Source organism: Helianthus annuus, chromosome 1 (genome assembly GCF_002127325.2).
Source record: "Helianthus annuus cultivar XRQ/B chromosome 1, HanXRQr2.0-SUNRISE, whole genome shotgun sequence".
Lineage (NCBI taxonomy): Eukaryota > Viridiplantae > Streptophyta > Magnoliopsida > Asterales > Asteraceae > Helianthus > Helianthus annuus.
The window spans coordinates 141,637,656-141,704,402 of NC_035433.2; the positions used below are offsets into that span (position 1 = coordinate 141,637,656).

Below are 66,747 nucleotides of genomic sequence, written 5' to 3' on the forward strand. Positions count from 1 at the left end.
TAATTGCCTATCAATAAAGGGAAAAACATGAAAAAGGAATGGAGGATTCAAGTAAACAGATTAGAATCAATTGCACAGAGTTAAATCAAATGAACAGAGTAAAAATGATGTACCTGTAATATCAATATTCATAGTGGATGGATTTGGATGAAGAGAGTTTGAAGCCTGGTAAGTCTGGGCGGTTGGGATGTGATAAGCAAGGTTGGAGAACTCGCTAGTCGCTAGCGGGTCGGTGAGGTAGGGACTAGCGACTACTCGGGATTACTCGGGATTAATCGGATCGGACTTTTTATGTATAATTTTATGTTTTTATACATATATACATATATTTTTATACGTAATTTTTTTAAGTGGACAAGTTTTGACCAGAATCAGAATCTGGGAGGTTTTGGCCGGAATATGTGTTTTTTCCGATTTTTTCCGATTTTTTCTTATTTTTTCCGATTTTTTTTTTGTTTTTTCCCGATTTTTTCCGATTTTTCCCGACCGACTAGTCGCGATTAGGGCCGACTAGCGATTTTTTTACTGATTAGCTGAAAATTACTCAGTTGATGGGCGACTAGCGACTACTCAGCGATTAATCGCCGGCTAGTCGCGATTTTTGCAACCATGGTGATAAGAATAGGTTTGGAGAATAATATTATAAGGGGTTTTCACGTAACTTATTAAGTCAAAATCTTAAATGGTGTGTTTGTACAGACACGATGGTTTATAAGCCTATGGTAACCCAAGTTAGTTTTTGTAGTGTTATATAATTTGTGTACTTGTGCTTTATGAAACTTACTTTAAGATAATTTGTTTATGATTATTGATTGTCCATGTTATAACATACAATGGTCATTGGATGGACCGATGTTAAAAACTGTTAAGTTGATGTAAAAAGTCACCAAATTTCATTTTGTCATTCCAATCTAGATGTTTCATTTCCCTGTGTGGCATATCAGTTTTTCCCCGATATCTATGGACTCCGGTTTTCTCTAGAATGCACGGTGTCGTCTCAGTTTTCCTCAGAATTTCTTAAAACAAATTATTTGGCATGGGAGGGGAAGTGAAGATTTAAGTTTGAGGTCAAAGGTCTCAACTCTCAAGTTTGAATCCGATACCAACCGGGTTTTACTGTAGTGGGCCTTCGGGCGGCGGGTTTTCCCTGGAACTGGTGATGGTTGGCTTGAGCTACCCAACACTGTATGTGGTCGCGGATGCATGTGGTCGCCTTTTGTCATTGGGTTACCCCGGGTAGGCGGACTTTTATTTCGTTTACAGCCCTACTCATGGACAAAAATGGCATTTTACTCGAAATTATTAGTCCTGTTTTTTAATCACTTAATATTCTTACATAATAATTTTTCCAGCAAGATCCAGTATTGTAATGGATGAAACATTATTGGTTCCGGAAAGTCGTAGAATTTTTATTCTTGTTTCGTGGTCCGACAAAGCGATGAAACAGTATGATACTTTTTTTTTAACGGCAAATTTGGATCACTGACGGACCACTGGAGTATCATTGTGCCACCAGCAGAACCACCCGATCATATCCATCTCCACTAAACAATAATGTCTATACACCAATTCAGGAGGAAACCCAATAAATCTGGGAAAACCCCCTTTGTGGGACTCGAACCCATGACCTAATGGTCATAAGCCTTATCCCACCCCCAAGATACCACTAGGCTATAATGCCATGGTGAAACAGTATGATACTAGTATTTTAAATCGGCTACAAGAAACAAGTGTGTTTCCGGTAGTTTCAAACAAGCTGCCAGAATTGGTTTCTTTATCGAAATGCCTAGAAGCTTTCTTGAGGGAAGAACCATTGGGACCCGAAGACATGTGGTATGTTTCAATGTCATACTTTAGGTGGTAGGGGTGTGCATGGTTCGGTTCGGTTTTATGGTAAAACCAAAACCGTAACCAAAATGTTCGGTTTTCGGCTTTTGAAAACCGTCCGGTTTCGGTTTTAGCAACGGTTCGGTTCTCTTTTTCGGTTTTTTGTGCTTAGGTTAAACACTTAAACAACTTAAACTTAAACATAAAAATATATGGACTGGTCATATGCTCGTAACTTATAAGTCCGGTTCGGTTTTTTTCGGTTATTGAATATGGTTATCCTAAACTGAACCGAAATTTTGGGTTAGGACGAAGATGAGCTGGGCGAGGTCGAGTGGGAGAGTCAGGTTGGGTAGATTGGGTAGCATTAATAGGTGGATTCGGGGCTGATGTGGTCGGTTCTGCTGGACCCGGTTCAGAAGAGGAATCGAAGGGTATAGGCTGGACTAGGTCAGCTGGTTGGGGAGGCACAGATGTAGGAGCAGAAGGGGGTTGGTTAGTGTTTGGGCTAGAAACTGTGGAAGTAGGGCTGTTTTCGGAGTTGGACAGGTTGGGTGGTGGGGTCGGGAAGATGGAAGTGTAGGATGGAGGATGTGGGTCAGGTGGTGGTTGTGGTGTACGAGATGGAAGAATATCTTCATTAAAACGAACATGACGTGCGACATAGACACGTTCGGAGACCGGGTCAAAACACCGGTAACCATGATGGTCTAGGCTATAGCCAAGAAAGATGCATGGAGTGGAGCGAAAGTCAATTTTGTGACGATTGTAAGGACGAAGATATGGAAAACATTGGCAATCAAAAACCCGAAGGAAGGAGTAATGAGGTTTATGTTTGAAAACATGTTGATAGGGAGACATGTTAGAGGACACCCGAGAAGGTAGGCGGTTTATGAGATAGGTAGCAGTGTTAAAAGCAAACCGCCAAAATCGTAGTGGAAGATTGGAGTGGGCTAGCAGTGCAAGCCCAGTTTCCACAACATGACGATGGCGATGTTCACCAATTCTGTTTTGCTCGCTTGTGTGAGGGCATGAACGACGATGAATGATGCCAAGCGAGTTAAAAAATAGAGTTAGATTCCGAAATTCACCACCCCAATCAGTTTGCACACTTTTTAGTTTAGTATTAATTTGACGTTCGACCATGTGTAAAAATTGTTTAAAAGTTGTGTAAACATCAGACTTGTGTGCTAATGGATAAAACCACATATAGCGAGAGTGATGATCAACACATAAAAGGAAAAAACGATAACCATCAAGAGATAAAGTGGGTGAGGGACCCCAAACATCACAATAAACTAAATCCAAAATATTATTGCTTCGAAAAGTATAAAATTTTAAAGACAGTTTGGATGATTTTCCCAACTGACATGAAGTACATAAGCAGGATGGTAATTTGGTGGAAACAGGTAAAGAACAACTAGAAATGAGTGATTGAAAAACACGAAGATGCGGGTGTCCAAGACGATGGTGCCAAATGGTGGAGGTCTCTTTTGTTGCTGTGAATGCGACTTTAGGAAGCGACTTGAATGTAGGAAGGCGGATGGAATAAAGGCCTTGCTCACTTGGTCCCGTTAGAAGAATAGTGCGTGTAGACTCGTCCTTCACAAAAAAAAAAAAAAAAAAAAAAAAAAAAAAAAACATGAAACTCAAAGAAAACATCATTATCTGAGCAAAATTTTTGAATGGAAAGGAGATTTTGTTTTAGGGCAGGAACATAAGGAATATAAGAGATATTAAAGGTTTTGTGTAGGGTGTAAATTTTTGAAGAAGCAATATGAAAGATGGGAAGGAGTGTACCGTCGCCAACATGGAGAGAATCATTACCTTGATAAGCTTTAGAGTTGTCAAGACTTGCTAAATCCGGGGAGTCATGATCACTGGCTCCAGTGTCGGGCTTCCAGCTGGTATTCGAAAAGGCAGCAAAGTTGGCCTAAGAAGGCTGCCTAGAGGGACCAGCCTGATTGGGGCATTGAGTTGGTAAGTGACCGATCCCGCACCTGTTATAATGGCCAAAAACAAGGTTGTGTAGCAGCCCAAGAAAATTGTCTATTGTTACCAGAATTGTCACGGCCTCGATTTGAATTTGCACGTGAGTTGCCACGATAAGTACCACGACGATTGCCACGGTGGTTGTTGTAAGACCGTGGGGCAAAGTAAGCTTGGGGTTGTGGGCTGAAGGCCGGGGACGGTTGGTTGGTGTTAGGAGCAGGCTGTAGTTGATAGCCAAGTTAAGCAGCAAGCAGTTGAAGATTTTGGAGTTGAGATTGGATATTGTTAATGGTGGGAGGTTGTTTTGTGGTGTTGTTGTAAGCCTGTGGTATTAGGGAGGGTTGTGGTTCTTGGTTTTTAGTAATCATGTAATCATGGTCGGTCAATAAACCATATAATTTGTTAAACTGAACAGGTGGTGGATTACAAGCCAGCATATTACCTTTAAAGCTATTGTACTCCTCCCGAAGACCCGTAATAGTAAGCATCACCACATCTTTGTCTTTCTGGGGCTCCCCGATGTTAGCCAAGGTTGTTGCATATTCTTGAGCACGAGTTAAATAGTCAACAGCTTTCTCATCGCCTTTCATGACTATTTTCAAGAGTCGGGTCTTCAAGGTATACTCATGTGAGGTGGTTTGAAGCGCGTAGGCGCATTCCAGAGACAGCCAAACATCTCTAGAAGTAGTGCCCTGGACATGTTGGAAGGAGGCTTCAGACACGGTTGAGATGATAAGCATGCAGACATGGGCGTCATTTGCAATCCACCGGGTGTAGTTCGGGTTATCAGCAGCAGCCGCATAAGCGGAAACTTTGGGTAATGGGCAGGGTATGGAACCATCGATGTAACCAAACAGGGAATTGGAGACAAGGAATGGTTCGACCATTGCTTTCCAATAGCCATAATTTGAGAGTGAGAGGGTAAAGGCGAACTTGTGAGAGTTGTGAATGGTCTTTTCTTGGGTGGTAAAGAGGGCAAGGGTGGCCATAATGAAGACTGGAATGGGTGTCGCTGCTGTTCAAAGAGAGAGTTTATTATGTAAATGGTCGGAGATATTACTCACGGTTGTACAGCTGCTGTCCGGCGGTGGCCAGAAAGAAAAAAAAAGAGGCAGCAGCTAGGGTCAGAGACAGGCTCTTGATACCATATTAAACATAAAGATTTATGTGTTTTATTGATATGAATTAGCAGAATACATAAGGAGTATAAATAGAGAAGATTACAGGTAAATATGGAAATCTCTATTCTAAAGCTAAGCATAAATCTTGGCTAACATTATTCTAATTATCATAAGTCTCAGCTGATTGTTAGGGCTGATTATTATTCTAATAATATATAACTAAAAATTACATATAAAGATCTCAAATTCGATTAATTCCGATTAATCTCTACTAATCCCGATTAATCGCTAGTCGGTACCCCACCGCCGACTAGCGCCTAGCGATTCTTACAATACTGGTTGTAACCTAAAATAAGTCTAGAAATATTGTTTTTTATTTAAATGAAATTATTATTGTTAATTTATTATTTAAAAAAATAAAAAAAAAATCCATTACTAGTGATGGGCACCCCCACTAAGACCGTGGGGTGTGGACTTGGGTTTGGAGCGTGGGAACCAAAACAATGCCGCTTTAGCCACACCGGGCCAACTTGGGTAGCGGCGTTGCCCCTCTGGCGTGGCTATGATGCCTGGCGTGGGGCGGGTTGGGTAGATAATGTGGATGGCTGGGATTGGCTAGCAAAATATGACTGTTACCCATAGCCGTTTGGGCTAGCCGTTGGCCATGGCGGTTACCGCTATGTAAATCAAATTTTTAAAAAAATTTACTAATTTTTACCTATAAATACTCACCCCAAAATTTTTCACATCTAGTTTCATCAAACACAAATCTTCATCCAAAACCAACCCAAAAACCGAAAATAGCTAATTTGACCGAGGAGGAGGAGCTAGCGCTAGTGACGTCAATCGTTGACGCATAACGAATGCTACGTCGTGGTCAAACCACCTACTGGTACGGGGGATCCTTTTGAACAACCTGTTATAATAGGAAAGCCTTATATCTTGAAATTAATTCATCAAGTTGATCACTTGATGATAAAATCCATGGGCATTCCAGCGGGCGTTATTCACGTCTTACACAACAACCCCTTAAAGGAAGGGCCAAAAAAGGGGGGCAGCGGGTAGGAGAAATGGAGGACACAAGCGTTTCAGGAATACCAACAACATGTTGGAAACGCACGTCACAACTTGAACGTGTGTCAACATAAGTGGCGGGAGCTAAAACCGCACCTGGATCGGTTTAACGCATGTTTCGATCGTGCGTCTGCGGGCGACCTAAGCTACAACGATCGAGTGGAGATCGCCAAAATCGAGTACAGGCACGATGGGAACCCGGAATTTCGTTGGGTTCCCCATTTTAATATTTATCCTACTTTGTAATTTTTTCTTTTAGAATTTATTATGAAGTTTTTTTTATTTTATTAGGATTTATTAAGTTGTTTTTTTTTATTTTTAGGATCTATTAAGTTGTTTTTTTTAATTTATTAGGATTTTATGTAACTTTTTATTTAAATTAAATTAGTGGTGTGTTTTATTTATAAATGTCAGAATATAAAAAAAATATAGATTTTCACATGTCAACCCAAGCCCTCAACCCACGCCGCTACCACACCCCACTTTTTTTGGGTGGCCTGGTGGAGCCCATCTCCGCCACATGTTAACCCAAGCCCCCAACCGAAGCCACACACCCACCCAGGAGTCTAAAATCCATCACTAGTGATGGAATCAAGTTTGATGACGTCGTGGAACATGATTGGATGTGGTGAGTGATGAAAAGTGAAGTACCCGTACCCCTAAAGGTATAGTTTATATATATTTACATGTAAGGTCATAAGAAATGATAAGAAATGATGCCTGGTATTTAACGAAAAAAAAAAAGTTATGTATAGCAAGAACTCTAAAAATATAGAGGTCAGATTGTAATATCAGATTTCTTCAAAATAAGAGGATGTGTCGAACATAAGTGTGAGTAATCAACTATATTGTGTAGTGGATGTCCTGCACTTGTTTATTACTAGATCACTTATTGATCAATATCATATCATTTCTAACGCGAGTCATGTTGATGTTAATTGAACTTTGACTCGACATAAATAACAAGAATGTCATAAATCTTGATAGAAGTTTCTAAATGTTTTTATCGTTGCGCAAAAGCCAGTCGTTTCCATCGATGAAAGAGATATCCATGAACGGGGTAGCTTCTTCGTCGCTTAGTGTTTTCATATATGGAACCCGAAATGTGGTATTTGCTCCGACGCCTAAACACCCATATTCTCCAAAGAAAACTGTCCTGAAAAATAGTGAAACACACATGTTTATATAAGAGGCAAACAAGGGAGAATATTGAGGGGGGTGTTTGGCATTGCGTTTTAAAATTGATTATCTGATTGCGACGGATAAACTAGTTCTTGAAGATAACTAATTGAGGAGTATCTACAAGTATAACAATCCTAATTCGAGGACATTTTAAATGTAAATCCTTTTAACCGATGCATCTTTGGCCTAGCGGTCATGTGAAGGTGGTCCAACAATCAAAAGGTTGTAAGTTCAAATCACGAAAATGTGTGCTTGTCAAACACCAAAATGGATGATTGTCACAACTTCAACACACCCAACACTAGTTTTCTACTACTCATTAGCTTATTCGGGTTGTTATGGAAAAGGTAAGATCCGGAAACCCTTAACCGATTTAAGCATCCCCTATGTCTAACGAAATATTTTTCACACTATAAGGTTCCTCTTGTGACGGTCCGGCCTAGCACCTAGGATACAACCAACTAGCTTATCAAGCTCAGATAATCAAATTTAAAATGTAATGCCAAACACTACTTAAATAGACATAACTGATCTCTAGAGGGATCTCTCCAATCATTCCAACCATCAGAAGAAACAACTTCACTCATATAAGTTTTTAAGAACACCACAGTTGCATATGCACCCCAAGCCCTTCCAAGCCACACCCTACCACTTCCTCTAATAATACAATACACAAATGAAAACCCTGTTTTCTCATCCACCGAGTTCCTCCCATGCGCTGTTATCGCTCCACTAATCCCACCACCACTCGGGACATCACTAGCAACCGAGTGCAGCATACAACCCTGAAAGAAAATGGATCTAGTTAGAGACTATCGCGCTTGATCATATTTATTAGAAAACATGTTAGCACTTAGGTGCAAATTGCAAAAAACATTAAAAATAAAAAAATAGAGATCAATATGTTTTCTTGAAGAATGATTAACTACCTCATAGAGTGATCTACCATTTCCAAAAATGAAATCTATTGATCCTTCAATGAAACATTCTTTGAAATAATGTCTTCCTCGATCATCAAGAAGAGTGTCTTGAGCTCCATAAAACCCACAACCATAAAAAGCTGCTTGATCACCGGAGATTCTCAGGGCGACTGCCTGTGCTCCGACTACACCTTGGGCCGGCGAAGGAGCTGTGTTCTTCGCCATTGATCGAACAACAAACAAAGTAAAATATTAGATGATTAGCTAATATATATTAAGGGGGTGTTTGGGGTTGCGTTTTCAAAATAGATTATGCGTTTTCAAAATAGATTTTGCGTTTTAAAATAGATTTTGCGTTTTCAAAACTGCGTTTTGAAAAAGCATGTAGGTACATGCTTCTCCAAAACTGCGTTTTGGAGGTAGATAATCATTTTTTCATCCAAACACTTTTTTAGATTATTTATGTTTTACAAACGCAATAATCAAATAATCACTTCAAAACGTAATCCCAAACACCCTCCAAGTAGAATTTGCTACATATATAAGATTTATCTTAATTATCGTAATCTTAATTAGGAGGTATGATTAGATTACATTTCTTTGTAATTATCCTTGTATTCCCATAAATACTTGATCTGTAATTCAGAATAACTTACATATTCTTATAGGATTTTCATTATTTTACACAAGAATTTCAAGTTTCAAATAGAAAAAAAAAATAAAAAAAAATAAGAATGTTTTTGCGTAAAATATAATCAACTTTTGTGTAATTTCTCTCTTGGGTAACAATCCTTATGAGTTATAAAAACCTTCAAAACGAAACCTGAGATTTTTAATAAGGTTTATAAATTTTAGAGTTAATTACTGTTTTCGTCCCTGTGGTTTGTCAAAAATCACTATTTCAGTCCGTTAGTTTAAAAATTGCGATTTCAGTCCCTGTGGTTTCACTTTCGTAACTATTTCAGTCCACCTTGTAACCATTCCAGTCCCTGTACTTAACAGAATAATGGACTGAAATGGTTATAAAAGTGAAACCACAAGGACTAAAATGGTTACGAAAGTGAAACCACAGGGACTGAAATCACAATTTTTAAACTAATGGACTGAAATAGTAATTTTTGACAAACCACAGGGACGAAAACAGTAATTAAAGATTGTTACCTTGAACAGATATCAAATCAAAGTTGGTTAACTACCCTTTTATGCAATATCAAACTATTTGTAGCACTTGCAAATCTATGATTTACTTTCATGTATGCATTACCTTGAAGCTGATGTTATAAGCAATGAAGTTTTGCGCAAAAACGGAAACCGTAGCGCTGTAGATTGTGCCTCCAGTCGAATTTGCTGTGTCGTTCCATGCGATCGCAGTGTTAAGAAAACCCTGGCCTTGAATTATCAAGTTGGTCTTGGTCTGATTTACCAACACTTTCTCCCTATATCACAACAATAGAATTTTCTTGGATCTATACAATTATACATGCCTTTGCACATCAATTAGTTATGAGTTAATTACTGTTTTCGTCCCTATGGTTTGTCAAAAATCATTATTTCAGTCCATTAGTTTAAAAACTGCGATTTCAGTCCCTGTGGTTTCACTTTCGTAACCATTTCAGTCCACCTTGTAACCATTTCAGTCCCTGTACTTAACAGAATAATGGATTGAAATGGTTACCTTGTAACCATTTCAGTCCCTGTACTTAACAGAATAATGGATTGAAATGGTTACAAAAGTGAAACCACAGGGACTGAAATGGTTACGAAAGTGAAACCACGGGGACTGAAATCCAAAATTTTAAACTAATGGACTGAAATAGTGATTTTTGACAAACCACGGGACGAAAACAGTAATTAACTCGTTAGTTATTAAAGTTAATTACTGTTTTCATCCCTGTGGTTTGTCAAAAATCACTATTTCAGTCCATTAGTTTAAAAATTGCGATTTTAGTCCTTGTGGTTTCATTTTCGTAACCATTTCAGTCCCTATAGTTTCACTTTCGTAACCATTCCAATCCATTTATTCTGTTAGTACAGGGACTGAAATGGTTACGAGGTGGACTGAAATGGTTACAAAAGTGAAATCACAGGGACTGAAACCGCAAATTTTAAACTAATGACTGAAATAGTGATTTTTGACAAACCACAGGGACGAAAACAGTAATTAACTCTATTATGTAATATGTACACCTTTATTCTATAAAGCTTAGAAAATATGGCATTTTTTAGAACTTTATTCACATTTATAGAAGAGTAAAAGTATATAAAAGTTGCATGATCAGGAAGGAAGATTAAGTACCTATAAGTTCCTGAATCAAGTATGATAAGAGTTGTATTAAGGCTAGAATCAGGAACAGCATCAACCGCCTGCTGCAAAGTGGTGAAGTTCCCACAACCGTTTTGATCAACGGTCAAAACAAGCTGCACCCCGTATTCGGATATTAGCCGAGAGTTCTTCCATGTGTCAGCGTCACAACTGACCTTCCGCCGCCTATGGTGGTGGTGGTGGTGCCCATGATGACGGTGGCGGCCCGTAATTTGGCTTATGAAAGAGAACAAGTCATAAAATCCACTTTGCTCAATAACCCTTTTGACAAAAGTGACTTCAAAGGTAGGTATGGTTGAGTTTGTGGTGTAGAAAGAAAGAATGATGGAAAAAAGAGCAATGGCAATGACAGACAACCAAAACAAAATGCTTTTTTTGGTGTTCATGTTTTGGATCTAAGGATTGTGATTAAAATGGTTATGGGGTGTATTGTTATATATACATTATAATGTATGGTGGTTAATTAATGTGAACATGTATTTGCAAATACTCAAGTACTTGTGTTTCATCATGCTTCCTTTCTTTTTATGCTTCAAGGCATGTATTTTCAAATATAGTATAATTACCTCTATGGCTTTATATTTTAATCGCGACAGATCTATTATTTTTTTAAATGTTATATGGTATTCGATACTTATTTTTATCTGTTAAAATTCTTATATCCAACCGATTTTAAACATTTTACAAGTTATTCAATGAGTTTTTTTCTTGTCATTAATGGAATAATGGTTCTAGAACATAATTTGTTAAATTATGGTGGGGTTTAAAGAGTGAGGATTGGCTTTGGAGTTAAGGGAAGTGAGTGTGAAGAAAGTAAATGGCAGCAAAAAGAACTGAATTCAGGGGTGGCTATTAACAAATGGAGGAAGATTGATCTATAAGTCAAGTTTTAAAAATAAAAAGAAAAAACTAAAAAAAAAAAAAACATGATGAAAGGTGTGCGGCTGAGGGGGGTGATTAATGTGAAAATTAGTTTAAAAATTAGTGTATATAATTTTAAAAGTAAAAGACAAGATACTTATAAAATACATGTGAAATCAACGATAAATGCTGGCTTTAAACCACTTTAAAAGCCATATGTAGATTGTCTTTCTTAACATAAACGTCATGTAAATTCTTTTATTGATATAAAGCACTACCTCATCGATTACAAGCTATATGTAGATTGTCTTTCTTAACATAGACGTCATGTAAACTCTTTTATTGATATAAAGCACTGCCTCATTGATTACAAAAAACACAATATCGGCAAATTTTAGACTTGTGGAATTGTGACTTATCAAATGTTGACTCATTTAAGATTTTAAGGGGTAACTTATAACATGTATTTCAAGTAAGTTTAAAGATTTTAGTTTACCAAAATCCATAAGAAACTAGTGTAGAATTTTAAAAAATGCTAAATATTTATCATATGAACTTTAGTTAATTATTTATTAAATAAAATAAAATTTCAAAGTGGTAAAAATTAGATGATCTCTACACCGATCATTTTTATTTTATTCATCATAATCCAAAATGAAATCAAAGGTTACCGATTTTAACAAATTTAGGCATCTAAAGATCAAGTAAGCCCCAAAAGCCGCACCGCACAAAGACCAAAACTCAGAACTCAAACCCAAACGATTCAAGAGTGCTATACAGGGCCGGCCCATAAGGCTTATCAATCTAGGCTAAGGCCTAGGGCCACCAAAAACAAGGGCCTCCAATTTTATTTCCTTTCATATATTAGATTTGTTTTTGCCATTTAAACAACATTTCTAGGACCAAGATTTAGGATTTACACTAGGAGTCTGCATTATCCACGCACACAACACATTTACCCTCGTTACTTACAGCGTCTTTTGAGTAACCAATGTGAAACTAATTGCGGATTGAGCGGGCCAAGATTAGGGAAAAACATCGCTATGTTATTCAATGTCTCAAATCTCAATCTCAATTACTTTACACCAATTCAATAGGGCCCTGACTTTGTAGTTCGCTTAGGGCCTCCAAAAACGTTGGAACGGCCCTGGTGCCATAAAACCGTACTCTGGTTTAGTTTGATTTTATTTTATTTTCAGCCATGACGGACTAAACCCATCTGAGTAAAAACGCTCGTTCTTAAAAATATGAACCCAATACAAACCTGACTCAAAACTTTATTCTAGTAAGGGTAAATCATTTTTCGTCCTTTATGTTTGTATCAAATTGCAATGGATGCCCTTTAACTTCAATAGTTACAGTGACAATCATTTATTTCTAAAACTCATTACACTCTACGTCCTTTTCATTAACCCATGTCAATTTTTTCAGCTAAATTCAGTCATGTGCATTCCACATGAGGGTAAATACGTCTTTTTACTCTCTTAGGGGCTTTTTGTGTAATTAACTTTTATTCTTTTGAACCTAATTAAAATAAATGATTCACTATCTCTTCTCATCTCTCTCTCACACACAATTGTCTGAAGAAAAAAAAAAAAAAACCCACATTTTTAGAGCATTTTAAATATACAAACTTCATAAGCTCATTCAACCCAAACAGAATCAATTTCTTAACTGAATTCCAATTAATTTAAACCTATATAAACACTAATTACCAGATTTCAAAATTAAAACCAATCCTGAAATCCACTAAGCTACACAAAAATGCTATAACCATCAACGAATCAAACAAATATGATGCAGTTTCGTGTGCACTCAAATGGTTCAAGAACAATTGACTAATCAAAGACTGATAACCCGAACCAAAGTTTCCAAGAACAAAGTTCTTTTTATAAAATTCAATCAAAAACTAACTAAACAATAACCCTAGACATCTCATTTATATGATAAGAATCATAATCCAAAAGGTAACTAAACAACAAAATATTAGGAAACTAAAATTTGAAATAAATATAAAATAATATTCGTATATATCCTGCATCATACTCCCCGTCTTCGAAAAAAAACTCGTCCTCGAGTTTTGTCTTCGGATCAAAGCCACCTGGATCAAAAGGAAAATCAAACCGTATCCCATTTATTGTTAACATTATGAGCCACATATACATCCTAACTTCACGAGTCATCTGGCCTAATTCGAAACTTGTATCACCGGGATCATCATGTTTATCATCCTTCATTGGATTGGGCCCAAATCGTATACGTGGGGCTTTGCCGAAACCCGAAGTAGAGAGTCCAAGTAAAACCGAACCCTTACCCCCCATAGCTTGGTTGGGTCCCCACACTTCTATCTTTTTTTTAATATTTAAATGTGAATTTACATGCGAGCCTACATCCACCACCGCCTCACTAATATTAGTATGTAGCCCACGTGTATGCATAACATCCATGCACTCACAAAATTTGAAATATGCCACCTATTCATGTGGTAACTCAATTTTTTTATCATCTAGAACCTTTTCAATATATGAATACAAATCTTCACCAAATTGGTTACCGACAATATCTTCGGATTCGGAAAATTCAACCTCTTCTTTGGCAATCAAATTATTAACTATATTTGGAATTTTAGAAGAGATATTCAAAAGATTTGTAATATCCATCTTCTGCGGAACCACCGAACCAACTTCTTTAGCAATCAAGATGTTTGAATTACTCACCAAAGATGATGAATCTTTGGATCGGCCACCCTCTAACAAAATAGCCCGACAATTTAATCAAACGCACACTTCCTGACGAGTCCTGAGCCGGACCACAACGTGCAGCCACCCCATCACCACTGTGGATGGTTTTTTTACCCATGTTTCTTACCACACCATCACCCACATCCACTCCAGTCTTCAACCCGTCATTCCTTTCTGCCTCTCCGTCACCACTTTCGTCATCTTCTGATCCGTTCAAGGCGTTTGTGACCCATAAATAATCTTCCCGGCTCACCTCTTCGTCCTCGTAATTATCAAAACAACGAGGTGAGTGATAGATAAAGTCGCCATGGGTAGGATGCTCCTCATCCCCAGTTAACTCATCCCAGACGGGTTTTTCCGGTTCCGTTTCCTTCCACAACGATGAGTCCTCAAGATCTCGGATCCTTTGCTTGAGTTGCTGTATCTTGTGTCGTAACTCGAGGTCGCGGACTCGTTGTCGGAGTCTCTTGATCTTAAGAATATCTCCTGGATCACGGTTTCCGTTCTCGTTGCCTCGGCCGGCGGATCTACAGTCACGGTTTAATCGATCTCCACGAACACGTGAATCACCAATGTTCTTGTCGATGCATCGGTCGGCGACTCTTCAAAAAAGAAAACACTCGCCTTCACATAGAGCCATTTGAAAACCAAAGCTCTGATACCACCTAATGCAGTTTCGTGTGCAATCAAATGGCCTGAACACATAAATCGTCATCTTTTTCCCCTTTCGACTGAAATAATGACCTGAACAAATCTAGCAGCCATCGCTTATGAACAAACCTGGAATGGTTTTTGTACGACTGGCGGTTCACCACGGGTTCCTGAAACCACCCAGCAGCCATCGCTTTTAATCTGGAACAAATCCGGCAGCCATCACTTTTAATTTGGAACAAATCCGGCAGGCATCGCTTTTAATCTGGAACAAATCCAGCAGCCATCGCTTTTAATCTAGAACAAATCTCGGTGGTGACTGAGGCTTGCGCGGCGGTGGTGGATGTGTGGTGGAGGTCGAACAAAACGGAGGTGAACAAGGAGAGGAGGGATAGAGAGAGAGAGGGAGAGTGGTAGTGGGTGGTTAATGGTGACGTTGGTGGGTGTTAGAGAGAGAAAGAGGGAGGTGACCGAGAACTGAAGAGAGGGATGGGTGAAGGTCTTTCAAAATTATCCTTTTTGTTTTATTAAATTAGAATAGGAATAGACTAATATTCTCATCTACAATACACATGTCACATTTAATTTAAAATTTTAACCTGGTTAGTGTTAAAAGACCTAAGGTGTAATGAGTTTTAAAAAAAAATATGACTGTAATTACTGAAGTTAAAGAACAAAAAGTGTAATTTACCCTTCTAGTAATAGTAATTAGTGATACAAACCTGACCTGTCACTAAAACAAAGTCGTAACGAAAAGGAACACAAGAACGGAGATATAACAGGCATTTTTAACACCAACCATTTCCACTTCCATTCATCATAACCAGCCAATTTCCAAAATATGAACAGAACATAACTGAAATTTTCCAAAAGCTACTAATGTTTTATAGTCTGCCAAAATAATAATTACCAAACTGCTCGACAAAAAAACACCCGACTTCATCAGAGCCTGCTATTCCACCACCGTGCCATGATCACCTGCTGCATCTACAACATCATTTTGAGCTTGAGGAATTTCCTTTTGTAGCATTGATGTTCCTTTAAATGTCATCATAGCCGAACATGTTTGCCTCAGCTCCCTTAGCTGAAACCCAAACAAACCACATATTAGCCAGTTGAAGAAGGTTTATAAACAGAACCACAACAACTGTACTGATAACCAATCAGAAGACATTCATTGATTATTGAAAAGCTTGAAATGAGTCAAGCCTTATCGAGCCCGAGCCGAGCTTGAGCTTAAAATAAAGCTCGTTTAGTTATCAAGCCTAAGCCTCGCATGTGAAGCTCGTCAGGCACGTCGAGCCTTAGTGTAATATTAGTTTTTGTTGATATTTAATAACATCTACGCCTTAATTAAAGTTGTCTAGTAAACAAGTCGAGCCGAGCTTTTTTAAACTTGTTTACGAGCTGAGCTCAAGCCTAAGAATAAGCTTGTTTAGTAAACGAGCCGAGCCCGAGTTTCATTTACGGAGCTCGCAAACCTAAACGAGTCAACGAGCCGAGCCCGAGCTTTCATTTATCGAGCTCGCAAACCTAAACGAGTCAACGAGCCGAACCCGAGCCGAGCTTAAGCTTGAGAAACTACCAACGAGCCTAGCTCAAGCTCGAGCCTGATCGAGATCAGGCTCAGCTCGTTTGGACCCCTAGACATAATCATGATGTTTTTAAGAGTCATGTCGGAATCTTAGATTTAAAAAAAAAAAAAAACACAAATACATGAATGTTCAAGATTGATTTCCGCAGTTCAACCATTATTAATGATTGTGAGATGAACTCTTATGTGCAACAAAAGGTGAACAGGTCTGGTCAAGATGAGTTGACACACAAACACCTTTTTAAACTTTTATGAATCACAGAAGCTATGTTATTACAATAAAAATGTATTTACGTTTATTTAACTTAATACATTTTAGGCGACTTTCAGCCCATTTTCAATGTAGGTAACTTTACCCATTTAAACTGTGATATTAAGTACAGCTTTACCTGATCTGCATCTAGTGTTTCAAAACCGAACTTTTTGGTCCATATGGATTTAGCTTCCTCAGCAGCTGGAAGCACAATCTTTCTAATTCTCAACGAAGAAAGTAGTCTCTCAATGCAGGTAAACAGTAGCTGAAAGTAGCCCTGCCAATGTACAATAAATTCATAAAAAAATTACAGAAATAAAATAATAATAATAATAATGAAAACAAGAATAATAATAATAATAATAATAATAATAATAATAATAATAATAATAATAATAGGATAGTGTAAAAAGTGCTCAAAGTATGAGAAGTGTATTATAACACTATATATAATATTATATAACACCATATAAACACCGTATAACAATATGTAACACCATATAATACCATATAACACTATGTAACACTATATATCATTATATAACAAATATAACACTATACATCTATCATAGACATGCTATCAGACAACCTATAGTGTTACATAGTGTTATATACTTATATGGTATTATTATTATATGGTGTTACATATTGTTATACGGTGTTTATATGGTGTTATATAGTATTATATATAGTGTTATAATACACTTCTCACACTTTGAGCACTTTGAGCACTTTTTACAGGATCCTCTACCTAATAATAGTTATTATTATTATTCAAAAGGAACTTTTTTGTGATACGCTATGCAGTTAATGCGGTAAAAAAAACGGATATCGGTCAAGGACCAATATTTGAGATATAGGTTATCACGGTGGAATATCGGTAATTTTAATCATGCAGAATTTATATGTACCAATTTAACACTAACAAATCCTCTCCTACCATTAACAAATTAACGTTTTTGAAACTTGCAAAACACTAACAATTGTAGCAAGTAGGAACTGATTAAGACTTAAAACACTAACAAATAACAATTAAGACTTAAAACACTAATAGCAGCAATAAGAAGAAAGACAAATGGTAGAGCTAAAAGAAAGACACTGATATCGGGAAAATCGGTGATATATTGGTCAGTATTGCCGATACTATCAGTACCGATATATTACATGGGGTCCGATAACCGATATATCGGCGGATACATCACCGATATTAACTGGATAGGTGATAAGTGATAACAAGTAGTATCCTCACCTTCCCCTGGTTGCCTTTACTAGTAGCAACGATCGGGAGTTCAGCTATATCCTCTCCAAACACACGAAGAGTTCCAGCTGACACCACATTTGAGCTATACACATCACAATAACAGTCAACAATTAACAAGTGTCATTTATATATGCATAACAAAATTAAATGTATACAAAAACAAAAGGAAAATGAGTAAATGACAAGAACGTCCTTACTCTATTGTCAATATTGCAATGAGCATTCCAGCAAAGTCTTGGCTCCAAATTTTTCTTCTGTTGAAATAAAAATGTTCTGGACAATTAGAATACAAAAAAGTAAACTATTGAATATTTAATTTAATCCGTTTTTATGCTTACCCGTACACCATTGACGGAATAAAATCACGCCCAGTTGTTGCGTCAATAATAGGGTCAAAGCCTTCCTGTTATCACAAAAAGGAAATGACATAAAACGATGGTCAACCGTCAATACTTAAAAAGGTCAAATCACTCTGGAATCAAAGCAGTACTCACATGAAAAATATCGACGGTTTGTGCCAGATATTTTCTAATCTCACGAGTAGCATTTTTGCCACTGAGAACCACAAACTTCATTTCGGAACTAGAATCGGTTTCTGAGTTAGTGTTGTCATTATTCTTTTGTTTCTCCCTCAATAAAGTCAACAAGTCATCAGAAAGTGTTTCGGGTTCACGGGTTATCAAATGTTGCAATGCGGAATTAATCCTCTCGCAATCCTTGCAGCAGAACCACTTCCCTTTCGGCAATGCCTATAAGTTGTGTATGATAATATTAGTATATTACTATCAATTGAGAAAAAGAAAAGGAACATAGCATATATGTTATACGTATATGCATACCTTTAAATCAGCCATATTATGTTCTCTCAAACAGCCAATATGATATTCCTTTTCACATTGATCACAAACTATAACTGTCCGCTCATTGAAGACAGTTTTGCTAAAATCATGGCATCTGCATACATATTTACATCAAAAATTTCTGAGATATGTACATCCATCATAAATTATACATGGTAGAAATGACCATTTAATTTTTTTTAAAAAGGTTTTATCCCTAACGGAAAAATGGGTAAAATTTAAAAAAAAAAAAAAACGTAGCTTAATCATACTTACTCCTTGCTACTACAAAATATCGATAAAAACTGTCCATGAGGTCGATCCAACCCACCTTGCTCGAATGTATATCGACCCAGGTTAACCCATTTCAACCATAACATGTTTTGACCCGTTAGATCATTCACATTGGACCTCTATTTTAATACATTCTTTAAAATTTAGAGGAAGAAATTGAGGAACAAAAAAAACACCACTACATTGGAATCTTGATAATAGAGAAAATTTTATAGATACTACACCTCTATATTTAAAGGCTTCTATCCAACCCTCTATATTTTTATTGCGAGTGTGTAGGAAAGAGAAAAAAAAGTGTTTGTGAGTAAAATAGAGATATAGATACAGAGTTGGATGTGGGAGGTTTTTAAAAACAAACATAACTTAGAGAAAAAATGTGTTTTGTATTTAAATTATATAAAAATGGAGAAGGCGGCTCCAATGTGAATAGGGGTCTTCTTCTGGTTTTTCTTTCGGATTGCGGGTTTTTCGGGGTCGGCTTGTTCGGGTATTTGGCTGGTTGGATGGGTTTGGTTTAGTTCGGGTCGGTCGATTTTCGGGTTTAGATGTAAAATGAAAATAAATGTTTTTTTTCTACAAAATACTATCAAAATTCAGATTCCTACTAATAAAATTCATCAAAATTCAAACGTCATTTGATAATATGATATTATAATGTTCAAAAGTCTCAAAACTTAATGTTCCAAATACTACAGACTTCAAAGTTCAAACCAAAACATATTTATAAAAAAGGACAATAAATGTCAGGGTTTTTTCGGGTTTCGTGTTTTGGCTAATTCGGGTTCGGGTGGCTTTGAATTCGGGTCGGGTTTCGAGGTTTCAGATAAAAATGAACAGCCCTAAATGTGAATGCTCTTACATAACCTGCCCAATTTCATAATGTAAAGAGAGTTACCTGCATAAAACACATGCAACAAGATCACTGTTTTCCGGGTGTTTCACTATACGAATACAACGGGTCATAATCTGCTCAATAGGATCAATCCCCATCACCCTTCCAGCTACCAAAGCGTTTTGATTTTCTCCATCAACTTTCATTGAATTCTGACAATATCTGCAGTACCATTTGCCATGCGGGATGCTCGATTCACCTGCACATTCTGTGTAAACCAACAGAAATTCATGTTAGACCACAGTTGTTAAATGTTAAGTCCACCAACATTTATGAAAACACTCAGGTTTACAAGATTTTAAATATTAGTTTTTTTACCCGTCGCGCGTCGCGGCAGCGTAAATCATTACAGATCTACAATCAACCCGACTCGTTTCCGAACTAAATTTATGTTGAAACGTAGAGTAATCCGAATTCATAACGTTGAATGAAAATGCATTATATTTGACCCGACTTGTTTCCAAACAAAACATACATTGAAGCGTAGACAAACTCAAAACGTACATAAAATAAACACGTGCATTGGCGTCGTACGCGACATGATAAAAGTATAGACTACAATCAACCCAACTCGTTTCCGAACTAAGATTACGTCGAAACGTCTAGTAACTCAAATTTATACTGTCGGATGAAAACGCGTTATATTCATCCGATTTGTTTCCAAACAAAATTTACGTCAAAACGTAGTCCAACTCAACGTACATAAAAATAAACATTATATAATTTACCCGACTTGTTTCCAAACAAAAATTATGTTAAAGCGTAGATGAACTCGTATTTATACCGACACGTACAAAAAAATATAACGTAAGAAATTAGTTTTAGCATAAACTCGAAATTTTAGAAACTTGAAGGGGTCAAAGTGACATTTACAAAATTAAAGGGGTTAACTTCGACATTGTCACAATGTTCAAGGGTGAAAATTGACCTTGATGGAAGGACCTAGGGCACCCATCACAAAGCAAGAGATCTCCACCGTCCCAACAAACTCTACACAAATCATCATTGTATTTTACGGAGCATCTTCCTTTTTCGTTCATCTTCATAGAAACTGCGTATTCATGGAGTGACACTCCGTTTGAGATGTAAATGTTTTCATATCTGTCATGATTTCGAAATTTAAAAAGAATACATCAAAATAAAACAATTGCAAATAAAGAAACGAAAACCATGAACTGATAAACTCACGGTTTCTTGTGAGAAGCCCGACCCGCATGAGCTTCAAACAGTGAGGCACTGATCTCGGTTTTGCAGCAGGAACAGAATATTCCTTTGTTCCACTTATAACCATCCAGAAGTTTCTGTTGATAAAAGAAGTTCAAGATTTTTAAGAGAGTTAGACCATAGTCACCTAAGTATCGGTTCGCTCCGGTTCGGGTTCGCGATTCGCTAGAGGGAACGAATTCGGTACGGAGGGGGGTAGGTTCATTTTGGTACGATCCGGTACAGTGTACCATTATGTCCGGTTCGGTATACACAAATTAATACAGATATTACTAAGTTCATAAATCCAATTCCAAATAACCAAAATCCAATATTCATATTACCAAATAGAAAACATAAACATATTATGTATATACATATTCATAATACCAAATATAAACATAAACATTGCTGTGTGAATTGTTTTTAAAAACTGGAAGCATTATGGAAACGAATCGATGCTGGTTTCCTGATTAAACGCATTCTGTGTTTTCCCGCTTGACATATTTCCACCAAAAACAAACCCTAAGTTCATGAACCCTTATACGTATTCCACAATCAAAGTACATATTAAAAACGAACCCTCAATCGAACCCCAAAACGATTTGAACAAACGAATTGCTTGATCAGATCGCCGATTTAAAATCCTGAATTCGTGAACTGGAAACGAATTGGTACGTATACGTATTCCGTATAGTACAAGACGTACCAATTCGAAAAAACGCAAGATTCCCAGCGAATTTAGTAACCTATTAATTAGACTTATTAACATAAAAATAGTAAAGTATTTCACCTTTCCTTGAGCAACGTATGTTAGTTCGGTTCCATCTGGCAATCCACCTTTCTGAAAAACCGACCAATGCAACTGCTGATTCCTGGGAAAACCACCATATGCCCCGGTAAAAGTTAGTTTCCTGCATACTTAAGGGACAACTTTATTATACATTTATACTAAGATACCAACTTTATTGTTAGCTTTGTTCGACTGCTTTGTTGTGGTGATGCACATTTAATGGCACTCTTGATGGGTCTTGGTACAGAAGCTGACCTCGTTGACCTGAACCGTCAAAAAGTTATAGTATTTCTAGAGAAAGTTGCAACATTTATGATCTTTTTGTGCTCTACCTTTCATGTTTCTTTGATTTTGTTTTATTTTGTGACAATATAGAATTTCCAGCACTTTTGTTGGACTTCATGGCCGATTTTGATGACCTGCAAGGCGTCATGGCCGACTTTGATGACCTACAAAATCACATAATGAATCTCTAAATAAACGAATGGACAATAAATGTCATCTATAACAAAAAATGAAAGAAAACAGAAAACTAGCTGAATGTAAAAATATATATGTACACACACACATACTTACTTTCTTTTTCTCCCTCGCTTAGTCTTTCTATCTGGAGATATTAACAAACTGTTACTTTCAGAGGCCTTTGGCTCTGGACTTGATGTCCTAAGAATATAAAGAATTAATCAATAAAGGGTAAAAATAGACAATTATATTTTAATACACTTTAAAAAGAAAATAAAACTGTGCCCATATCCATTAATATTGTGTTACCGTCTTGGTTTTAAACTGTGCACATTATGCGTGATGCGCCCAATGCGCTGATGAGAACGCATGACGTGTTTACGTGATGCAAAATTATTGTGCCAGTTAATATCTTAGTATGCTTGAAATGGGTTGGGTTTTTTTGATAATTTATATCTTTGTATGCTTGATTTGGACCATTATGGTTCCTAAGCACAGTGGTTCTAGAAACATTTTAGTATGCTTGATTTGAACCAAAAAGAACAACTCTTATCTTCTTATTATGTCAATTGTTTTAGTTTAAGTATGTAGTTTATAAGCTGTTATGTATAAATAAATGTTTAGTATATTTTTATAAAGAGCGCATCGCATGCGTCATGCACTAGCATCACGCAATTTAAAACCAAGATCTACATACAATCACACACTACTATTTTATTTATATGTATGGATTTACACTACTTAACCATATCTCTCCCAAACCACAACTGATCATACACATAAAAAATTACACATGGATTTGGTACTTTGCATGGTCAATTAGGGAGGAGGGGGTGGTCACTAGTGATAGATTTCTATCACTCCCAATATCCAATCAAATTATGCCATGTCATCACCCAATATTCTATCACTAGTGATAGAATTGTAGTGGGGGTGGTATCACTAGCGATGGGATTCCAATGTACAAGTATTAATACACAATGTACAAGTCATACACATTCATTCATCAATATGTTCAACGCGTTATATAATCAACGAGTTATTCCTATCACTCGTGACCAACATGGAGGCGGCGGTGTTAGTGATACTATCACTCGTGATGGGGAGTCCATAACGGACCGCCCCCTCCCCCCTAGCAAGTATGGACTTATAGCACTTGCCTACATCAATCCTAAATCCACTTGCATTTAATGCACATAAGGGTCGCACAAATACCAATATCGCACGAATGCATAAATAACCAGCACTATCACACACAATTAACCCCATTCTTATCCCATAACATGGTTAATTATACTTGAGAAACTCATTTTCAATTAACTCATCTAAAATTATACCAAGGCTCAAAAACACTTACTTTCTTTTTCTCCCTCGCTTAGTCTTTTTATCTGAAGATATTAACAAACTGTTACTTTCAGAGGCCTTTGGCTCAGGATTTGGTGTCCTAAGAATATAAAGGATTAATCATTAAAGATTAAAGAGTAATAATATACAATTATATTTTACTTTAAAAAAACACGTAAAACTTGGTTCAAAACATGAAGCAAATGAAGGTAAGGCAAGATGAAACAGAAGTGTGTCATAACATCACACAAAAGTTTATACGCGTTTGATGCTACTTGTCTTACTTAAACTGTTCCCCGTATTACCATATACAGCTTTTCATGCCGAATTAGTTCTATTTTTCCAGGTTTGCAAAATAACATACTATACTACAGTGATATTTCCTAATAAAAGGTAGAATATTTTGAAGAGTGAAACGACTAAGACGGTCATCTAGAAACTCAGCAAATACCACATATAACATACCTAAATGTTTTCTTACAAATCGTTGTTAACCAAGCAAGTATATATATACGTACCTAACTTCGCTACTAGTTGCGACCCTCGGTTCAGCATCCACTTCTTTATTAACCAAGCAAGAATCACAAATTAACAAATTTTCGGAAGAAGACGATACAAATGAGCCTGGAGAGCATGAGAAAGAATATCATGGTTAAAAAAATAGTAGCTAAAAAAACAGAGCAAATTGTATTGGTTAGAGTATTGCTCACTGTTGCATTTTGTACATATAGAAGGTTCTTTTGCAGGCAGTGAGCTAATTACGGTTTGAAGAGCTACTTCTAGGGGTTCTGAAGCCGATGCTTTACATATTTCAATCAACTCAAGGAGGTTTTTCCCATTTTCAAGATAGATATGTTTTATGGCATGTCTGTATGATTTGCGTGCATGCATTTCAAACTGAGAGGGTGCAATAACCTACATTCATGATTCAACAAGTCAAAAAAAGTTTCAATCTTAAAACCCTGTTATATATGATGTGTTGGGTCATAACTTATTACTTACTTGCTTACTCTCACACGATTCGCAAGAACACAATACGCCCGCACCTTTGATTACACCTTGTAGATTTTTTCCCTGTAATAAAAACAAATCTCAGTACTAGCTTCCTAACGTTGTACTAAACTTTCCTGAAAAAATTATTCAACTTGAACACAGATTGAATTCCTCTTAAAGCATAAACAAAATATAATGTCCAAAATTAGAATCCAGCTTGCCCTAGAACTTATGACTTATTCAATAATGCAGTTGTTTTGAAATGATTGGTCAGTTTAAACAAAGTTTCCATCCCCTTGAACAATTCAATAACTATTACATTAGAGCACGTCAATGTTAACATAGCACATGCATGAAAAATACTTTCATAAAGAGTCATGAGTAATGACCCTAAAAAGTTGTTCTATACATATTGAAAACCAAGATATCAAACCTATGAGATCATTTAACTGGCCAGAAAGAATCACTAAACACTGCAATCATCTAATTACCAAACTTTTCACCTTTCCTAAGCAACCACTTATCAAATCTGAATTAACAGAAACTTCTGGGTACCTTACTACCTTAATCCGCTCAGGATACAGATTCATAAGCACAAAAACTAACCCTAGTTAACAAACAAAACTAGCACAACAAATAACCGAAACGACAAAAAAGTGAAAAACAAACTATAATCAGTAAGTACACACAGCACACTACCTCGTTACCGAGCTTGTAGTAAACACGAAACCCCTCAAGCAACCCCGTCTCCAAAAGCTCCCTCATGTTAGTAGGCATTCTATCCAACCCAATCTTCTTAGACATCTTCAACTCCAACTTCTTCCGACTCGAAGTCCCCAACTCTACCACATTCTCATCCTTCTCCTTCAATTCCAACTTCTTCCGACTCGAAGTCACCAACTCTTCCACATTCTCATCCTTCTCCTTCAACTCCAACTTCTTCCGACTCGAAGTCACCAACTCTTCCACATTCTCATCCTTCTCCTTCAACGCGGACCGTGTGAATCGCCTCGGCGTATCACCCCTCACTTCCTTCTTACCTTTCTTCCTCTTCACATTAACCTTCTCCACCAATCCCTCACCTACTTCCACCACCGATTCTTCTCCGCCTGTAACCGCGGTAACGACATCCTCGGCCGTTGACTTCTCTTCTCCATTGGCTACTTCATCCACTGCCACCGGTTCAGACTCTTCTTTACCCTCAGATTTCTCAATATTTACCAAATCGCCATCCGGAATATCAGTTTTAACCCGTTTATTCCGTCGATTCACATGAACTTCATCTATAACTTTCACGGTCGATCGAGTGAACAACTGAGCCACCGGTGAACTTTCCGACGAGCGAGTCCGACCGGTGAAACAACCGAACTGAGATCGAGCTTCCAATGCGAAAGCTAATTCTCGTTTCATTCTCGATTTCGTTAATCGATCGTATCGATTTTTAGGTTTTAAACAACAAAAAAAAGTAAAAAAAATCAAAAATTAATCGGTGAGAATGCGATTTCACGAACCGAATTGCAGAAACCCTAGATTCTTCACTCCAGAAACTTGATAGATTTCTTGATTTGAATGATTTTGTGATTTGAAAGTTGAAATTTGGAAGGTGAACAGAACCCTAGATTCCCTAGATATACTGGTATACAAAGGGGCTGTGTTATTATACTAAATCCTGGAATAAATTATTATTATTATTAATATTATAATATTAATAAAAGTTAAATAAAATTGGAAACGTTATGTCTAACAAATTTTGATTTTTCTTTCTGGTTTGGTTTCTAACCAGTCAACTAAAAATTGACAGTTGTGTTGACTTTTTTAAATGTTTGTTTTTTAGTTTTTTGAATTTTTTGAATGGGAAAAATTTATATACGGCTAAAAGTATTTTTACACACATGATATTAATGTGTGAAATCCAAAAATTAGTCAATTTTCACGTGTTAATATAAATGTTTAATACTTAAAAAAATAGCAAATTAGCAATGTCCTTTAACCTAAGTTTAACTTTATCAAAGATCTACAAGAAAATCTCTTAAGATAATCCAAGATTCGGTTAAAATAAGATTGTATCTATACTATATAATAAAAGAAACCACTTTGAGGACACATGTCACTGGAGCCATCTATTTTTTAGCCTATTAAAATTAAATAATTATTTAAAATTAAATAATTATTTATGAGATATACATAGAGATATACTATTTAAGGGGAAGGTTCAAATGAAAACCACTATTTATTGTGAAAACTCGAAAACTAATTAAAAAAAGCCAAAAAAACATACAAAAAAAAATTTTTTTAATTTTTTTTTTTGCAATCAAAATTTCGCAGGTTTTTTAATATAAAAAAAAATTCAAAAAAAAAAAAAAAATTTTTGTGTAGTGCACATGTGTAATACTGCACATATGTATGTGTACTACACATGTGTATTATTACACATGTGCACTACACAAATTTTTTTTTTTTAAAAAGTTTTTTTTATATATAAAAACTAGCGATTTTTATAAAAAAAATTGAAAAAAAAAAATTTTGTGTGTTTTTTAGGCTTTTTTTAGTTAGTTTTCGAGTTTTCACAATAAAAGTGGTTTTCATTTGAACCATCCCCTACTATTTAATATATATAATTATAAGGTAGAGATATAGTATAGATTAAAAATTTATTTATAAAATATACTATTAATATTAAATTATTATTTTCATAATAAATTTTCTTAGATATAGGAATAGGTTACATTAGTAGAGAGATTTTATTTTAATATTTACGTTTATACTTTTACATCCAAATTTAGGTAACATATTTAAATTGTCTATGACTCTTTATAATCAGTAATATGTTTTAAATATATTTAACTTTTTATAATCAGTAAATGTTTTAAATATATTTATTTTAAATAAAATATTACATATTTTTTAAATATGTTTTATAAAAATAAGAATATGACTTAAGATGTAATTTTAAGGAGAGAAAAATTATTATTATTTAATAGGAGAGAAAATGCAGGAAATCAAAATCTGAAATTAATCAGAACTCAACTCGTGTATTACACGAGGTTTTTTAAAGATATAAGTTTTTATTATTAACTATATGAAATTACATTTATTCAACCCGTGTAACACACAGGGTTTTTTAACATACCACTTTTTTTATCATTTACTATACAAAATTACATTTATCCAACCCGTGTAATACATGAGGTATTTAAAAATATATTTTTTTATTATTTGATATATAAATTCAACACGTGTAATACACGGGGTTTTTTAAAGATATAATTTTTTTGTAAATTACGGGTCGAAACGGTTCAGCTCGAAACGGTTCGGGTTCGAAACGGTTCGCGCCGAAACGGATTTTTATGATTTTCTAGAATTTTTATGATTTTTTAGAATTTTTTTGGAATTTTTTTGATTTTTTGGAATTGGATCAAAATGGCAATTGAAAACATTTAAAATGAAAATCACCAAAATACCCCTGGTTAAAGATGGAGTTTTTGGATTGAGTTAGCGTATGTGATCAAAATGACAAAAAAAGGAAAAGTCAGGGACCCAGAGGCAAAAAAAAACTATTTGAACTAAAATGACAAATTTGGACAAAACTCAGGTACTAAAATGGCAATTTAGTCTTCATTATTTGATGTATAAAATTATATTTATTCAACCTGTACAACAATACAAGGGGTTTTTAAAGATATAACTTTTTATTTTTTAGTATATAAAATTATATGTATTCAATCCATGTAATAAACAAAGTTTTTAAAGAAATATTATTTTATTATTTAATATATAAATTCACATTTATTCAGCCCGTGTAATACACGGGGTTCTAATCTAGTATATATATATACTAGGCTATCACCCGGGAACATCCCGGGCTAGAAAAAAAATAATTTTCAATAATCAAAAGTATATAAACAACATTTTGAACCTCTTTAGTTTCTTGTTTTCCTTTCCACCACAAATTTTTTGTTGGGTTTCATCAGTATCCCAACTTTGCCTCCATATGTATTCAAAGTTTTCATGTAAAACTAATTCCTTTTTAATTCATAATGAGATCTCTGTATAAAAATGTTTTCGCAACACATACGCCAGTGGTGGCTTTGATGGTGTGCGGGGAGGACCTCCGCACAAGGCCCATGATTTCGAGGGACACATGATTTGTAAAAAAAAATCCGATATATGTATATGTAGATATTTTTTAAAATAGTAAACACATAACAATTCCAATATAGGTCCATTTACAAATCGTTTATCAAGGTTTAGAATTTAGCCCACTTGGCATTAGGTTTATTAAGCCCGGTAATAATTTGATTTAAAAAAATAATAAAACATTACGGAATAACACATTTCTTCAAGCTCGAATAGGGTACGTAAATTCTCAAAGACGTCTCTACCAAACATTAGAAAATGATTATTAAATTAAAACTTATTAGTGTTGTTGTTATGCCCTCCTAATTCAATCTACGAAAAAACAAATGCAAATTATCACTCTTATAATGTAGTAAGCTAATTATTAATAGAGTAAAATGCACGGATAGTCCCTGTGGTTTGGTGAAATTTCACCTTTAGTCCCAAACTTTTCAGAATTACACTCTTAGTCCCTGTGGTTTGACAAGTTGTTACTCGGATAGTCCCCAAAGCGGATGGAGGTTAGTTTTTCTGGTTAAGTGGGTGTGAAATGACAAGGACTATCCGAGTAACAACTTTTCAAACCACATGGACTATCCGAGTAACAACTTGTCAAACCACAGGGACTATCCGAGTAACCTTCATCCGCTTTAGGACTATCCGAGTAACAACTTGTCAAACAACAGGGACTAAGAGTGTAATTCTAAAAAGATGGGGACTAAAAGTGAAATTTCACCAAACCACAGAGACTATCCGTGCATTTTACTCTTATTAATAAAAACATAACATTTTGGCACAATAATCACCACTCATATATTTCCAACTTATAAATTAGCAACATTTAGTTGCTTTATGGAGTTGTAATTTGTGGATGGGGAGTTTTTCAAAAAAATTTTGCATTTTTCATTTTTAACACCTTTGAGTTTTTTAGTTTTAACCCTAAGCTTTTTAACTTTTCAATTTAACCTCAACACTTTTTAATTTTCAACTTTAGTCTCTCATACTTTTCATTTTTTGTAAGTTTTTCAGTTCACGCTTCGTTCTAAATTTTGCGAGTCAACACGCAGCAACGTGCGTGTGGGGTTCTACGTTTTTTTGTCTATTTCTTCACATTTGACAGGCCAGTTGCAACACAATTCTTTTTCTCCGTTTGATAAGTTTGTCGCAACTCGCAGATCTTAGATCAACTTAGTTATTCTTTTCTACGTTTTACGTTTCTGTCTAATTTCATCGCATAAACACGCCGCAACGGGCGTGCGTGGTTCAATGATTTTACGTATGTTTTTGTTCGGTGTTATTTTTTTACCTTTTTATTTATTTTATTTTTACAAGCTCTTCTGATGTTGGTGTTCGCTGACAGTGGTTTGGCATTAGTGCTACTTGGCACAATTTTAAGAACGTTATTAACATATTAAGTTTTCTACTAATAATTTCTTTCGAGTTTACCGTTATACCTCATTTACTTAAGAAAAACTATTTTTTCACGTGCATATTATTATATACGTGCCGGTATAAAATTCGATTTGCTCTACGTGTCAACATAAACTTTTTCTGGAAACAAGTCATACATTTTGCATTAAAAAAAAAACATTTTTATGTGCATATTTTTATGTACGTTTCGGTTTAATTTGAGTTGGTGTATGTTTCGACGTAATTTATTTTGGGAATCGAGTTAGGTGGTGTTTTGTAAATTTTGTTTCTAACCGAATGGAGTTAAATTGTGGTTTTCTTTTTTTCAATTTTTACTAAAGCTCTAATTCATCTCTTTTGGTTATACGTGTCATCTTTTCTGTTATACCCGCTATATTTTCTATATATGAATCAGGTCAAATTTAATACGTTATGATTGTACGGTACATATTTGATTTACTTTATGTTTGATCCAATTACAATGCTTATATAGGTTACGTTGAGTTCAGTCGGATACGTCGAAACGCGTGTTTTCATATGGTTAACGCACATAAAGTTTGGACTAATCCATTTGAAGTTTGCGATGTACCGCGCCGCAACGCGCGCGGGTGTTATTGCTAGTTATATTTATTTACTATCATAATGTAAATTAATGTACTTAAGTATATTTTTTTTACCATATGTTAAAATATAGCAGTGTAACTTTTATAAAATTTAGATATAGGTTAATTTTTCTAATAGCATTTTATATGAGCATATATGATATATTTATGGGATAATAGAGGCTTATCTTTGTTATTTTAAAAGCATACAAACACCAAAGTGTTATATTTGCAACCATTATGTCTATCTTTAGTCATACATCGATCATGATGCAAAACATCATGTCATAGTCTATATAGTGTCCATGCATGAGAATGAGTTTCATTTTCCTTCCCAGTATAAGTCAGACGTGAAGCCTAGTAGAAGTAAACATTTATAAAATGTAATACTGAGAAAAACAAACTTGTTTTATATTAATCGCGAATTTCGCAGGTAGGAAATTTTACTTTATATTCATTGAACTATGTCAAAAACGTGTTTTATAAATGTTTTGGATTGAAGGTTGTAGTCATTAGGGTTGCGAAGAAAAACTGATTTATAATTGTTTCAAATTGAAAGTTGTAGTTATTAATTAGGGTTGCGAGTATGGTCAGAAACTTTGGGCAAGAACCGGAGGCAGAAACTTGCCTCACTGAATGACCCACGACACAAAAAAAAAAAAACTTTTATTTATTATAACAGATTATTAGAACTTTATTAATGTTGGGTCTCTTCTTTATTATAACACTTAACATGTACCAAAAACTAAAAAACTATCATGAATTCTCCAAGGCTTTAACATCACCACCATCACCAACCTTTGAAACACACAAACACGATATATTTTGATATGCACAATCACATTAGATTTCAATATTGGCTTACGAATAACATAAAATATCAACTCCTAGCCTATAAAACAGCTAACAAACACGATTTCTTAGGAGAGGTTGGAAGGAAAAGAATCGGATAACATGCAAATTTTATGTTTGTTGCTGAAAGGGCATGTGGTGGAAGGACGACGCAGAGCCGCATAAGATGAGTACCACACAGTGGCTTAACACAAACATATAATATCTACTGGCATAGAGATAAACTTTGTTATGAAATCACTTTTCAATTTAAACGTGTAAAAATGATACTGAAATAAAAAATTATTGATAAGTGAGTACATGAAAATCACAAATTCCTAAATACTTCTTTATAAACTACATTTGTGGTTTTATTAGTACGTTTGCCGTCGTTGTCCAAATGGTGTCACAACATATAGTATTCCCTTGCTTTTGTTTGACCAATGCCTTCTAGTCAATCTTTGCATCCAGAACTTGGCCCACTTCTTGAAGCAAAGTTATCTTCCTTTTTTTTGACAAGCCAACGAAATCCTGTTAAAACAAAAAATATTTTCAAAACACCTATTTTAATAAATAAAAATTATCTATTTTGGTAATAAAATACCTATTTTGGTAAATATTTTCAAATCATCCATTTTAATAAATACTTTTTTCCCCACAACACCCTTTTGGAAATCACCCATTTAAATAAATATTTTTTTTTCACAACACCCTTTTGTAAAATATATAGTAAACGAATTTTATTTACATTGAAGGTATACTAAATTTGTTTTTTAATTACTCCATTTGAATTCCAATATTTTGTACCTCATGCCCAATGTAGTTCCATATTTCAGAAGTGTGACCCAAAACAAACAAAACAATTTTGACCTGCCATATGAAGTCAAAGTCATTAACTACCTAAGTCAACATCAACTAATTAAAGATAATAAAGAAGAGGGAATTACCACAAATGCTGTTGAAGTCTGTTTTTAAGCAGTTGACCATTAGTAAGTCTGACCATACGGCCACGGGTCAACGCTTGGAACTCAATAATTGCACGCATGCATCTCAAAGTAACAACAGCCTGTCTACTAACCAAGTGGCCACGAACTAAAGCTTGAAGCCTTATGATACCCTTGAGAGTAGGACTGTTCATTTTTATCCAAAACCCAACCCGAATTCAAAGCCACCCGAACCCGAATTAGGGAATATCCGAAAAACCCGAACCCGACCAACCCGAACTTTAAATGGTTCGGTTATCGGGTCACTTTTTCCCTACCAAAACCCCGAACAACCCGACCCGAAAACCCGAAACCCGACAAAAAACCTGAACATTTATTGTTTTTTTCTTATAGAAGTGTTTTGGTTTGGAGTCTTTTATATATGAAACATTAAGTTTTGGGACTTTTAAATATTATAATAGCATATTGTCAAATAGAGTTTGAACTTTGATGATATTTTTAAAGTAGCAATATGAATTTTATGATATCTTGTAAAAAAAACTTAAATTTTTCATTTTACATCGAAACCCGAAAACCGAACAACCCGACCCGAACTAACCCAAACCCGAATAACGCAAAACCGACTAACCATCCTAGGTTCAATGACTGAAGTTGGCTACAGTTGTATCCGATTGCCAGCACACACAATCAAGCATCCGTGATTAACTCAAATCTAGACGTGGCAAATTAACGCAGGTCAAAGCAAGGTTGGTAACGGGTCAAAACACGCAATTTTTGCACGAGCTAACACAGGTCAGTTTGGATTTGAGTGACCCAACCCGCTTTTTGTCCAAAAATATTTATATTTTTATAAATTTTCCGTTCCTATTGAATATTATTTCAATACTAACTTATCATCGTTCCTTTAGGAACGAAAGGGAACGATACTACAAAAACATACAAAATCACATCAAGTGTAAACCAAATATATCAAGAAACATAACTTTAGCTTTTATTTATGAAGATTTAATTCTCTCTAAGCTCTGATTCGACCCGAATACCTAAATCACATCAAGTGTAAACCAAATATTTTTATTTCTGTTTAAAAAAAACAAATAAATTTACCTATTTTTATTCCTCGACAACCTGGCAGTTCTCCGGTCTCCGCTTTTGGGGCGGGGGTGCTTGATCGCTTGGCTTTCCTTTTCCTCTAATGATTAAAAAACAAACAACCATTAAAGTGTCATTGGTATAAACTTATTTTTGACCAAGTAAGTCAAACCATCAATAAACTCTGTGTAGTTTAATGGGACCATGACCATGTCAATGCCAGCGTTAATTCCAGCTAATATGGAATATATGTAATTAGCATGTGGAGGATCAGTGATCGAGTCAATGCCTTGCCAATCTGATATCACAAATCCCTGAGAAAAAAAAGAAAAGTTAAAAGTTCATCTGAACTATTCAGTTTTTTTCCCTTCTATGCCAGTTAAGTTATATCTGAAATTAAACTGAAAAAGAGAATATGTACTTTGAATTTGAGTTTGTTTTTGAGGTAGCCAGTAACAAGCTTACGGTTAGCGTGCATTTTAACCCCGCTCCAGCTAGAATATGAAGTCATAATGGTAGCCACTCCTTTAATGACTGAATCATTGTATGCTGGCATGTGTATACCGAACATTTTTTTACTGCTTATCATCGTGTTGCCGGTATTTTCTCCTAGATGAGTTTCTCCATCACCTACATAGTGCTTAGCACAGGCTGCAATTTTTTGTCTGTAAAATAAGAAAAAAAATTCAATGGATGTCAGATCAAATTAGATATTTTCAATCTTATAAAGGTCAATGATATGCAGCACATAATATCACTTACTGTCCACTAACAAAACGGGCACCCTTTTCGGAATCATCAGTGATCTCTCCTTGTAAACTTGATATGATTTTAGTCATTAATCTTACAATTTCAGGATCTTCGCTGTAGCTTTCGTAACAACGACCCCATCTCGGATCTCCACAAACCTGTTTAAGTGCAATTTATGATTTACTTAAATATTATATTAACTGAAATTCGTTAATATTGATCAACTTACTGCAATACAAGGTGCAAAAGTATATTGTATGCCATTTGCTCTAACTTCAAGTGCTGTAGCAGCCCCAATCTTCTTAATTAGTAAAGGATCTCTATTGAATTGTTCACATAGACCAATCAAGTTTAGTGCATCACAGGGTTGTGCTACACATACATATCTATATACTATATGTACTTGCCTGGTAACTCCAAGACCAGAATTATGAAGAAAGATTGTTGCTCCATAGGCAGCACTATGTCCATGAACAGCATCAATCCCATCAATATAAGGTATCCCTAAACGTGTAGATAATGCGCCATTTTGGAAATCGTTGACCATGTTGACCCATGTCTTTGGGGTTGCATGTTTAGATGGGGTACTTCCTCCTCCACTTAACACGCTCCCTAATCAAAAGACATATGATCATTAAAAGGAACCAATAAACCTGTAAAAAGTGTAGATATGGATTGTTTAAACTATGTATAAAAGTTAAGAATGAGTATGTTTATTGATGAATAATAAGTTGACAAGTCAAACACAGGGGGTGTTTGGGATTCCTTCTCAATAAGAACTTATTGACTTATATAAGTCATAAGTGAGAAGTTAGAAATTCTAACTTCTCAAAAATAACTTCTCAACACACAAAATCTTCTTAAATAAGTTAATCCAAATACTATAAAAACAACTTATTAACTTTTATAAGTCAATAAGTTATAAGTTACTCCAAAATAAGCTAACCCAAACACCCACACAAGCTAAATTTATATCCTCTTGAATATTGATTCAAGCTAAATTTAACAAACCTTGTCACCAAATAGTTAAAAAAGTACCTGTGCATAAGCCACCATAGAAGTGTTGTAAGCTACCATTTCACACTTAACCATGGAAATACCAACCAACTGAAACACATCCTCCTGTGATAACAACAATAACCTAAAAACATCAATAAATCCTTCGAATCTTATCAATTTTCATTTACTTAATTAACAACAACTGATACGAGATACGGTATTTCTACAAACCTGGCTAGATTTCGAATTGATGACCGCATAAAATAGAACCTGTCCATTTGAGTTTGTTGCAAAGACATCTGAAATTTCATCACCTAAAACGCCATCACCTAATTTAGATCATAAGCATATATCAGTTCTACTCCCTTTCAAATGTTGTAATTATAAGAAATAGTTTAGAGAATGAATTTAAGCAAGAATACCTTCCACAACACAATATAGCAAGTAATCAATTCCAATTTCAGATGTATTTCAATAAAAAAACAAAATGAATTTAGAGAAAAATGATTAAAACCCTATCCCCAAATTCAACACTATGATGACCGACCATCAAGCCCTTTGTTTTGACACATTAGTGTTAAGAGAATAACACTGACCTTGTACCACCATATGATTCTTGGTCAGAATCATCACCGTCTCGTCTCGTCTGATACCATATGCGTCCCTCTATCCCCGGATCTGGTGGGTCGCCGTTACACATTCCCTTTTATCAGTTTGCTTGACTTACACATCAGATTGATCAAGAATTGATGGATTAAAGTTTGTTTTTAATGATCCTAAACAAACCTGCAGCAATTGATAACTCAACATAGGACAAGAAATATATATTTCTTCTATATATTAGCATCATATCAATTGTTCGATTTAAACCTTCAAACAAATGCTGAATCTGAAAAAAAATGAAGAAACATTGGTATCTAAAATCTATGAAATCTTAAAAATCAAAACGAAAACAAAGTGTTAGAACAACGATTAACGAAGAAAAACGAAGAAAGAAGAAGAAGCACCTGTGTTGATATCTAGGGTTTGTAAAACGTGGCGGTGACAGACAAAAAACGCGATGGTGGCGATTAGAGATGGAAGATGGTGGTGGCAAGAGACTTGGATTATGAAATTTAGGGTTATTTAGTTGCTTATATACCCGGGTCAAAACACGGGTATAGATATCCAGTGCGGGATCCGTATAGAAAATATCACTTTTTCTCACATTTTCTCGCCAAAACACCTAAATGGTTGCACCAGGAGATGACACGTGTCCCAAACCTTATTCATTTATTATATATATAGATTGGAAAGATATGTAATGTCTTTTTTTTTTGGGGGGGGGGGGGGGTAAAGAAAAGATATGTAATGTCAAAGTCATCTACAAGAAAATCTCTTAACAGAGGTTTGTATTCGTATGGCTAGGATTTACAATTCAGAAAGTGTAGCGGTACAGCTTGTTGTTCATCTACCTTTTATTTTGATGTAATTTCACAAATTTTTCATTGAAATAGAAGTATGATATTACTTTACTTTAAAGTCGATATTGTAATCTTTTGCACAATTACATGACAAGTTATAGTTAACTAGGAACAAAACACGCGCGCGGATACATCACAAACATCGAATGGATTAGTTTAAACTTTATGTGATGTGTTAATCATATGAAAACATGTGTTTCGATGTAACTTATTGAACTCAATGCAACCTATATAATCATTGCGATTAGATCAAAACATAAAAAAATCAAATTTATACAGTACAATTATAACGTATTATATATGGCCCGAGTCAACATAGAAAATGTAACGGTTATAACGGAAATGTTGACACGTATAATCAAAAGAGATTAATTGGTGCTTTAAAAAAAGGAAAAAAAGAAACCGCAATTTGACTCCACTTGGATCGAAACAAAATTTACAAAACATTCATAAAAATCACGAAAACATATTATATTTGACCTGACTTGTTTCCCAAAAAGTTTACGTCGAATCATACACCAACTCGAATTTATACCGAAACGTACATAAAAATATGTACGTAAAATTTGTTTTTTAAACGAAAACATATTATATTTAACCAGACTCGTTTCCATAAAAAGTTTACGTCGAAACGTAGAGCAAATCGAATTTATATCGACACGTACATAAAAATATACACATAAAAAATTAGTTTTTTTTTTATGTAAAGGAAATATAGTTGTAATTTCGAAACAAATTATTGTAGAAAACTTAATAGGTTAAATACTTTAGTAAAAAATCGTGCCAAGTAGCACTAATGCCACAGCAGTGCCAACGACCACCAACATCAGAAAAGCTCGTAAAAATAAAATAAATAAAAAAGAAAAAAATAATACATAACGAAAAACATAAGTAAAATCGTTGAACCACACACGCCCGTTGCAGCGTGCTAATACGGAAAAAATTAGACATAAATGTAAAATGTAGAAAAGAATAACTAAGTCGATCCAGGACCCGCGTGTTGCGATGAACTTGTCAAACAAAAAAAATAGACGTGATGCGACTGTCTATCAAGTGGGAAAACAGACGAAAAACGTTGAATCCTACACGCACGTTGTGGAGTGTTGACTCGAAAAACTTATAACAAAACTTAAAACGAAAAAACTTGCGAAAGATGAAAAGTATGGGGTACCAAAGTTGAAAATAAAATAGCGTTGGGGGTTATATTGCAAAAGATGAAAAGCTTTTTGTTAAAAGTAAAAAGTGAAAGGGGTTAAAATGCAAAAGATTAAAATCTTTGGGTTAAAAGTGAAAAATACAATTTTTTTTTAAAAACTCTCAATACCAATACCAAAGTTACAACCACATAAAGCATAAATGTCTTGCTAATTTATAGTTTTGAAATATGTTTTGTGTTTTTTTTAATATGTGTTTTTTGTGTTTTTTTTTCTTTGTAAGCTTAAGGATTTTAATTTACTAAACTTAGGTTGATATGCTTTTTCATATAAATAAAAAGTGTTTTTGTTAGGTTAAGGGGTGTGGGGATCATAGTTGGGACATAATTCGTTACATAGGAACATGAATGGAAGGCTATATCACCCTCTTCCGTAATCCATCATGGTTTGCATGGATTAAATCATGGCAACCATGGTCCTCCTTTCCATTTTCAAGTAATTATTTCATTTTTATTTAGACAAAAATAAATTAAAATAAATAAAGGGATAGTGGTTTGGGTCATAACCACACTCTTAGGGTAGTGGTTTTGAATTATGAATTAGAGATAGGTGACATGACTTTGACCACACCCTATAGCCTTATATCAAGAAAGAATTACAATTATTTTTAATGTATGTATCAATTATATTCATGAAATTTTATTACAAGATCACGTTTTTTATTTCACCTTTATGAGCCCAATGATCATACCATGCAAGGCATATACTACTGGATGTCGTATAGGATAAATGGTGTAGCTGGATTATGGGCGTTCTTAAATCGGCTAGATCTTCTGTCTTGGTTAACGGGGCTCCCACATTCCAATTTAAATGCGAAAAGGGTATGAGGCAAGGTAACCCTCTTTCTCTGTTTCTTTTTTTGGTTGTTATGGAAGCTCTTTCTTGTATGATTTCTTTAGCTAAGGAAGCCGGGATTATTAAGGGGATTTCCACGGATAATAACGGACCGGTTATTACTCATCTCTTATACGCGGACGATGCCATAGTGGTGGGGGAGTGGTCCAAAGAGGAAGTGGTGAATGTGGTGAGAATACTTCGGTGTTTTTTCCTTTGCTCAGGGTTAAAAATAAACATTGAAAAATCTAATCTTTACGGAATTGGTGTGGACTTGGAGGAAACGGGGGTTTTGGCTAATGAGGTTGGATGTAAACCGGACGTCCCTCCTTTTAAGTATCTTGGTCTTAAAGTGGGTGCAAATATGAATAGGATTTCTAATTGGCAACCGGTTTACGACACTTTCAGAAATCGGTTGGCCAAGTGGAAGTCTAACACTTTGTCGATTGGAGGAAGAGTGGTCTTGATTAGAGCGGTTATGGAAAGTTTACCGACCTATTATTTCTCGTTGTATAAAACACATAAAAAGGTGATAAACTGTCACACCCCCAAAATACCACATGCGGAAACACCGCGGGACGTGTGACGTACCAGGATCCAAGCCACCAATCACATTGAACTACGCATAATATTTAAATAAAACATTCCATTCATTTCAAAATATAAATCCAAGTCATAAGTTTAAACCAAAATAATTGTTCGGCGGAAGCATATAGTAAACTGTTAATCAACGGTTTCAATTCAAATGTTCAAAACCAATATAACTAGTATCCAAGAGTCTCGATCCATGACAACTCCAGCACTCCCAGATAGCAAGCCCAAAACGATGAACCTAACGACCTGCAAGCATGTAGACAAGTGTGTCAGACGACGCTGGTGAGTTCAAAGTTTGTTAACACGTTTTAGTTACCAGATATGAATATAAAACGATTCAATGATTTGATGTTGTAATAACTCGTTTACCGCTGATGGCTTAAAGTTGTTTTGCCCAAACCCCATTGCCTCTATCAAAGCAATGGTCAAGACTGGGATCATTAGTTCACTCCCGACCTCCCCGGTGCGGTGTGAGGTTGCCAAACCTAAATAGCGCTATTAACTAATACCCTGTTGCCTCCCCGGCAACAATCGGTAGATGGGACTTGATTAATAGATACACGAGTATTAACAAACATCCCAATAACCCAGCATTCCTCCCCGGAACGTTTACCCGATGTCCCTCCCCGGGACGCATGCTTGGAAAAAGAGCAGTGAACTCACCTTGTTTTGCTCGGTTTGTTTAGTTACTTGTTCACAGTTTATCAATCAAGCCTATGGTATTCACGTATACAAAATCAGTTTATGTTCGCATGGTACCGTATAAGTTTATAGTCACAGTGTGCATTTAGAATCACAATCTCTAAATAACACACAACAACTATTCAAGCCTATGCAAAACCATACTGCACATATATGATCATAACGACTCATAACAGTTACTTGTGCCATCCATTAAAGTTAATTCCATGTTTCTCAGTCTTTACTAGCATCATCAACAGACAGTGACACAGTTATCCATTATGTTACATGCTCAAAACTACAGTCTGTTGTGCCCTACTTGATGTGTGCTAAACAGACTATGAAAATTAACTATATTAGACTCTCTAAACTAGACACGACAAAGCTTTAAATTCTAGACTCGACCTAAACCACACAGTCGGCAAGTGTACCGATCAATGTAGTATAACCTAGGAAGTCCGGATATCGAACCACAGGACTCTATGTATCACGCAAATTAGACTCTAACAAACACAGACATACACGACTAAACTTGTTTTAATTGTTTAGGGGGGGGGGTTACGGAAAATCTAGGAAATCTATATTAAACTACTAAATTAAACTAGAATTAAACTAATACGAATTAAGACTGAGGACCTTTCTTATATGAGAACGAGACCACCTAGACAAGAATCCTGGATTGTTTTTAAGAGATTACCGATTAAGTTAAGTGCACGAGTTATGGAACCGGGATCTTAAAGTGCTAAACCTATTAAAAACCATCGAGGCCCCTCGACCCTTCTCAAGGAGAAAGCTGTGGAACTAGCTAGGCCGTTAATCCTACAGGTTATTAGACGCCTTTCCAGTTGTCTAATTATTGTGTAAGTACCCTAATATTGACCTACTCTTTCCCAATCCTAGATCTAGGGTAGTTTGAAGTAATCAGTTTGACTCGATAGACTAATAAAACCGACAGGTAAACCAAGACATGACCTTTTCCAAGGACTATCTAAAGCAATTCACCAGGTAAGACCTACCAATAGCCCCTCACTTTCCAGGTATTAGGACTAGTAGAACACTAAGAATTAGCAAATTATTACCAGTTACTTCTAGGGGTTATTGCGCAATTTCACCCTAAAGAGTGAAGGTTTTCTAACGTGATATAGACACTCACCGAAACCCTAAACCCTAATATGACTCCACGTTGTGATATAGACCGTCACTAAGAATCATATGAAGTAAATAATAACAATAAACCAACTCAAAGCATGCATACACATCAAACCATTAAATCAAACCTCTTACAAAACACAATTAATCCATAATAATCATGCAAATAACATAAACGGTAAAAACTTTATTTTAATCCATTCATCAAGTCTAGGTGGTTAATAAATTTAGCCGAGCATGTTAAAATATGAAAACAAATCAAATATGTCTAAATACGAATTCATCATAACAAGTTTCGTAAGAAAAGTCAAGAACAAAGAACTAGAAAACCCAATTAGATCTTCAAGTCTTCTTCCCCGAACTTGTACCGATGGCTAGGCTTCAAAATCTCCGAAAAGGCTCCAAGAATGCTCAACAATTGCACCAAGAAGTCCTCCAATCGAAATTAGGGTTTTTTCCAAGTTTAAGATGATTATATATGACTTTCCATAACAAACCCTTACAAAATTCGTAATAATTGCCAGCCACAGGCTTCTGGCTGGGCGCCACAAGATCAGGGACTGGGTGGTGGGGTGCCACCTTGTTTTTCTTTCTCTTGTAACATCTCCAGTCTCTCGCCGGGTGCCAGAAACTTCTCACGGGGTGCCAGAGAGTGATTTTTCAGCTTTTTAACTCTATTTCAACTCCCCGACCTTTCCAACATGCTTCAAGACTTGACACTTCAATATTTTGGCTCATTCCACTCGGTTTCTCGCATATTTAAACATCAAGACCTGCGAAACACGATTTGATCAATAGTATGCATGTTCTAACGAAAAACAAAACTAAATAGAACGAAAACTATACAAACTGTACACGAATAAAAGATGTATTTTGCAATACATCAAACATCCCCACACTTACTCTTTTTCGTCCTCAAAAAAGAATTATGCAACGGAATCAAAGACAAATAATCACTCGGGTCAAAAGCATAGGTATACTTAATTAAAACCAAGGCTTGCGTTAGCCGCGATTGCGAATATACTTGTCCCCTTAAACCCGAATCCAATCCTAAACTCTTATCATGTGAATTTAATTTAAGTGCGGTCAGTCTACCTAGGGTCTCACGCTAGAATCTACAGACCATCTAATCCCGCCTAAAGCTTATAGGACTAAAGGAACGATCACTAGACCAATTCCCAACCGTCTTATATCAAAACCAAGAGAGTTTACAATCAAATTTTTTTTTCTTTTTCCATTTTTTTCACTTTTTTTTTCTTTCATGAGCGTAGACGATGCTTTCCCTAACCAAGAGGCAATCCGGCTGTAGAGTCGCTATCCCCAACCACAGATTACTTAGGCTTCGGTACTTTTTTTCTTTTCTTTGCACGATCGATTTCACACACCCTAGCGGTAATCTTGCTGTAGAGTCGCTATCCCCAGCTCAGACTGCATAGGAATGCACTACTTTCATTTAGTTTCTAGCTCACTTTTTTTTTCGCATGATTACAAACTCTAACGGTTTTAACTTATAACGGTGCCCCTTATACTCTTATTGGCAGTTTTGATATCCCATATTTCCCAGGCGAAAACCCACTTGCAGACCGACAATTAAGGTATATTAACTCAAAGGGACTTAAAACCAAACCCGGGCCTATCCACATGTCCCTAACTAGACGCAAGCTCGATTTATTTTACTCTCTTATTATTATTATTCGAACCCGAGCAAAAATTTATCTTTTCTATCATTTTCCATTTAAAAATGCAAACTTCTTTTATTTCAAAGGACATTTTCTGGTTTTTCAATTTTTTTGGATTTTTCAATCTTTTAATTTTTTTGTATTTTTAATAATTAAGACTCGATTATTTACATGTATCCCATCCCCACACTTAGAGATTGCATTGTCCCTAATGCAAGAACGAAAACACGACTCAACAACTACCTAAAAATAAAAACTACAAACGAAATAAATAAAAATGTACAACAACAAAAGGGGAAACGACTTAGCTGAGTATGTGAGACTGTCAAAGTGCCAGTCGTTTCCACATAAGCCCCCCAATTCGATACGCGCTCAGCAAACAACTCCTAACCTCGGACACGCGAACGAAAGCGGCTACAAATACCAACCTAATCACGCAAACACCAAACAATAGCAAAAGATAATATATAAGCTACTAAGTGTTAGTGTAAACATCCAACAACCAAGCGTCAACCATCCCCAAAATCCCAACCAACCTGTTTAACGTGTTTAAGTACAAACCAACAAACGAGGATCAAAAACAGCATAAAGATAAAAATAAACAAAAGATATGCACTATCAGCATCGCTGCATCCTCGCTCTACTCCGCATCATCCTACTCCTCATCATCTAACTCCCCATCACCCGCCTGTGTCCCACTCTTGGGCGAGTATCTGGGCCTCGTTTCTTGTTGGGCCGACTGCATGATCCTGCACCTGACATTCTGCAAAAACAATTCACGTATAACAAGACAAAGAAAAGCAGAATATTAGTCACGAACTATTTTTTATGTTTTTGAATTTTTTCATTTTTTTGTATTTTTGATTTTTTTTACGAAAAATAATATATACAAAAACAACGCCCGTATAGCATTACGTTCGCGGCCGTAGTTTAGAAACAAAGTGACATTAAAGCGACGTTTTGCAAATCCCTTTTTAAGCATAAACCGAACCTCGCCCGAATGGAGATTGAGTACGGGTGAGTGGTATCAATAATAAAGTGAGCAAAAGACGCAATAAGACACTAAGACGACTAAAAAACAATTAAAACGAAACAAAAGACCCTAAAATAACCATTACTAGACTCGATCTAACGTAGACGCAAAGTACACAAATTACACACTATACCCCCTCCCGGCACTTTACTTGCCCTCAAGTAAACCCAAGTGCCTACCAAAACGACATCGACTTCCAAACTTGGTTAAAATCAGCCATGTATAATTTAAAACAAACTTTAGCGTCGAAAAATGCCGCCTAATGAAAGGAGGTTTTGATTCTTCGCAAAAATTTTTGTTTCAAAAATGCAAATTTTTCACTCTACGTTTCAACGTATACCAAACCAAAAAACCTCTAGCAAAGCAAGTCCCCAATCCTATCCGACAATCATCAACATCCTACAAATAAACCACAATCCAAACCGACATTAAGCGTTTACCGATATAAAGTTTAAAGCTTTCATGTTGCCTTAGTGAAACGGGTTACAAACGGATGTTATAAATCTGATTTTAAGCTCAAAAATTTCCCAAACGCATCCCCACACTTAATGTCGATTAACCCTGGACCAAGATATGATGAACATTGCAATCAAGCACCAAACCAAACCATCCGCAATCAATATCCTGCGGAAAGAACCCAAACCGAACCCATTTGTTACCTTATACATCTTTAAAACCTTGCAAGACATCACATTCTACCAAACCCTAAGACTAAACTAAGCTAAAACTAGATGAAAACTGAAATAGTAGACTCAAAGTACAAATATTTGCAAGATACATACCTTGGATTCGTTAGAAACACAAAGAGAGAGAAAGATTCTCGGTGGTAAGTTGATTCTCGAAGTGAAACTCTGATTTATTAATGAAAGATGGTGGATTGATGGAAGAAATCGGCTGTGTGATGTTTCGGAGTTGGAATCAATGGTGAAATGGTGTTAGTGGATAACAATGGTGAGGTAGGGGGTGTTTGGCGATGGGTAGTGGGTGAATGAGGGGTTTCAGTGATGAAGGGGATGAAAGTTAAGTGTGGTGGTGGTGGGTGAAATAGAAGGTTATAGGCAGTGAGAAAGTTAAAAGGTGATGAAAGGTGGAGGTTAGGAGTTATCTGCGTGAGGGGAAAGGTTAATGGAGGTTTCCGTGATGAGTGGTGGGTGTAAGGGTTTTAGTGGATAACAGTGGTGAGGTAAGAGATGGTGAGCGATGAGTGGGGAAGAATGTGGTGGATTGGGGGTTATCAATGTATGGAAGGTGATAAAGGGGGGTGTCGATGATTAGGGAGGGGGGTCGGCGATGGGGGAGGGAAAACAATGGGGTACTGTAATGTATTTTTGGGTTTTAACGATTTGTGACTACAGATACATCCACTGGCGGCCCGCTAGAATTGTCTAAGGTGGGTGGCGGCCCGCCACCGCGATCCAAATTTCCGAAAACCTTAGTTACGCTCTGGCCCGGGCGAGAACCTTGTCTACTGGGTGGCGGCCCGCCAGAGCGTTTTCAACAGAAAATTTACTAAAATTTTGTTTCAATGCCTTAGAAAAATTTTGAGTTTTTCCCAAACCATCCAAAAACCATCCAAAAATTTTTGTAACACTTAAAACTTACTTGGGACCTTATTTCTCTCGTAAATTCCTGCAAATCCTCGGTAATGCACTCCTGCAAACGACTCAAAACACAAACAAGGACCGGAAAAACTAACAAAAACAACCGTTAGCTACTAAAAGTTACGAAAAATAAACGAAAATACAAACGGTACACTTGGGATTTCAACTTTTCACATACTTATGGAGGATCATAGAGATGCAGCTCACCTCCAAACACACACTCACGGGCTGTAGCACCATTATACCTATCATTGCTCAACTCAACCCAAACACTCTTATCTCTCCCACAACCTCTCAACTCCTCACCTGGCGGTTTGAATCTAGAATCTTCATATCGAAATCTATCCCCACACTGAGCTTTGCTCAGTATTTCTATCTTAGATTCTAAACGCACCATTCTCTCTTCTAATTCCTCTACTCTCCTATCAGGTGGGTTCCCACACTTGAGTCCTATCACCTTCTCTAGACTCGGATCACTCATCACCTTCTCCTCATCTTTCTCGTCCTTCTCACACTCCCTTACTGACGATACCGCCTCCACTCTATCACTAGGCCCTCTCGAATTCATAACCTTAAAAATTACCGATTCCTCGCCCGCTCTAAGTGTGATGGTGCCTAAAAAGACATCTATGAGAGCTTTAGCGGTGTTCAAGAACGGGCGTCGTAAAATTAACGGTACGTTTTCATCGGCTTCCATGTCAAGAATGACGAAATCGGCCAGAAAAACGAACTTGTCAACCTTAACAAGCAAATTCTCAACTATGCCCCTCGGGTGTTTCACGGACCTATCAGCTAAAGATAATGTCATTCTGGTAGGTGAAAGCTTGCCTAAGTCTAGCTTCTCGTAGAGAGAAAAGGGCATCAAATTGATGCTAGCACCTAGGTCAGCTAAGGCTTTAGTATTGGTGTTACTACCGAATAGACAAGGAATTGTGAAAACACCGGGATCGGTAAGCTTTTCGGGAAGCTGATTTGAGACAACGGCCGAACACCCTCCATGCAATGGGACATTCGACAACTCCCCTAACTTCTCCTTATTCCTAAGAAGGTCCTTTAAAAATTTCGCGTATTTAGGCATCGACTGAAGTGCCTCGATAAACGGAAGATTAATCTTCAATTGCTTGAAGATGTCTAGAAAATGCTCGTATTCCCTTGAATATTTTTGATTCCTAAGACGTGAAGGAAACGGGACACGCGAAAGGTCTACTAAAGGCGAGGGCCTAACATCCACGGGAGGTTTCTCTACTCTCTTCTCACCTTGAGACTCACCGGGCTGTGCGGTACTTGCTGGGCGTAGCCTCGATTGCACTTTGCCGGGAGCCTCCATCTCTATCTCTTCGTCTACAATATCCCCATCCTCATCGACTACTCTCTCTTCAACACTAGGGTCCCCTACTATTTTGCCACTACGAGTGGTAATGACCTTTACATGAGCATTCGAGTTAGGTTGGGTGTTACCCGCAAACTGACGGGGTAATCTCTCCTCTAACTTCCTAGACATATCACCTACAACCCTTTGAAGGTCTTGGAAAGCAGCTTGGTGATTCTTAAGCATAAGGTCATGTTCGCTAAGTTTCTTTTGGGTGGTTTGGTCCTTAACAATTAACTGACTCATCATTGCCTCCATTCTTTCTAGACTACCCCCTAGATCATAACTTGAACCCTGACCTGTTTGAACCTGACTACTCGACCCTCCATCCTTGACCTGCCCATTTGAACCCCCACCAAAGAGTGAACCTAGACCCCTATTTCGATTTTGAGCTATTTGAAAACCAGGGGGTCCACTTGAGCGAAAATTATTATTATTAGCAAAATTATTATTATTATTATTATTACGCCAACCCGAACCAAAATTATTATTATTAAACCCACTAGATTGACCTCTACCGAAACCTCCTCCTACGAAATCAACTTGCTCCTCACCAACTAGCAATGGACACGCACTCGTATCGTGACCCCCTCGGCAATACTCACATTTGTCTACCTTAGCCTTAATTTCCTTAAGTTCCCTAGACATGTTTTCCAATACAGCGGCTAAACTAGGATCCATGGTGACATGGTTCACCCCTCGGGCGGGTGCACTAGTAGTGGTATTCGAATTACCACTTTGATACCGCTGATCGGCTCGCGATTGAGATTGAGACTGAGCAAATGCCTCAAAACGCTCTAAACACTCAGCAACTGTAAGAATGCCCATCATATGCCCCCCGCATTAGTATCGAAACGATCACGAGTCTCTTGGGTGAGACCGTTATAGAATTTCTCACATAAAGCCCAATCGGAAAGACCATGTTGGGAGCAACGAGCACAAAGGTTTTGGAAACGCTCCCAAGCAAGGTAGTAAGGCTCGTCGGGCTCCATGCGAAAGGAGTGGATTTGGTCTCTAAGACGTGAGGCTTTAGCGGGCGGGAAATATTTGTTCAAAAAGGCTTGACGAAGCCCCGCCCAAGTGGTAAAGGTACCGGTTGGTTGAGAGTCCAACCAAGTAGCCGCACGCCCTGCTAGTGAAAATGGGAAAAGCTGAAGGTAAGTAGCATCATTAGGTGCTCCATGAAGGCTAAAAGTAGCAAGGATACGGGAGAACCGGTTTATGTGGGTCGGTGCGTCCTCGTCCTCGCGGCCATGGAATTGGATGCTATTGGTAATGGCCTGCATGGCGTAAGATGGAATCTGCCATGAGTTTTCGTTGACTATGGGTGGAACGGTGATGGGTGAAGCAAGACCAGTGAAGCCCTGGGTGGCTTGCTAGTGAACGGTTTGCCTAGCGTTGGCCATGTGTTCTAAATTTTCTGGGATGCTAGAAGTGCTAAAGGTGGGGCTATCGGGTGGGGAAACCTTAGGTGATGTTTTAGGTGAATGAGTGGGGTGGGTAATGGAGTGGAATCGAAATTTGGAAACTGAGATGAAATACTAACCTGTGGCCCTTGACCCAATCGAGATGATGATGACTCGGTGACTGGTGGCTTCGGTGGCGGTCCGTGCGAGCGCAGATGTGGCATCCACTACAAGCAAAAACTTGAATGTAAGAAAAGCAACACTAGTCACTATGACTCAAACAAAAATAAAAACACAAATAAAAGACTCAAACAAACTAAACACGTAGCACGTATATGTCAATAAAGTCTATCAAAGCTAATGAACGCGATTGCCAAGAGTCCCCGGTAACGGCGCCAAAAACTTGATGTGTGCTAAACAGACTATGAAAATTAACTATATTAGACTCTCTAAACTAGACACGACAAAGCTTTAAATTATAGACTCGACCTAAACCACACAGTCGGCAAGTGTACCGATCAATGTAGTATAACCTAGGAAGTCCGGATATCGAACCACAGGACTCTATGTATCACGCAAATTAGACTCTAACAGACATAGACAGACACGACTAAACTTGTTTTAATTGTTTAGGGGGGGGGTTACGGAAAATCTAGGAAATCTATATTAAACTACTAAATTAAACTAGAATTAAACTAATACGAATTAAGACTGAGGACCTTTCTTATATGAGAACGAGACCACCTAGACAAGAATCATGGATTGTTTTTAAGAGATTACCGATTAAGTTAAGTGCACGAGTTATGGAACCGGGATCTTAAAGTACTAAACCTATTAAAAACCATCGAGGCCCCTCGACCCTTCTCAAGGAGAAACCTGTGGAACTACCTAGGCCGTTAATCCTACCGGTTATTAGACGCCTTTCTAGTTGTCTAATTATTGTGTAAGTACCCTAATATTGACCTACTCTTTCCCAATCCTAGATCTAGGGTAGTTTGAAGTAATCAGTTTGACTCGATAGACTAATAAAACCGACAGGTAAACCAAGACATAACCTTTTCCAAGGACTATCTAAAGCAATTCGCCGGGTAAGACCTACCAATAGCCCCTCACTTTCCAGGTATTAGGACTAGTAGAACACTAAGAATTAGCAAATTATTACCAGTTACTTCTAGGGGTTATTGCGCAATTTCACCCTAAAGAGTGAAGGTTTTCTAACGTGATATAGACACTCACCGAAACCCTAAACCCTAATATGACTCTACATTGTGATATAGACCGTCACTAAGAATCATATGAAGTAAATAATAACAATAAACCAACTCAAAGCATGCATACACATCAAACCATTAAATCAAACCTCTTACAAAACACAATTAATCCATAATAATCATGCAAATAACATAAACGGTAAAAACTTTATTTTAATCCATTCATCAAGTCTAGGTGGTTAATAAATTTAGCCGAGCATGTTAAAATGTGAAAACAAATCAAATATGTCTAGATACGAATTCATCATAACTAGTTTCGTAAGAAAAGTCAAGAACAAAGAACTAGAAAACCCGATTAGATCTTCAAGTCTTCTTCACCGAACTCATACCGATGATTCCTAGGCTTCAAAATCTCCGAAAAGGCTCCAAGAATGCTCAACAATTGCCCCAAGAAGTCCTCCAATCGAAATTAGGGTTTTTTCCAAGTTTAAGATGATTATATATGACTTTCCATAACAAACCCTTACAAAATTCGTAATAATTGCCAGCCACAGGCTTCTGGCTGGGCGCCACAAGATCAGGGACTGGGTGGTGGGGTGCCACCTTGTTTTTTTTTTCTCTTGTAACATCTCCAGTCTCTCGCCGGGTGCCAGAAACTTCTCACGGGGTGCCAGAGAGTGATTTTTCAGCTTTTTAACTCTATTTCAACTCCCCGACCTTTCCAACATGCTTCAAGACTTGACACTTCAATATTTTGGCTCATTCCACTCGGTTTCTCGCATATTTAAACATCAAGACCTGCGAAACACGATTTGATCAATAGTATGCATGTTCTAACGAAAAACAAAACTAAATAGAACGAAAACTATACAAACTGTACACGAATAAAAGATGTATTTTGCAATACATCACTACTCCTGGGCGGTGAAACTTCCAATGGCGAAGCTCTAAGGAGTTTCGTCGATATGATAGGTGGCGAAACTCTAAGGAGTTTCGTCGAGACAAGTTGTGGCGAATGTCACACCCCAACCGATGGCGGAATCATCGGGGCATGGCACTGAGCGAAACAGATTGTCCAGAAGTTTCCACAACAACTATCATTACTATTTAGTTTAAATAATACGTCCCATACCGTATCCCAAATAGTAAAACAAATTATTACAGATAACATCTAGTCAAATATTCCATTCCGACAACTCAGAGAGTTTCCAAAAGTGAAGAGCACGAGCTGGTTGGTCAGAGAGTTTCCAAAAGTGGAAAGAATGACAATGACAGGGCTATTTATAGGCTTCCCAAAGAGGAAAGGGTTGGCCGATCGGCCAGGCATCCCGATCGGACAGCCTGCTCGATCGGACAGTCCGTCCGATCGGCTGGGCTGTTCGATCGGCTAGGCGCCTGATCGATCAACAGCCTGTTTCGAGCGTTTGGTGCGACGATTTCTGATATTTCGATTTCGATTGAAGACGATACGAATACGATAGAGTTTCCTATTCAAATTACTTTTAATCCCAACCACTATATCTACATACAAGCATCTATATTTCACACTATCTTTTCGCCACCATTTATCATAATTCGGTTTCGAATGAGTTTGATTGAGTTTTGAGTTTTGATTCGATTGATCACCACACATAACATAAAGTAAACATGCACAAGTAACACATAAGGCACACACACACACGTATACTAATACCAGAATTCGTGTAATTCGAGTTTCGAGTTCGATGATGATTCGATTAGCTTGATTATTGATTGATTAACTTTATCGCATTGATACTTCCTACTATTTGTAACACCTCGAAATTTTGCGTCCAATAATGTATTGACACGTGTCATAAGTTTACATGTGGCATTAAACACTAATTAAAGGACTAAAGTTGACAAACATTGAAAGTATGTAAATTCGAGAGTTAAAAATGTCAACGAGGGATAAATATACTGTACAGCAACCCTAAATGATGCTCGTACCTTCAAACGAATGAATCATGGTTCGTACGGAACGAATTGTGGAAGAAAGTGAGAAATTACAAACTACAGGGGCCAAATGTGTCAACATGTTTAAGTTATACCTCTGAGTGACCTTTGGGCATAACCGAGGCTTTGTAATGGTAACTTACGCTCACTAGAATATACGATATAAATTTCGCGAAGTTCCGTTTTAAAACGAGAAAGTTATGATCAATTTCGTATGCGAGGGGTTAAAGGCGTCAACAATGAAAGTTAAGACTTTTCGGGTAGTAATTAAACTAATCAGGGACTTAACAACGCGGGTAAAGGTCACGAGGCCCTTAATCGTAAATAAACGAGGCCCAAAACGCAAAGTTACCCCTTCGAAACCGAAAGGCCAGGGCAATAATTACAAAAGATTTGAAAATCTTGAAATACAGGCCTCAGGCTGGCCGCGTCGAAGAAACCAAGAAGCTTACGCGGGCCGCGCGGGCAGTGCAGATCCAGGCCCTGACAATAGGATTCAGGCGACCCGCGTAAAGGTTGCATGATCCTTAACGCGGGCCGCGTCAGGCCGCCAGATGCAGAATACGGGGACAGGAGCACTGTTTGCTGTTTTAACCGACTTATATGGCAATTATGGCATCATGGGCGCCCCCTAAACGTCCCCTAGCACTCAGGGACAACTGTTGATCATCCATGAACAATTATAGCCCTAGTTGTAATGATCTTATGCTTCCATTTTCACTATAAAAGGCCATGTAGTGCACACTTAGTAAACACACCTCAATCTGCTTTCTTGATCACATTTGGAGCTCAAGAGCACTCTTCTAACATCTCTGGTCATGTACCAAGCTTCTGTAAGTATGCCTAACTCTTTGTGGTTTAGTTTTTACATAGTTATAGCTTGAAAGTCAATCCATCGTAATTAACGATTGACTTTACGATAAATCACAAATGGTCCAGTGGTTTTTCGAATCAAAGGTAGTTATATGTTGGTAATCATGTGGGCTTTAAACCCCTAAAAGGGCACCCTCTGATTCCCACTCTAACTAGTCCAAATGTCGAGTCAAACTTGCTTAGAAAAAGTCAACAGAATGCTATTTTGCGATTTTATGCATAATCAGTAATGTAGATGGCGTGTAACCTGTTTTAACACTCATATAACATGATAATAAGTATATTAACTAGTCTAAGCTTGTTTGATCCGACCACTTACTATTTTGACCCGGTTCGGAACCGAAAGTCGCAAAACTTTGACTTTTGCTTTGACTTCAGTTCTGACCCGTTATGGTATGAATTAGATATGCCTTAGGACTCTCTTAGGACCAGGTTACATGATGGTATCACCCTCTGTGACCGGTTCATTGTTTATCCGAGTCTTTAGCACATTTCCGTTAAATGCTTAAAAGTTGACCGTAACGCCCTTTTCACTTTAAAAACGAGAATTTTGGACATGTGAAAGGACCATAACCTTGGTTACTAATTTCTAAGCATGCCCCTAAAATTTCACGTCAATCCGAGGTCTAGATTAGAAGTTATGCTAAATAGCGCAATTACGGAAACTTTAGTAATTAAACGGCGCATTTAGCATAAAGCCTATCTAAACCCAAATTTCAACACCAAACCTTTTACACACTGATGTAAAATAATATTTTGGAATTTTTAAAGATTTTTAATTATTTTTAACCTGCTCATAACCTGCGGTTATGGCATCGGATTCGGTAATTACCGAATATATCCTTTTCGGACATAACTTGAATTCTACATGGTCTTTTGACCCGATTCCAGTTGCTACTGATTTTAAATAATAAATAAAGTATTTTGGACTTTATAAACTATTCGGAAAACTCAGATTTCCTGTAGAACTCAGAAACCTCTTTTATAATCTTTAAAAGTGACCGAAATACCCCTACGGGGCATGTATTGGATTTAAACTCATTACGGGCATTATGGAAGGTATCCTACTGATACCACAACCTATTTAGAGCATATTAACTTAGGAAACCTGTGTAGGACTCTTACCCTTACGCCTTTTGCGCGCACGGTTCGGTTTATGTAACTAGTTTACATAAACTAGCCGAAACGGGTCAAACCTTATCGTTTTCACTTCAAAATCCAAAGTGTGGTTGTTATACCCATATAAGACAAGTCTTCAAACTTGTTGGGTCCAAACCACATTCCATTCCCGGTTTTCGCCTTCCACGCGACTAAACCGTATATATCCTTTGAAACTGACCGGTCTAAGCTAAGGCTAAATTAAAGACCCGTTAGGATTCTAATAGGTTGTTTAAACCTTCGTTCCAGAATAGGAGACCGGTAAAAGAAACTTGCATTTGTTTATTAAGGATATTACTTGCTCAGGTAAATACTTTTAACTTATTTTCTGTTATACGGGCTTGGGTTACGGTATTTAAAATACCGCTTGGTCGGGCAATTGACCCCAACTCATTAGTAGTCGGGTATTTTCAATGTGACCCGTTTAAAAATTGGTTTTGTTGGCTTTACGCCTTTGGGAGCTTAATGACCATGTCCCAGATATCCTTGGCATCATTTTACGAAATGGCCACGACCCCGACACGCGGGTGTAGGCGTACACCCGACAATGTGTCTATATTATTAAAGGTATAACCGTTGGTTTTCCCGCCACGGCTTTATGCTTTGTGGTGTGTCTATTAACCTTAAACCCGGCACGACCCGGGCCACCGAACGCATAGTGAACATGTAATTCTTTTACAAGATTTGATTATAAATTATCCCAAGTTATAAACAGTTTGTGCCATGTGCATCCAAATCAATTTTATTAAACATTTTACAAGAGTGTCGGTTGAATGTATTTACCAGTGTAAACTGACGTATTTTCCCCAAAAAGATTAATGCAGGTTCTACACGTAATAGGCTGGCCACTCCTTAGCATCGTTAGAGTCTCGCAAGCTTGGGATGCCAATATCTGTTGAACAATTATTTTTCTATCTTATTTTGATCCCCTGTGGATTATATTTCGACGATCGTGATACTTGGATATTACATTCAATAGTTGAAATATATTTATCTTTATGCTTCCGCTGTGCATTTAAATATTGTGTGGTTTGACTATATTGTTGCCAACTACGTCACGGTAATCCCCCACCGGGCCCACCGGTGAGACACGTGGAAATTGGGGTGTGACACTATTTACAGGCGTAAAGCGTTTCGCGTCGATAAACATTCGATTACTTTGATTAATAATACTTACTCCACATAATACAACTAACAGAAACACTAACATAGAATAGCCTAACTATAGTCAAAGAAGTCAATCTTGACTTTGACTTTGACATTGACATTCTGTAACACGGGGTGTTACAGCCTCCCCTTGTTTAGGGAATTTCGTCTCAAAATTAGGCTGAAAGCTGTACAGCACCGTGAATTACCTTGGAGAACTTTCTCTCTCTAGACTTTCACTTGAATAACTGCGGATACTTCGCCTTCATATCGCTTTCGAGTTCCCAAGTGAACTCGGCGCCTCGTTTGCCTTCCCATCGGACTTTCACGATAGGTATGCGCGAGCGCCTGAGTTGTTTGGTTTGGCGGTCCATGATTTCGACTGGCTTCTCCACGAAGTGTAGCGTTTCATTGCCTTGAAGGTCATCGAGAGGTACAATCAGATCATGGTCAGCTAGACACTTTCGGAGGTTCGACACATGGAAAGTCGGGTGGACATTACTAAGTTCCTCCGGTAGTTCGAGTCTGTAGGCGACTTTTCCGATCCTTTCAAGAATCTTAAAAGGTCCAATATATCGAGGTGCTAGTTTCCCTTTCTTGCCGAATCTGACCACACCCTTCCAAGGTGATACCTTTAGGAGTACGTAGTCGCCAACGTCAAATTCAAGGGGCTTGCGTCTTCTATCGGCGTAACTTTTCTGTCTATCTCGGGCTTTCGCCAAGTTGTCTCGAATCTGGAGGATTTTGTCAGTCGTTTCTTGTAATAGCTCCGGACCGGTTAATTGCGAGTGACCGATCTCGTGCCATACAATAGGCGATCGACATCTTCTTCCATATAGGGCCTCGAATGGTGCCATTTGTATGCTGGCATGATAGCTGTTGTTGTACGAGAATTCGACTAACGGTAAATATTTGTTCCAACTACCACCGAAGTCTATGACACACGCACGGAGCACGTCTTCAAGAGTACGGATCGTTCTTTCAGTCTGTCCGTCGGTTTGAGGATGGAATGCGGTACTTAGGTTAAGCGACGTACCGAGCGCTGCTTGAAACGTTTCCCACAATCGTGAGGTAAACCGAGTATCACGGTCAGAGATGATGTCACGAGGCATACCATGATTACAAATGATCTCTTCGGTGTAGATTGGGGCTAGTCGTTTTACCTTGTAGTCTTCCCGTATTGGCAAAAAGTGGGCTGATTTGGTCAAACGATCAACTATAACCCAAATGCTGTCGTGACCTGATGGCGTGGGCGGAAGTTTGGTTATAAAATCCATAGCTATACTCTCCCACTTCCATATCGGAATTGGCGGTTGTTCGAGTAAGCCAGAAGGTCGTTGATGTTCAGCCTTAACTCTCGCACAAGTCAGGCAACTTCCAACATAGAGAGCGATATCCCGTTTCATGCCCGGCCACCAGTACTTGTAGCGAAGGTCCTGGTACATTTTATCGGCACCCGGATGAATAGAATATCGGGATTTGTGGGCTTCATCCATTAGAATCTTTCGCAAATCGGTCCGCTTAGGGACCCAAATTCGATTTAAATAGTAGAAGATCCCATTTGATTTGCTTACAAGCTGAGCTCCATCGTGATAAATCCTCTCTTTCTTCAAGGTGCGTTCATTAAAGCAAGCATGTTGGGCTTCGCGGATGAGGGTTTCGAGGTCATGCTGGGCTTGGGTATTGCGAATACTGAGCAAATAACTCCGTCTGCTGAGCGCGTCGGCAACAACATTTGCCTTGCCTGGGTGATAACGAATCTCGCAGTCGTAATCGTTAAGGAGTTCTACCCGTCGGCGTTGACGCATGTTAAGTTCCTTCTGATTAAAGATGTGTTGTAAACTCCTGTGATCGGTGAAGATCGTACACTTGGTACCATACAGGTAGTGTCGCCAAATCTTCAATGCAAAAACAACTGCGCCTAGCTCGAGATCATGGGTTGTATAGTTCTTCTCGTGGATTTTGAGCTGTCGAGATGCGTAAGCTATAACCTTGTCCCGCTGCATGAGAACGCAACCAAGACCAAGGTTGGAAGCATCACAATAGATAATGAAATCGTTGTTTCTATCGGACAACGTGAGAATAGGAGCATTGCAAAGCATATGCTTGAGGGTTTGAAAAGCAGACTCTTGTTCAGTTCCCCAAACAAAAGGCTTGTCTTTATGGGTAAAGGCGGTAAGCGGCACAGCGATTTTAAAGAATCCTTCGATAAATCGTCGATAATAGCCCGCTAGTCCGAGAAAAGAACGGACTTCAGACGGGTTCTTAGGCGTAATCCAGCTCTTAACTGCTTCAATCTTCACGGGATCGACATGAATACCTTGACTATTAACGATGTGACCCAGAAACTGAACCTCCTCCAGCCAGAATTCGCACTTGTAGAACTTGGCATAGAGTTGATTCCCCTGGAGTAGCTCGAGAACGAGACGTAGATGTTGCGCGTGTTCGGCTTTCGACTTGGAATAAATCAAGACATCGTCAATGAACACGATGACGAAACGGTCTAGAAATGGCTTACACACGTGATTCATCAGATCCATGAAAACCACGAGTGTGTTGGTTAAACCAAAAGGCATAACAACGAACTCGTAGTGGCCGTATCGAGTGCGAAAAGCGGTTTTAGGAATGTCTTCCTCTTGAATGCGCAATTGATGATAGCCTGAACGTAGATCGATCTTCGAGAAACACTTAGCACCTTGTAGCTGATCAAACAAATCGTCGATGCGAGGTAGAGGGTAACGGTTCTTGATGGTTAGCTTATTCAATTCCCGATAGTCGATGCACATCCTGAACGACCCATCCTTCTTTTTAACGAAAAGGACTGGCGCGCCCCAAGGAGAGGTGCTCGGGCGAATAAAGCCTTTCTCAAGTAACTCCTGGAGTTGGTTCGAGAGTTCCCGCATCTCGGATGGCGCGAGTCGATAAGGGGCTTTGGCTACGGGGTTAGCACCAGGAATGAGGTCGATACGAAAGTCGATATCACGACTTGGCGGTAGTCCAGGAAGATCATCAGGGAACACCTGAGGAAATTCACGGACCACTGGGACGTCTTTGACTTCGGCCTTCTTTTTCTTTTCCTTCTCCGCTACTACTATGTTGGCCAAGAAAGCTCTGTATTCCTTACGGAGATACTTGCTAGCTTGGACACACGACATGAGCTTGAGACCTTTCGAAACAGTTTCACCGTACACGCATAATAAATCACCATTCGCGAGCGAGAATCGAATCATCTTATCAAAGCACATAACTTCAGCATGGTTTTCGCGAAGAAAGTCCATGCCTACTATGACGTCGAAACTTCCGAGTTGCATCGGAATGAGGTCGATTGGGAAGATATGATTGTTGAGCTCGAGAGTACAATCACGGAGTACAGAGTTAACGGCGACAGTTCTTCCAGTAGCGACTTCCACTTCGAATGACGAGGGGAGATAAGAGCGCTTACGACTAAGGAGCTTCTCGAATTCAAACGACACAAAGCAGTTATCGGCTACAGTATCAAACAAACATGATGCATAAATACCATTCACAAGGAACGTACCATTGAACACGTTGTTGTCAGCCTGGGCTTGACGAGCATTGATGTTGAAGGTTCTGGCACGGGCTGCTTGTTGCTGCTGCTGAGGCTGATGCTGCTGCTGCTGCTGGGGTTCTTGCTTCACAACCCTGTTCGGGTACATGTTTGCAAAGTGGCTAGGGTCACCACAAGCAAAGCAAACTCGAGCTTTGATCGCGGGTGCTTGAGCTACGTGTTGGCCTTGCGAGGCTGGAAATAGAGCTTGATGAGCAGTGGCAGGAGCTGCGGTGTTTCGGGGACCATAGCGACAATTCACAGTGAAATGACCGTAAAGGTTGCAATGAGCACAGAAACGACAGGCAAGTCCCACCGGATGATGATATGAGCATGTCGGGCAGAGCGGGTGGGGACCTGTGTATGCACGCTTTGCTGGCGGTGCATTGGCCACTGGTGCTGGTCGGTGGTGAGACTGCTGCTGAGCCGGTACGGCTTGCAGAGGGGCAGCAGTGGTTGTGACAGCACAGTTCTTGTTGCTGGAGTTGCTGTTGTTGTGCTTCTTTCTTCGACATGATGACTTGGATGGTTGAGCAGTGGCGGTTTCGGCGGTCGATGCAGTGGTAGCTTGATGCAGAGTCTTGGAGGGCTTATCCCAGAAACCAGCTTTTACTCGCTTGTCAATGATCTCGGCGGCAAGCAAGTAAGTTTCCTCGATCGATGAGGTTTTCGCGGCGTGAACAAAATCGGCAACACAATCGGGTAGAGCTCGAATGTACTTCTTGATGGCCATGTCTGACGTCTTGACTTGATCGGGACAGATAATGCTAAGCTGCTTGAAGTGAGCAGTCAAGGCAGCGTTGTCTCCGTCCTTCTGCTTGATGTTCCAAAACTCGTCCTCCAGCTTTTGGCGTTCATGGAGAGGGCAGAATTCGTCCATCATGATGGCTTTCAGCTCTTCCCAAGTCAGCTCATAAGCTGCATCATTCCCGCGTTTGTTTCGTTCGGCCGTCCACCAGTCTAGAGCTCGGGACTGGAAAACGCCGGTCGCATTTAGGGTACGGAGATGTTCTGGACAGCCGCTTTGGCACAGAGTGACTTAAACCGAATCAAACCATTAAAACATGGCGGTAGGGCCATCTTCCCCTTTAAATTCTTTTGGTCCGCATGCCTTGAACTGTTTGAAGCTGAAAACAGTCTTGTAAGCATCTTTAGGAGCTTCAGTTCGCGACTCCTCAGAAGATTTGCTGACGTTTTCATACACATCGCTCACATCTTTTGCCGCTTGCTTGGCGATGATAGCAGCAAGACGGCGGTCTCTCTTTTCTTGGCGGGTAAGAGGGGTTCGGTGTCCTGATGACGACATGGTCTGCAACAGACATCGTCGTAGGTCTCAGACACAACAATTCGAATCTCACCTCACACGTCTACTACTTACTAAAGCTCAGGAACACAATAAAGCACGTATCACATAACACATAGGCACCAAAATCACATAGTCACAGAAGCACATAAGCACGTAGAGTACAGAATCACTTAAGCACATACACATTTAATCACAGAGGTAGTCAGAATACAGAAACCTATCATTCAAGGCTCGCGTGTCGTTCGTATATATCGGTTGCGATTAGCATATCGAGTAGCATCGTATAGTCGTATAGCATGTCGAGTAGTATAATATAATCGTATATCATAGCATAATATTGTCCATAATTGCAGCGATTTGTTAGCGCCTTGAGATAGAAGAGCAATGCGAGTCGTATGTGTCGATCGAAGTGATAGCAAAAATCGAATAATTCTCCAAAAATTTAAACACATAAACAGATATATACACATAAAAACATATAAAATCGACGAATGATCAGAGTAAGCAGTTGCAGTCTCATAATCGAAACACATAAAATCGAGGGATAGATTGTCTGCGACTATTAGACATCGACTACCCAAAGCGATTCGACTATTCACAATGGACTTGTCGTCTGCGACTATTAGACATCGACTACCCAAAGCGATTCGACTATTCACAATGGACTTGTCGTCACATTTCGACTTTCGGGATCGTGTCTCTGCCTCGTTTCATGGGCATTTATCACGCATTCCCTAGGCCATACTTGTGAGTTCAGGTCGTTGGAGTCCGTTGAGGCTTTGGTGAGATAAAATAAAAATCAGAACAAGTTGTCAAGGTTAGGGTTTCACCCCTAGCTTAGCAACTTCTTCCTTGTTTAAGCAAAAATTGAGGAGATTATTCATCAAAATATGGATTTCACTCCTGATTTGGTATAATTCTCCTCGTTCGTTATTGAAAATAATGAGGAAATCATTGATAAATTGATAAAATCAGCATTGACCAAGCAATTCAGTCGAGAGTTTGCGGCTTTCACACCTAATCTCGACTAAATCGCTTGACTCTATTTGAAAATTCGAGTGCAGTGATAGCGAAGAATAATAGAATATAGCACTTACGCTTGGTCTGTTAGTTCCTAACTATAGTCTAGGTCTCTAAGACAGCGACCCGGACTAGGTCGTGTCTAGCCTAATTCCCTATAGTTATGGCTCTGATACCAATCTGTCACACCCCAACCGATGGCGGAATCATCGGGGCATGGCACTGAGCGAAACAGATTGTCCAGAAGTTTCCACAACAACTATCATTACTATTTAGTTTAAATAATACATCCCATACCGTATCCCAAATAGTAAAACAAATTATTACAGATAACATCTAGTCAAATATTCCATTCCGACAACTCAGATTCAAATATAAATATTGTTCAAATGCTTCTAGAGACTCGATCTGCAAGATCTACAGACAACTATGCTCTAGCCGCTTATTCTAAGCTCGCCTTCCTAGCAGATAAGCATCCTAATTGCCTGCCACATACGTTAAAATAAAGTCAATACATAAAATGTAAAGGTGAGCATACAAGTTTGATATAGCATATAGAGTTCGAAATAGTTTACGCATAACCAGCACATACACAGAGGAAAACGAAGCATGTTAATTATCGACATGGATCTATCGATACCAATGACTGCGGGTTGACTGCCCGAGGCAGTTCGCAATACATGATTACCACCGCAATCCATGCAAGTAATGGTCCTTAACAACCCCCGTGTGAACGGGTGCTGAGTCCAAACTATAGTACTATCGTCGTTAAGGCAGGTAGACAGCATTCCACGTGTAAACATAACAACAAGCATTCATTTAGTCACGTAATACATGCAGAACGGTTAGCGTTTAAATAATTGAGTAGTGTGTTCGATTGTGATTTAGATAAGTAACGTATGTAACACCCAAAAGTGCTAAAGCAAAAAGGGTTCGAGTATACTCACAGCGATTGATGGATTGAAGGGAGCGCTTGAGAGTAGGGTTAGCCTGGATAGTTCGATAGCATAACGATGAGTAACGCGTAAAACGAATACAAGTGTTGATGGATCGAACAGCCTGGTCGATCGGACAGTAGGTTCGATCGGACGGGTTGTTCGTTCGGTTTGACAGTCCGTTCGGTCAGCCTGTTCGGTCGGCCGGTAGGCTCGATCGGTTGGGCTGTTCGAGTGGATTGTTTCTTCCTTTGAGTAGGATGTGTTTGTGTATGATGGCTTGACCTTTTGAAGTTTTTGTTGTAGTATTTGAGAACATTGAAGTGTCCTTACCTTTCAGGTCGATCGATCGAACGGGCCGTTCGATCGGCCGGCTTAACCGATCGGTTAGGTACCTCAGTAATAAGTCCTCAGCAGGATGTCACCTGATCGGACGGCATGTTTGATCGGGTGGCACTCCAACACGTCGAACGAGTTGAAAATCGATTAAGTGTTGAAGCATAGTATCTCATGATCCGAAGAGTAATTCAAGTCAAACCGTAGTTCGATCGATCAGCACTTCGTTCAACACTAGACTTCATGAAATTGTTAAAGTGTGGGGCCACGTGCTAGCCGATCGGCTGACATGTCCGATCGGTTGGGCTGTTCATTCGAACAACCTGTCCGATCGGTCAGCATCCTGACCTGGTCGGCCTGTTCGTCTAACACTTGGCTGTTCTGATGGTTTGACATTATATCGAGGTATTTTGACAACGAGCTGAACCATGGAACCTTCGTTCCTACTTGTTTCCCCTGCTCGGACATGAATCACCCAAGTCCGGCCGGTAAACGGTTCGTAACGGAGTTTATAGTTTAACCCGAAATCAGTGAACCTCATAGATAGAATCCGAATCTTGAACCACACAACTATTAGAGTGATTAGTGAGTTGGCTCAGCTTCGTTTCCACCGGTTTGAAGGCATTGAGTGTAAAAGAGTTGAAAGAAAGTTGGAAAATCCATCTTTCAATCCTTTACATCGTGTAAATGTTTAGATCTAGGATAGATCTTTGTTTGTTTATGTGGAAATCGGCTAGATCCAAGTGACTCTTGGTGGATTGAGGCCAAAACATGAAGTTCTTCAAGAACATCATGATGACATCATCCTAGAACACTTAGATCTTGATGATTTCACGGTTAGAAATCAAGGTTTGAAAGATAGAAAGGTGTAGGAGCGTGCATTGATCAAGAAAGTACAAGATTTAGGATGAAATCTTACCGGGATTGAAGAAATTTGAGGAAAAGTGAAGAGCACGAGCTGGTCGGTCAGAGAGTTTCCAAAAGTGGAAAGAATGACAATGATAAGGCTATTTATAGGCTTCCCAAAGAGGAAAGGGCTGGCCGATCGGCCAGGCATCCCGATCGGACAGCCTGCTCGATCGGACAGTCCGTCCGATCGGCTGGGCTGTTCGATCGGCTAGGCGCCTGATCGATCAACAGTCTGTTTCGAGCGTTTGATGCGACGATTTCTGATATTTCGATTTCGATTGAAGACAATACGAATACGATAGAGTTTCCTATTCAAATTACTTTTAATCCCAACCACTATATCTACATACAAGCATCTATATTTCGCACTATTTTTTCGCCACCATTTATCATAATTCGGTTTCGATTGAGTTTGATTGAGTTTCGAGTTTCGATTCGATTGATCACCACACATAACATAAAGTAAACATGCACAAGTAACACATAAGGCACACACACACGTATACTAACACCAGAATTCGCGTAATTCGAGTTTCGAGTTCGATGATGATTCGATTAGCTTGATTATTAATTGATTGACTTTATCGCATTGATACTTCCTACTATTCACAGGCGTAAAGCGTTTCACGTCGATAAACATTCGATTACTTTGATTAATAATACTTACTCCACATAATACAACTAACAGAAACACCAACATAGAATAGACTAACTGTAGTCAAAGAAGTCAATCTTGACTTTGACTTTGACTTTGACATTCGGTAACACGGGGTGTTACAGCGAAAGTCCCTAGGGTTTCGTCACAACCCTAGCCAAACAGTTAACCTTTCTTTCATTCAGCCGTATGTTATCAATTTCATCAATACGCAGATATATCTAACAATAGATTCAATGATAATCATGTATTCTAGATATGTATTACCATGCATTCAAGGCGTAACAGTAAATCATCATATATTAAACTTGCACACTATGCATAACAGTTTACAAAGCTTTCATACAGTCCACACAATCATAACATAATCGTACTTGATGATCACATAGATCTACTGGTTCATTACTTATCAAGAATCATCATATAACTATGATCTAAACATTTCGATCAGATCCTATGAGAGCATTCGTCAATCATGAACAACCGATAACAATATGAAAGGTTCATGAAACATTCCAAACCCTAATCAACACAATATGAATGTACGGTTTCTAGGAAAGAACCATAGATCATGTGAATGGGTAGGCAGATACTTGAGACCATTAATCCGCGTATAAGGACCGAGGGGCATGAGTGATAGATCTATTTGGGTGTAGCGAGCCCACACCCATGAGGACCAGGGTGGCCCATAGGGTGACTATGTCTTCCAGCCGGAAGGCCGGTACAAATTTGCTAGGTTTGAGTCTTCCTACACCGTCACACATATCAGTGGCCTTGCAAACCATTGGTGATCTTTTCCTTGTTTGCTTTCATACCGGGATTTACATACACTGTTTACAAAGGTTTATACATACTTATACAAACACATGAACTCGCTCAACTTTTGTTGATGTTTTCAAATTACATGTATTTCAGGGAACTAAGTGGATCTGGCAGGTGTTGCATGTTTTCAAGCTGCGTCACAAATAAAAGATGTCATCCGGGTGTATCCTATTCCTGGACGGGATACATGTTTCTAAACCAGGTTTTATTTAAGGTCTTTTGTTGAGTCTTCGTGAACTCATTTGAACGGGTTGTGGTTGTAACTTAAAACTTGGTGTCTATGTTTCAGACAAGTATGTTGTGGTGTTTTCTAAACTTAATATATGGATGAACATCTTATAGTTTTATCATATAGCGTTGTTATGATTGAATGCTATGGTATTAAGAAAGTCACACCAATAATCACGCTTCCGCAAAAGTCAGGGTGTGACAGAAACACACATGATTAACCTCATTTTTTCACCCCATAAACATGGTTAATTATACTTTAAAACTTACTTACAATTAATTTGTTTAAACAGCCACAAAGGCTCAAAAATCAACTTTAGGGCTCAACTAGTTTAGCACACGTTAAACGTTTGCCACTCGTTTCACGACAATTTTATTACTTGTACATACATCAACCCAAAAACTCATTATAATAGTTAGAATAGAGCATACATAACTCACATGCATCAACTAGATCTAGATCGATCTCTAGCTATTTATTCATTTCTTAGGACCCAAATAGGCCGAAACCACCAAAACTGTTGCTTGTCGTCGTTATTCATCACCCTAGAGCTCCGGTTATTAGCTGCGAACCACCAACACTGTTACCTCATTTTCTCTATCTACTATCTCTCTGTCTTTAGTTGTTTTTTTATTAAATTTAAGGATCTTAATATATTGAAACTATGTTACCGTATTTTCTCTCTCTACTATTGTTGGTGGCTACTCCAACTATTAAAGCCAAATGTTTTGACTGGATGGTTTATTTATTTATTTTTTTGTTTAATATGGCGTGGGATAAATCTTCTGGGGGTTTTATCACGCCACATCAGTACCACGTATACACCACATAAGCAACGAGTTTTATCATTAACTTGCACGATATGGGATAACGCCCCTTTAAACAATATAAAAAAAAGGAAAACCAAAAAGAAAAATTCTGATTGATTGGAATAAATGGGCTCCACATGCATAACCTGGTTGGCACTCGTTAAAGAGTTGTCCCCCCCCCCCCCCCAACTCCCACGGGGCAGTTTGGGGCGCCACCAGACTGATGTGGTGAGGGGCGCTAACCCACACTATATCGCCTAACTGCAAATGACAGTCTGGCCAAAATTTTCATCAAAGTCGTATATGAAATACCCGATTGTTAATCACAATCAAAGTGAACCCTTTGTGGAGCTTGTCTCCCATATAGTTTACTTAATTTACATTCATGATCTAGTGGTCTTGTGTTATGGTGTTTACCCTTCATAAAAGTGGTATACATTAAACTATTTGAAACTGTAAGGTTACATGGTATTTAGTTGTAAAAGATTAAGGTAAAAGAAAGTTAATTTTAACTATGATATGGGAATTTTAACATTCAAGACAAGATATGCTTAAAATGAATAATCGCATTCGGTAATTGGTATACGCTCATCTAGTTAACATGTTTTGTGACCGAGTCTGCTTTTGTTCTTGTCAAAAACAAAAACAAACCCGGGCACAAGTTAACACAAACTATATTAAAATATAATAAAACACCCGGATTCCATGCATCTTGATTCATGCACCGGGTTTGCCCTTTATTGAACTAAAACAGTATGTTACATCAACACCCGCTCTACAATTTAAAGTTTAAACTATGGGTAACACTTGGATATACATTTAAATTTACCGATGTAGAAGTGCACGACCTGCACTAAAGATATCGTCATACGTGACCTACATTGCAGACATCGCCATAGAGTTGACTTTACGTTCTTTGACTTTCATGTACAAACCCTGCAAAACCAGTAACCATTTAGTTTGTAGGCGACACATAAATAATTATTATTGAAATAATATACACATCTAACGGTAATTATATTAGTATTCAAAAATATACTATTACTAAAATGATATACTTTGTTTAATCATATCTAACATACTATTTGCCTATGCATAAGGCTGGCAAATCGTGTCTTAACAGGTTTAACAGGTTTCTGACGGCGCGCACAACATAAGTTTCAAACATGATTACGACTCGTTTAACTACTTTCTACCTCATGTTTATAAAACAGTTTTATGTTTTATGTACAAAGATGAATAAATGATAGATCCTAACATTGTAATTTTAATTATTTTAAAAATTAAAAAAGTCAAAGGGTGTATTTTTCAGTCAAACAGGTCTAATCGTGTCTTAACAGGTACCCAATTGCCAAATTATAAATGCTTTTGGAAAAGGTTGACCTGACCCGACCCGTTTCAATCAGTTCAAA

At 37.8% G+C, this 66,747-nt stretch overlaps 4 protein-coding genes and 1 long non-coding RNA gene across 15 annotated transcripts in view; all 5 read right to left on the reverse strand.

Annotated features, from left to right (window-relative positions):
* Window positions 1–197, reverse strand: part of LOC110940620 — a 2,073-nt gene extending 1,876 nt beyond the window's left edge. The window contains exon 1 of the long non-coding RNA XR_004863828.1: window positions 114–197. This is a non-coding gene — a long non-coding RNA (uncharacterized LOC110940620). The remainder of the gene's footprint in view (window positions 1–113) is intronic.
* A 6,567-nt stretch (window positions 198–6,764) lies between these two features.
* Window positions 6,765–10,843, reverse strand: LOC110882222 (putative pectinesterase 14). The gene is made up of 5 exons (XM_022130302.2): window positions 10,413–10,843; window positions 9,381–9,552; window positions 8,126–8,332; window positions 7,725–7,981; window positions 6,765–7,170 (listed from the first exon to the last, which is right to left on the reverse strand). Exons 1-5 carry the CDS (start codon window positions 10,823–10,825, stop codon window positions 7,008–7,010), a joined length of 1,212 nt encoding a protein of 403 aa, XP_021985994.1. The 5' UTR covers window positions 10,826–10,843; the 3' UTR covers window positions 6,765–7,007.
* Window positions 10,844–15,397: 4,554 nt separating this feature from the next.
* On the reverse strand, window positions 15,398–26,255 carry LOC110882201 (increased DNA methylation 1). 3 transcript variants are annotated; one of them, XM_022130283.2, is made up of 19 exons: window positions 25,320–26,255; window positions 24,630–24,701; window positions 24,338–24,542; window positions 24,146–24,251; window positions 23,641–23,727; window positions 22,398–22,484; window positions 22,154–22,270; window positions 21,993–22,085; window positions 21,822–21,903; window positions 21,014–21,126; window positions 20,754–20,926; window positions 19,829–20,033; window positions 18,640–18,754; window positions 18,295–18,549; window positions 18,139–18,203; window positions 17,998–18,054; window positions 17,789–17,882; window positions 16,676–16,816; window positions 15,398–15,776 (listed from the first exon to the last, which is right to left on the reverse strand). In XM_022130283.2, exons 1-19 carry the CDS (start codon window positions 26,028–26,030, stop codon window positions 15,645–15,647), a joined length of 2,910 nt encoding a protein of 969 aa, XP_021985975.1. In that variant the 5' UTR covers window positions 26,031–26,255; the 3' UTR covers window positions 15,398–15,644. The 3 variants fall into 3 exon arrangements, with proteins under 3 accessions (XP_021985975.1, XP_021985981.1, XP_021985986.1); XM_022130289.2 differs by lacking the exon at window positions 23,641–23,727; XM_022130294.2 differs by lacking the exon at window positions 22,398–22,484.
* Window positions 26,256–31,825: 5,570 nt separating this feature from the next.
* On the reverse strand, window positions 31,826–36,492 carry LOC110882146 (beta-glucosidase BoGH3B). 8 transcript variants are annotated; one of them, XM_035975772.1, is made up of 14 exons: window positions 36,369–36,492; window positions 36,148–36,250; window positions 35,958–36,064; window positions 35,593–35,690; window positions 35,401–35,484; window positions 34,770–34,974; window positions 34,592–34,682; window positions 34,375–34,520; window positions 34,034–34,277; window positions 33,785–33,926; window positions 33,628–33,712; window positions 32,527–32,709; window positions 32,387–32,449; window positions 31,826–32,110 (listed from the first exon to the last, which is right to left on the reverse strand). In XM_035975772.1, exons 6-14 carry the CDS (start codon window positions 34,907–34,909, stop codon window positions 32,077–32,079), a joined length of 1,128 nt encoding a protein of 375 aa, XP_035831665.1. In that variant the 5' UTR covers window positions 34,910–34,974; window positions 35,401–35,484; window positions 35,593–35,690; window positions 35,958–36,064; window positions 36,148–36,250; window positions 36,369–36,492; the 3' UTR covers window positions 31,826–32,076. The 8 variants fall into 8 exon arrangements, with proteins under 8 accessions (XP_035831665.1, XP_035831660.1, XP_035831669.1 ...); XM_035975767.1 differs by having other exon boundaries at window positions 35,958–36,147; window positions 36,232–36,250; window positions 36,369–36,476; XM_035975776.1 differs by having other exon boundaries at window positions 34,592–34,644; window positions 35,958–36,250.
* A 29,526-nt stretch (window positions 36,493–66,018) lies between these two features.
* The window catches only part of LOC110882135 (carotene epsilon-monooxygenase, chloroplastic), an 8,480-nt gene continuing 7,751 nt past the window's right edge, over window positions 66,019–66,747 (reverse strand). For both annotated transcript variants that reach the window (XM_022130222.2, XM_022130228.2), the window contains one exon: window positions 66,019–66,271. In XM_022130222.2, coding sequence (XP_021985914.1) covers window positions 66,212–66,271 — 60 coding nt within the window. In that variant the 3' untranslated portion in view covers window positions 66,019–66,211. The remainder of the gene's footprint in view (window positions 66,272–66,747) is intronic.

Excerpts from the sequence above, each read along its gene's own strand:
- LOC110882222 (XM_022130302.2), bottom strand. The coding sequence starts at position 10,825 with ATGAACACCAAAAAAAGCATTTTGTTTTGGTTGTCTGTCATTGCCATT. Across the intron at positions 7,982-8,125 it reads ATGGTAGATCACTCTATGAG|GGTTGTATGCTGCACTCGGT; the intron begins GTAGTTAATCAT and ends ATTTTCTTTCAG. Across the intron at positions 7,171-7,724 it reads AGAGATCCCTCTAGAGATCA|GACAGTTTTCTTTGGAGAAT; the intron begins GTTATGTCTATT and ends ACTATTTTTCAG.
- LOC110882201 (XM_022130283.2), bottom strand. The coding sequence starts at position 26,030 with ATGAAACGAGAATTAGCTTTCGCATTGGAAGCTCGATCTCAGTTCGGT. Across the intron at positions 24,543-24,629 it reads AATCGTGTGAGAGTAAGCAA|GTTATTGCACCCTCTCAGTT; the intron begins GTAAGTAATAAG and ends TCATGAATGTAG. Across the intron at positions 18,550-18,639 it reads ATAATATGGCTGATTTAAAG|GCATTGCCGAAAGGGAAGTG; the intron begins GTATGCATATAC and ends CACAACTTATAG.
- LOC110882146 (XM_035975772.1), bottom strand. The coding sequence starts at position 34,909 with ATGGTCAACGATTTCCAAAATGGCGCATTATCTACACGTTTAGGGATA. Across the intron at positions 34,683-34,769 it reads TCTGGTCTTGGAGTTACCAG|AGATCCTTTACTAATTAAGA; the intron begins GCAAGTACATAT and ends ACAATTCAATAG. Across the intron at positions 33,927-34,033 it reads AAAACAAACTCAAATTCAAA|GGATTTGTGATATCAGATTG; the intron begins GTACATATTCTC and ends TTTTTTTCTCAG.